The sequence below is a fragment of the Spea bombifrons genome, chromosome 8 (assembly GCF_027358695.1).
Source record: "Spea bombifrons isolate aSpeBom1 chromosome 8, aSpeBom1.2.pri, whole genome shotgun sequence".
NCBI lineage: Eukaryota > Metazoa > Chordata > Amphibia > Anura > Pelobatidae > Spea > Spea bombifrons.
This window is the reverse complement of record NC_071094.1, coordinates 45,842,699-45,914,787: the sequence shown is the minus strand read 5'-3', so window position 1 is coordinate 45,914,787 and position 72,089 is coordinate 45,842,699. Positions and strand designations below refer to the sequence as shown.

At 45.5% G+C, this 72,089-nt stretch overlaps 4 protein-coding genes across 4 annotated transcripts; 3 read left to right on the top strand and 1 right to left on the bottom strand.

The window, feature by feature from the left end:
• Positions 1 to 4,278: 4,278 nt before the first annotated feature.
• LOC128503956 (uncharacterized) lies at positions 4,279 to 6,121 on the top strand. Its single transcript, XM_053474153.1, has 6 exons — positions 4,279 to 4,435; positions 4,673 to 4,830; positions 5,078 to 5,149; positions 5,354 to 5,488; positions 5,659 to 5,721; positions 5,837 to 6,121. The coding sequence occupies exons 2-6, from the start codon at positions 4,675 to 4,677 to the stop codon at positions 6,119 to 6,121; spliced, it is 711 nt and encodes a 236-aa protein (XP_053330128.1). The 5' UTR covers positions 4,279 to 4,435; positions 4,673 to 4,674.
• Positions 6,122 to 14,218: 8,097 nt separating this feature from the next.
• LOC128503955 (uncharacterized) lies at positions 14,219 to 16,139 on the top strand. The gene is made up of 6 exons (XM_053474150.1): positions 14,219 to 14,352; positions 14,631 to 14,788; positions 15,093 to 15,164; positions 15,369 to 15,503; positions 15,674 to 15,736; positions 15,852 to 16,139. The coding sequence occupies exons 2-6, from the start codon at positions 14,633 to 14,635 to the stop codon at positions 16,062 to 16,064; spliced, it is 639 nt and encodes a 212-aa protein (XP_053330125.1). The 5' UTR covers positions 14,219 to 14,352; positions 14,631 to 14,632; the 3' UTR covers positions 16,065 to 16,139.
• Positions 16,140 to 26,762: 10,623 nt separating this feature from the next.
• Positions 26,763 to 30,797, top strand: LOC128502547 (olfactomedin-4-like). Its single transcript, XM_053472363.1, has 5 exons — positions 26,763 to 26,820; positions 28,068 to 28,217; positions 29,004 to 29,216; positions 29,320 to 29,470; positions 29,743 to 30,797. Exons 1-5 carry the CDS (start codon positions 26,767 to 26,769, stop codon positions 30,576 to 30,578), a joined length of 1,404 nt encoding a protein of 467 aa, XP_053328338.1. The 5' UTR covers positions 26,763 to 26,766; the 3' UTR covers positions 30,579 to 30,797.
• A 1,774-nt stretch (positions 30,798 to 32,571) lies between these two features.
• AXL (AXL receptor tyrosine kinase) lies at positions 32,572 to 67,007 on the bottom strand. Its single transcript, XM_053472353.1, has 20 exons — positions 66,616 to 67,007; positions 52,153 to 52,351; positions 51,806 to 51,906; positions 51,532 to 51,714; positions 50,428 to 50,508; positions 47,038 to 47,153; positions 44,317 to 44,512; positions 41,448 to 41,587; positions 41,214 to 41,358; positions 41,105 to 41,131; positions 40,590 to 40,725; positions 40,414 to 40,505; positions 39,128 to 39,223; positions 36,589 to 36,666; positions 36,196 to 36,288; positions 34,642 to 34,763; positions 34,118 to 34,227; positions 33,507 to 33,666; positions 33,238 to 33,374; positions 32,572 to 33,122 (listed from the first exon to the last, which is right to left on the bottom strand). The coding sequence occupies exons 1-20, from the start codon at positions 66,677 to 66,679 to the stop codon at positions 32,711 to 32,713; spliced, it is 2,688 nt and encodes an 895-aa protein (XP_053328328.1). The 5' UTR covers positions 66,680 to 67,007; the 3' UTR covers positions 32,572 to 32,710.
• Positions 67,008 to 72,089: the final 5,082 nt, after the last annotated feature.

Sequence of the window (72,089 nt, the reverse complement as noted above, 5' to 3'; positions counted from 1 at the left end):
TTATTTATATATCGCCGTCATACTCCGCAGCGCTGTACAATGTGTTATTATTATTATTTATATATCACCGTCATACTCCGCAGCGCTGTACAATGTGTGTTATTATTATTTATATATCGCCGTCATACTCCGCAGCGCTGTACAATGTGTTATTATTATTTATATATCGCCATCATACTCCGCAGTGCTGTACAATGTGTGTTATTATTATTTATATATCGCCGTCATACTCCGCAGCGCTGTACAATGTGTGTTATTATTTATATATCGCCGTCATACTCCGCAGCGCTGTACAATGTGTGTTATTATTATTATTTATATATCGCCGTCATACTCCGCAGCGCTGTACAATGTGTTATTATTATTATTTATATATCGCCGTCATACTCCGCAGCGCTGTACAATGTGTTATTATTATTTATATATCGCCGTCATACTCCGCAGCGCTGTACAATGTGTGTTATTATTATTTATATATCGCCGTCATACTCCGCAGCGCTGTACAATGTGTGTTATTATTATTATTTATATATCGCCGTCATACTCCGCAGCGCTGTACAATGTGTGTTATTATTTATATATCGCCGTCATACTCCACAGCGCTGTACAATGTGTTATTATTATTTATATATCGCCGTCATACTCCACAGCGCTGTACAATGTGTGTTATTATTATTTATATATCGCCGTCATACTCCGCAGCGCTGTACAATGTGTGTTATTATTATTTATATATCGCCGTCATACTCCGCAGCGCTGTACAATGTGTTATTATTATTTATATATCGCCATCATACTCCGCAGCGCTGTACAATGTGTGTTATTATTATTTATATATCGCCGTCATACTCCGCAGCGCTGTACAATGTGTTATTATTATTTATATATCGCCGCCATACTCCGCAGCGCTGTACAATGTGTTATTATTATTTATATATCGCCGTCATTCTCCGCAGCGCTGTACAATGTGTGTTATTATTTATATATCGCTGTCATACTCCGCAGCGCTGTACAATGTGTGTTATTATTATTTATATATCGCCGTCATACTCCGCAGCGCTGTACAATGTGTGTTATTATTATTATTTATATATCGCCATCATACTCCGCAGCGCTGTACAATGTGTGTTATTATTATTATTTATATATCGCCGTCATACTCCGCAGCGCTGTACAATGTGTTATTATTATTTATATATCGCCATCATACTCCGCAGTGCTGTACAATGTGTGTTATTATTATTTATATATCACCGTCATACTCCGCAGCGCTGTACAATGTGTTATTATTATTTATATATCGCCGTCATACTCCGCAGCGCTGTATAATGTGTGTTATTATTATTATTTATATATCGCCGTCATACTCCGCAGCGCTGTACAATGTGTGTTATTATTTATATATCGCCGTCATACTCCGCAGCGCTGTACAATGTGTTATTATTATTATTTATATATCGCCGTCATACTCCGCAGCGCTGTACAATGTGTTATTATTATTATTTATATATCGCCGTCATACTCCGCAGCGCTGTACAATGTGTTATTATTATTTATATATCGCCGTCATACTCCGCAGCGCTGTACAATGTGTGTTATTATTATTATTTATATATCGCCGTCATACTCCGCAGCGCTGTACAATGTGTGTTATTATTATTTATATATCGCCCTCATACTCCGCAGCGCTGTACAATGTGTTATTATTATTATTTATATATCGCCGTCATACTCCGCAGCGCTGTACAATGTGTTATTATTATTATTTATATATCGCCGTCATACTCCGCAGCGCTGTACAATGTGTTATTATTATTATTTATATATCACCATCATACTCCGCAGCACTGTACAATGTGTGTTATTATTATTTATATATCACCATCATACTCCGCAGCACTGTACAATGTGTGTTATTATTATTTATATATCGCCCTCATACTCCGCAGCGCTGTACAATGTGTGTTATTATTATTATTTATATATCGCCGTCATACTCCGCAGCGCTGTACAATGTGTTATTATTATTATTTATATATCACCATCATACTCCGCAGCGCTGTACAATGTGTGTTATTATTATTTATATATCGCCGTCATACTCCGCAGCGCTGTACAATGTGTGTTATTATTATTTATATATCGCCGTCATACTCCGCAGCGCTGTACAATGTGTGTTATTATTATTTATATATCGCTGTCATACTCCGCAGCGCTGTACAATGTGTTATTATTATTTATATATCGCCGTCATACTCCGCAGCGCTGTACAATGTGTGTTATTATTTATATATCGCCGTCATACTCCGCAGCGCTGTACAATGTGTGTTATTATTATTTATATATCGCCGTCATACTCCGCAGCGCTGTACAATGTGTGTTATTATTATTTATATATCGCCGTCATACTCCGCAGCGCTGTACAATGTGTGTCATTATTATTATATTATGGGGTTAAACAACTTTTACTTTAAATCAGATACAAAAATGTGCTAAATGATTTTGTTTTTTAATAGTACTACAGCGAGTCGCTCGAAGCTTTGCTTAGTGCAGTTACTGTCGTCAATTTTTCTTGAAAAGAAATTAGAAAATAAAATTTAACAGCAAAACCGTTAGCGTTACTGCTTGGTGAACAAAAACACTCGGCACTTATGCGGCTGCACTCACCAGCCCAACAAGTTCACTCCACTGATGGCCTGAGGTGAGCAAAACAAATGAGATAAAAATGAATTCTAATTAATAAAATCATTCATTAATAATATTAAGAGGAAAAATTGACTTTGTCTCTTGCTGTTGGTAACACAAAGCACAAACTAAAGCACTGCGGCTCCAGTACTAGTAAGATTATCTTAAATGTATTAAACTACATTATTAACTAAATATGTAATAAATGATCAGGGATTTCCTTTATTAATATAATTAATAATAAAATGAATTATCAACTTCTAGCTTAAGCTTAAGGGTGGTAGTGGACTCGTTAATCGTTACGTGGGGTAAATGAACGCTTCTACCTGACAGAATGATGCCCACGGGGGGGGGGGCAGCATGGCCTAGAGTGGGCCCTGACTGTTGTGCGGAGGAGGGGTAGGCTTTTTGGCGGGAAATGAGGGGGTGGAGTTGGAGGAAGATTATATAAGTGTCTGTTTTCCCGGGCTCAGGAACCATTCTTGTGCTCAGCTTACCTGGTTGCGAGTCCCACCCTCCCTCCCTTTATATTTGTATTCTGGTTTTGGGTTTGTGTTGTTTTGTCACAGTCTGTGTATCCAGGGGGTTAATGTGGTGGTAAGTGAATTGTCTGTAGCCGGTGGGGGGTTCTTGGCTGTCAGTGCTGGGAACCTCAGGTCAGGGTGGGGGCATCCGGGTCCCTTCCTTAAGTGGTATTTGGTTCTGGTAGCCGGATTACCCGGCAGGCTTGGTGTGTGCATTGTGTTTATTGTATATGTTTGTGTTTGGAGTCAGTGTCCTTGTTAACGCACCGATGTTTGTTTCAGGTTTTGGCGTAATAAATAAAATTGGCTGCGGCCTTTTCATTTCCGTATTCTATGGTGTGTGATGTCATTATTGGGTTCATGGGGGGTTAAGCCTAGCCCGGAAAATCGAGGCTACAACAGTCATGTCTCAAGCACACTAAGATAATATAATACAGCTAATTTAGCTAAAACGATTTATAATAATATTATTAAATATTAATGAGTAGATTACACTAGTATACTATATGACAATATTATAATTATATATGATATGATTAGTAGTAATATTATATTATTTAATTAATAATTCAAACAGTTCATCTTAAATAACTAAATTATAATCTAGTTCAAAAAAGTTAGGTGTCCCCCCCCCTCCATCGTTATGGTGGTCCCAACCCTTGCGGGGAGAGACCAAGAAGAACCGACCCTCCTGCATCCTTATGGGAAGGAAGGGGCCGCATATGCCTCGTGGAGGGTGACTACCCAAGAAAACAAAGAAGGGGACCTCGTCTTACTGCGGAGCCACTGAAAGTTGGTTCGTGTCATGTGACTGCGTTAGAAACACGGGGGCCGTATGTACGGTAAAGGGGTCTCCCCTCCAATCACTGTCCGGGAAGTAACTGTGGATTTAGATGAGTAACTTGTTCAGGACTGGTTTTCCAGACAGCTCGGCTGCTACCAGCTATGACTATTTTCCTTTACCTGTAATAGGGAGGGGTTTGCTGTGAGTGACAGCTGTTTCCCCGCCCCCTTTACCTGTCGTCACCTGCAGTTTGGAAAGTGAAAGTGGTGCAGGAATTCCCGGCGCTCGGAGTTGCTGTCTCCTCCGTGCCGGACGAAGGGAAAGGGACCCGGGGAGCGGGAACGGGCTTTTCATCAGCAAAGACTCCTATAAAAGGGGCAAAATGGGGAGGTTTGAGCAGAATGTGAGATCCGGAGCCGAGCCGAGCTGTCTGAGAGTGCAGGTAAGGGGGGTCTGTGTCCTGCGCAGCCTAGCTGGGGGTGGATGGGTATATTTGGGGCAGGAAGGCAGTTTGTGTGTCTATACCCCCCCTCGGGGCTGAGTGCTGTCTCTCTATACACTGGATGGGGAGTAGACGCACCTTGAGTGGCCGGACCCGTCCTCTGCGCCCAGAGAGATGTCGGGGGGGGGCTGTGGCTCTGGTCTCTCGGGGTCTCATGAGCCGCGTTTTCTTGTCCAGGAATGGCTAGCGTTATCCGAATGGCCGCCGTGACTCTGCTGAGTGTCCTGCTGGGCGCAGCGACCGGACACCCGCACCGCAAACACTGCCACCTCTCCAAATACAGATCCACATCCCTCGGAGAGATGGCGGAGCTCAGGGAGCTGCAGAACCAGGAGGTGAGTGTGAGTGATTGGCGTAAGGGGAAGGTGTGAGCAGAAGGTGTGAGTGGAAGATGTGAGTGTGAGTGGAAGGCATGAGGGGAAGGTGTGAGTGGAAGGCATGAGGGGAAGGTGTGAGCAGAAGGTATGAGTGGAAGGTGTGAGTGTGAGTGGAAGGTGTGAGTGGAAGGTGTGAGTGGATGGTGTGAGTGGAAGGGATGGAATGAGCGTCGTTTATATCTTTTTTCTTTGTTTCTGTTTGAAGGAGGAGATGGAGGTCGGAGTAAAATGTCACCACGGCCTCCGTCTGAAGAGGTTCCCGCAATGTGACATCAAGGTATCAGTTTGGGGAAGAAGATGAAGCTGACTTGGTCCTCCCCGAACCCCTCGTACCTAATCCCACCTAATCTCCCTCACCCCCTTACACTCCTCCCCGACCCCCTCTCTGCTCCACCAGCCCCTCTCCTCTACCTCTCGGGATGGGGGTTGGATTGTCCACCTGTCCTGTGTATTAACCCTTCCCTTGTCTCCCGTCTCTCAGGGAGAGGAGAGGCTGACGCTCACCCTACACAGGGTCTCCTTGGCCGTGGAGGTTCTGCAGAATCTGAGTGGCTCTGACCGCGGCCATCGCAGTCTGGACATCTTCTCCAGTCTGAAGAAGGAGCTCTCCTCGTGTGTAAGTCCGGACCCCGTCAGACCATCTCCAGCACCTCTCATGGGATCAGTACAGAGAACGGCCTGTAACTTCTGCCCCATGGGGGGCAAACGCGTGTCTGGAGAGGGTCAGTTCTGGGGTATGGGGTGTTGTCTCAGTCGGACCTAATAACGCTTTGGCTTCTCTTATAGAAAATGCGAAACTCCTCAGTGCTGGAGTCCTGCCGGGGTCACCTGATGAAGTATTCGGAGACAGTGAGTACCGACGGGGAGACGTCTGTGACCTGCACCCCCGTCCTTTACAGGAGATAATTGTGCATCCGTTGGCCGTTCTCCCAACCGATGATCCCCAAAATGTGCTTTTCCTCAGGTGTCTGCCGAGTGTCTGCGACGCGATGTCCTGCTGAACCTGGTCTGGCTGTTGGTGGAGGACGTGAGACTCCTGATTCCTGGGGAGTATAACGTGAGAGAGACACAGAAGGAGGCCCCGCAGCCGCCCCCCACCGAGACTGCCCCCCAAAAACACCCCAACGGGAGGAGAAACCACAGAAGGAGGCCCCGCAGCCGCCCCCCCACCGATACTGCCCCCCCAAAACACCCCAACAGGAGGAGAAACCACAGAAGAAACGGCAAATTTAACACGCCCTCCTTCTAACCCGCCATGTTTGGTGGAACCTCATGGGGAACGCTCTACGTCCCCCCAAAACTGGGAACAAGAGAGGGTTTTTTTTACCGACACATTTTATGGAAATAGCAGAAACCTGATAATCCAGGCGCGTCCGAGACGTGAAACATCCAATTATTTATTCAGAAACTGAATATATTTATAAATATATTATATTTATATATTTTAAGAAGTTATTTGCGGCTCTCTGGCAGACGAATCCGCAAACCTTCCACATTTTGTATTTATTATTAATTTAATTTATTCTGTATTGTTATATTTATTGTTTATTTAATAAAAATGGGATATATTTTATTTATTTGGTTTATTTTGGGATTTATAATAAACGGACATTTTCAGGAGATAAGGCGTAACAGGAAATCTCCTGTTTCCATACATTGTACGCGCGTCACACTTAACCCTTTTCGTGTCCAACATAGAAAGACTTTCTTTATGAATTGGGCCGCGCAGACCCCGGGGTTTAAAGGGGAACCCAGCGGGTAACTAGAAACCACAGGACCCTGGTGTTAAAATTGGCCCTAGGCCCCCCGACTTTACCAAGCAGCTTGTCCCGCAGTACCAAGCAACTCTGCCTGGGCCATTTCTCCTCCCAAACAGCTTATCTGTGCCACCGTTACCCCCAAACATCTTTTTGTGCCATAATTTCCCCAAATAATCTTATTTGTGGCGTCATTGCCCTCTTCTTTGCTCCTTGCAACATATATTCTGTTACACATATGTAAACACACTTACACAAAGTTACACAAACAGTAACACACATACACCTGCTTATACATACACTCACACACTAACACACATACACACTCTAACACACACTGCCTCTCACACCACTTCTATTCACATCTATGTTCACACACACATCTAACATACATACTCTTACTCATGCATGCCCGTATATACAAACGCTTTCACATACACACTCATTCTAACACACACCAATACATACACACTCATTCTAACACACACCAATACATACACATTCATTCTAACACACACCAATACATACACACTCATTCTAACACACACCAATACATACACATTCATTCTAACACACACCAATACATACACACTCATTCTAACACACACCAATACATACACATTCATTCTAACACACACCAATACATACACATTCATTCTAACACACACCAATACATACACATTCATTCTAACACACACCAATACATACACATTCATTCTAACACACACCAATACATACACACTCATTCTAACACACACCAATACATACACATTCATTCTAACACACACCAATACATACACATTCATTCTAACACACACCAATGTATACACATTCATTCTAACACACACCAATACATACACATTCATTCTAACTCACACCAATACATACACATTCATTCTAACACACACCAATACATACACATTCATTCTAACACACACCAATACATACACATTCATTCTAACACACACCAATACATATACATTCATTCTAACACACACCAATACATACACATTCATTCTAACACACACCAATACATACACATTCATGCTCTCTCCCTCATACACAAACCCTCTCCCTCCCGCCCCGTCTGCGCCCCGTTACATCCATCATACTATATATATTCAGATCCATGTTGAACGGATCCCGTCAGCTTCATCACCCCGTCAGCTCTGCCTCCGGCACGGATCATACAGAACCACCGAGTGACTGCAATGCTACTGAACGGTGTCCAAGAGACCGATATAGGAGGAACCGATCCATCTGGGCTTCAAATAAATGATTCAGATCCCGAACGGCCCCAGAGCTGAGTGAGTAGAGATCATTTGTGAATCCGGATCAGACGGAACCATCATGGAACGCGATGAAAATTCTTCAACAAGAAGCAGAAGAAGATCAGGGCAGGCAGCAGCCAAGCTGTCAGGAAAACCAGCCCTGGCCAAAGATTGAAGGATCAGCAGAAGATTCGTCCAAGAAAAACAAATTACAACTAAATCCCCATAGTTATTTCCCAGACTGTGATTGGAGGGGAGATCCCATACAGTGCACACGGCGCCGCGTTTCTAACCAATCACATCACACGACTCGACGCTGCTCCCAAACGGCTGCGGAGTATGACGGCGATATATAAATAATAATAACACACATTGTACAGCGCTGCGGAGTATGACGGCGATATATAAATAATAATAATAACACATTGTACAGCGCTGCGGAGTATGACGGCGATATATAAATAATAATAATAACACATTGTACAGCGCTGCGGAGTATGACGGCGATATATAAATAATAATAACACACATTGTACAGCGCTGCGGAGTATGACGGCGATATATAAATAATAACACACATTGTACAGCGCTGCGGAGTATGACGGCGATATATAAATAATAATAATAACACACATTGTACAGCGCTGCGGAGTATGACGGCGATATATAAATAATAATAACACATTGTACAGCGCTGCGGAGTATGACGGCGATATATAAATAATAACACACATTGTACAGCGCTGCGGAGTATGACGGCGATATATAAATAATAATAACACACATTGTACAGCGCTGCGGAGTATGACGGCGATATATAAATAATAATAACACATTGTACAGCGCTGCGGAGTATGACGGCGATATATAAATAATAACAACACTCATTGTACAGCGCTGCGGAGTATGACGGCGATATATAAATAATAATAATAACACATTGTACAGCGCTGCGGAGTATGACGGCGATATATAAATACTAACACACATTGTACAGCGCTGCGGAGTATGACGGCGATATATAAATAATAATAACACACATTGTACAGCGCTGCGGAGTATGACGGCGATATATATAATAATAATAACACACATTGTACAGCGCTGCGGAGTATGACGGCGATATATAAATAATAATAATAACACATTGTACAGCGCTGCGGAGTATGACGGCGATATATAAATAATAATAATAACACATTGTACAGCGCTGCGGAGTATGACGGCGATATATAAATAATAATAATAACACATTGTACAGCGCTGCGGAGTATGACGGCGATATATAAATAATAATAACACATTGTACAGCGCTGCGGAGTATGACGGCGATATATAAATAATAATAATAACACATTGTACAGCGCTGCGGAGTATGACGGCGATATATAAATAATAATAACACACATTGTACAGCGCTGCGGAGTATGACGGCGATATATAAATAATAATAATAACACATTGTACAGCGCTGCGGAGTATGACGGCGATATATAAATAATAACACATTGTACAGCGCTGCGGAGTATGATGGCGATATATAAATAATAACACACATTGTACAGCGCTGTGGAGTATGATGGCGATATATAAATAATAATAACACACATTGTACAGCGCTGCGGAGTATGACGGCGATATATAAATAATAATAACACACATTGTACAGCGCTGCGGAGTATGACGGCGATATATAAATAATAATAATAACACATTGTACAGCGCTGCGGAGTATGACGGCGATATATAAATACTAACACACATTGTACAGCGCTGCGGAGTATGACGGCGATATATAAATAATAATAACACACATTGTACAGCGCTGCGGAGTATGACGGCGATATATATAATAATAATAACACATTGTACAGCGCTGTGGAGTATGACGGCGATATATAAATAATAATAACACACATTGTACAGCGCTGCGGAGTATGACGGCGATATATAAATAATAATAACACATTGTACAGCGCTGCGGAGTATGACGGCGATATATAAATAATAATAACACATTGTACAGCGCTGCGGAGTATGACGGTGATATATAAATAATAATAACACACATTGTACAGCGCTGCGGAGTATGACGGCGATATATAAATAATAATAACACATTGTACTGCGCTGCGGAGTATGACGGCGATATATAAATAATAATAACACACATTGTACAGCGCTGTGGAGTATGACGGCGATATATAAATAATAATAACACACATTGTACAGCGCTGCGGAGTATGACGGCGATATATAAATAATAATAATAACACACATTGTACAGCGCTGCGGAGTATGACGGCGATATATAAATAATAATAACACATTGTACAGCGCTGCGGAGTATGACGGTGATATATAAATAATAATAACACACATTGTACAGCGCTGCGGAGTATGACGGCGATATATAAATAATAATAACACATTGTACAGCGCTGCGGAGTATGACGGCGATATATAAATAATAATAACACATTGTACAGCGCTGCGGAGTATGACGGCGATATATAAATAATAATAACACACATTGTACAGCGCTGCGGAGTATGACGGCGATATATAAATAATAATAATAACACACATTGTACAGCGCTGCGGAGTATGACGGCGATATATAAATAATAATAACACATTGTACAGCGCTGCGGAGTATGACGGTGATATATAAATAATAATAACACATTGTACAGCGCTGCGGAGTATGACGGCGATATATAAATAATAATAACACACATTGTACAGCGCTGCGGAGTATGACGGCGATATATAAATAATAATAATAACACATTGTACAGCGCTGCGGAGTATGACGGCGATATATAAATAATAATAATAACACACATTGTACAGCGCTGCGGAGTATGACGGTGATATATAAATAATAATAATAACACATTGTACAGCGCTGCGGAGTATGACGGTGATATATAAATAATAATAACACACATTGTACAGCGCTGCGGAGTATGACGGCGATATATAAATAATAATAATAACACATTGTACAGCGCTGCGGAGTATGACGGCGATATATAAATAATAATAACACACATTGTACAGCGCTGCGGAGTATGACGGCGATATATAAATAATAATAACACATTGTACAGCGCTGCGGAGTATGACGCCGATATATAAATAATAATAATAACACATTGTACAGCGCTGCGGAGTATGATGGTGATATATAAATAATAATAACACACATCGTACAGCGCTGCGGAGTATGACGGCGATATATAAATAATAATAACACACATCGTACAGCGCTGCGGAGTATGACGGCGATATATAAATAATAATAACACATTGTACAGCGCTGCGGAGTATGACGGCGATATATAAATAATAATAACACACATTGTACAGCGCTGCGGAGTATGACGGCGATATATAAATAATAATAACACATTGTACAGCGCTGCGGAGTATGACGGCGATATATAAATAATAACAACACTCATTGTACAGCGCTGCGGAGTATGACGGCGATATATAAATAATAACACACATTGTACAGCGCTGCGGAGTATGACGGCGATATATAAATAATAATAATAACACACATTGTACAGCGCTGCGGAGTATGACAGCGATATATAAATAATAATAACACATCGTACAGCGCTGCGGAGTATGACGGCGATATATAAATAATAATAACACATTGTACAGCGCTGCGGAGTATGACGGCGATATATAAATAATAATAATAACACACATTGTACAGCGCTGCGGAGTATGACGGCGATATATAAATAATAATAACACATTGTACAGCGCTGCGGAGTATGACGGCGATATATAAATAATAATAACACACATTGTACAGCGCTGCGGAGTATGACGGCGATATATAAATAATAATAACACACAGTGTACAGCGCTGCGGAGTATGACGGCGATATATAAATAATAATAATAACACATTGTACAGCGCTGCGGAGTATGACGGCGATATATAAATAATAATAACACACATTGTACAGCGCTGCGGAGTATGACGGCGATATATAAATAATAATAACACACATTGTACAGCGCTGCGGAGTATGACGGCGATATATAAATAATAATAACACACATTGTACAGCGCTGCGGAGTATGACGGCGATATATAAATAATAATAATAACACATTGTACAGCGCTGCGGAGTATGACGGTGATATATAAATAATAATAACACATTGTACAGCGCTGCGGAGTATGACGGCGATATATAAATAATAATAACACACATTGTACAGCGCTGCGGAGTATGACGGCGATATATAAATAATAATAACACATTGTACAGCGCTGCGGAGTATGACGGCGATATATAAATAATAACAACACTCATTGTACAGCGCTGCGGAGTATGACGGCGATATATAAATAATAATAACACACATTGTACAGCGCTGCGGAGTATGACGGCGATATATAAATAATAATAACACATTGTACAGCGCTGCGGAGTATGACGGCGATATAGAAATAATAATAACACATTGTACAGCGCTGCGGAGTATGACGGCGATATATAAATAATAATAACACACATTGTACAGCGCTGCGGAGTATGACGGCGATATATAAATAATAATAACACACATTGTACAGCGCTGCGGAGTATGACGGCGATATATAAATAATAATAATAACACACATTGTACAGCGCTGCGGAGTATGACGGCGATATATAAATAATAATAATAACACATTGTACAGCGCTGCGGAGTATGACGGCGATATATAAATAATAATAACACACATTGTACAGCGCTGCGGAGTATGACGGCGATATATAAATAATAATAATAACACACATTGTACAGCGCTGCGGAGTATGACGGCGATATATAAATAATAATAACACACATTGTACAGCGCTGCGGAGTATGACGGCGATATATAAATAATAATAACACATTGTACAGTGCTGCGGAGTATGACGGCGATATATAAATAATAATAACACACATTGTACAGCGCTGCGGAGTATGACGGTGATATATAAATAATAATAACACATTGTACAGCGCTGCGGAGTATGACGGCGATATATAAATAATAATAATAACACACATTGTACAGCGCTGCGGAGTATGACGGCGATATATAAATAATAATAACACACATTGTACAGCGCTGCGGAGTATGACGGCGATATATAAATAATAATAACACACATTGTACAGCGCTGCGGAGTATGACGGCGATATATAAATAATAATAATAACACACATTGTACAGCGCTGCGGAGTATGACGGCGATATATAAATAATAATAATAACACACATTGTACAGCGCTGCGGAGTATGACGGCGATATATAAATAATAATAATAATAACACATTGTACAGCGCTGCGGAGTATGACAGCGATATATAAATAATAATAATACACATTGTACAGCGCTGCGGAGTATGACAGCGATATATAAATAATAATAATAACACATTGTACAGCGCTGCGGAGTATGACGGCGATATATAAATAATAATAATAACACACATTGTACAGCGCTGCGGAGTATGACGGCGATATATAAATAATAATAATAATAATACATTGTACAGCGCTGCGGAGTATGACGGCGATATATAAATAATAATAATAACACACATTGTACAGCGCTGCGGAGTATGACAGCGATATATAAATAATAATAATAACACACATTGTACAGCGCTGCGGAGTATGACGGCGATATATAAATAATAATAACACACATTGTACAGCGCTGCGGAGTATGACGGCGATATATAAATAATAATAATAATAATACATTGTACAGCGCTGCGGAGTATGACGGCGATATATAAATAATAATAATAATAATACATTGTACAGCGCTGCGGAGTATGACGGCGATATATAAATAATAATAACACACATTGTACAGCACTGCGGAGTATGACGGCGATATATAAATAATAATAATAACACATTGTACAGCGCTGCGGAGTATGACGGCGATATATAAATAATAATAACACACATTGTACAGCGCTGCGGAGTATGAGGGCGATATATAAATAATAATAACACACATTGTACAGCACTGCTGAGTATGGCGGCGATATATAAATAATAATAACACACATTGTACAGCGCTGCGGAGTATGACGGTGATATATAAATAATAAACGCTCGGTGTCTGCAGTGAGTGCTGCTGAGATAGACAAATATTTACCTGTAATAGGGAGGGGTTTGCTGTGAGTGACAGCTGTTTCCCCGCCCCCTTTACCTGTCGTCACCTGCAGTTTGGAAAGTGAAAGTGGTGCAGGAATTCCCGGCGCTCGGAGTTGCCGTCTCCTCCGTGCCGGACGAAGGGAAAGGGACCCGGGGAGCGGGAACGGGCTTTTCATCAGCAAAGACTCCTATAAAAGGGGCAAAATGGGGAGGTTTGAGCAGAATGTGAGATCCGGAGCCGAGCCGAGCTGTCTGAGAGTGCAGGTAAGGGGGGTCTGTGTCCTGCGCAGCCTAGCTGGGGGTATTACTGGGGGCAGCTGGGGGTATGTACTGGGGGCAGCTGGGGTGGATGGGTATATTTGGGGCAGGAAGGCAGTTTGTGTGTCTATACCCCCCGGGGCTGAGTGCTGTCTCTCTATACACTGGATGGGGAGTAGACGCACCTTGAGTGGCCGGACCCGTCCTCTGCGCCCAGAGAGATGTCGGGGGGGGGCTGTGGCTCTGGTCTCTCGGGGTCTCATGAGCCGCGTTTTCTTGTCCAGGAATGGCTAGCGTTATCCAAATGGCCGCCGTGAGTCTGCTGAGTGTCCTGCTGGGCGCAGCGACCGGACACCCGCACCGCAAACACTGCCACCTCTCCAAATACAGATCCATATCCCTCGGAGAGATGGCGGAGCTCAGGGAGCTGCAGAACCACGAGGTGAGTGTGAGCGGAAGGTGTGAGTGTGAGCGGAAGGTGTGAGCGGAAGGTGTGAGTGTGAGGGGAAGGTGTGAGTGGAAGGTGTGAGCAGAAGGTGTGAGTGGAAGGTGTGAGTGTGAGTGGATGGCGTGAGTTGAAGGTGTGAGTGTGAGTGGATGGCGTGAGTTGAAGGTGTGAGTGGAAGGTGTGAGTGGAAGGTGTGAGTGTGAGTGGAAGGTATGAGTGGAAGGTGTGAGTGGATGGTGTGAGAGGAAGGTTTGGGATGCGCTTCGTTTATATCTTTTTTCTTTGTTTCTGGTTGAAGGAAGAGATGGAGGTCGGAGTAAAATGTCACCACGGCCTCCGTCTGAAGAGGTTCCCGCAATGTGACCTCAAGGTATCAGTTTGGGGAAGAAGATGAAGCTGACTTGGTCCTCCCCGAACCCCTCGTACCTAATCCCACCTAATCTCCCTCACCCCCTTACACTCCTCCCCGACCCCCTCTCTGCTCCACCAGCCCCTCTCCTCTACCTCTCGGGATGGGGGTTGGATTGTCCACCTGTCCTGTGTATTAACCCTTCCCTTGTCTCCCGTCTCTCAGGGAGAGGAGAGGCTGACGCTCACCCTACACAGGGTCTCCTTGGCCGTGGAGGTTCTGCAGAATCTGAGTGGCTCTGACCGCGGCCATCGCAGTCTGGACATCTTCTCCAGTCTGAAGAAGGAGCTCTCCTCGTGTGTAAGTCCGGACCCCGTCAGAGCATCTCCAGCACCTCTCATGGGATCAGTACAGAGAACACCCTGTAACTTCTGCCCCACGGGGGGCAAACGCGTGTCTGGAGAGGGTCAGTTCTGGGGTATGGGGTGTTGTCTCAGTCGGACCTAATAACGCTTTGGCTTCTCTTATAGAAAATGCGAAACTCCTCAGTGCTGGAGTCCTGCCGGGGTCACCTGATGAAGTATTCGGAGACAGTGAGTACCGACGGGGAGACGTCTGTGACCTGCACCCCCGTCCTTTACAGGAGATAATTGTGCATCCGTTGGCCGTTCTCCCAACCGATGATCCCCAAAATGTGCTTTTCCTCAGGTGTCTGCCGAGTGTCTGCGACGCGATGTCCTGCTGAACCTGGTCTGGCTGTTGGTGGAGGACGTGAGACTCCTGATTCCTGGGGAGTATAACGTGAGAGAGACACAGAAGGAGGCCCCGCAGCCGCCCCCCACCGAGACTGCCCCCCAAAAACACCCCAACGGGAGGAGAAACCACAGAAGAAACGGCAAATTTAACACGGCCTCCTTCTAACCCGCCATGTTTGGTGGAACCTGATGGGGAACGCTCTACGTCCCCCCAAAACTGGGAACAAGAGAGGGTTTTTTTACCGACACATTTTATGGAAATAGCAGAAACCTGATAATCCAGGCGCGTCCGAGACGTGAAACATCCAATTATTTATTCCGAAACTGTTCATTTATATATTTTAAGAAGTTATTTGCGGCTCTCTGGCATTTTGTATTTATTATTAATTTAATTTATTCTGTATTGTTATATTTATTTAATAAAAATGAGATATATTTTATTTATTTGGTATATTTGGGGATTTATAATAAACGGACTCTTTCTGGGTCTCCAAAAGATCCGGGACTAGAGGCCGCTTTGGGAGCGGTCGCCGCACACTCTGCACAGATATATATATATATAGTATATATATATACAGTATATACAGTAGATATATATATATTCTATACACACATATACACATATTTGCAAAAAATGTCTAAATTAACAAAATCCTGATTTCCTTATTTCCCTCAAACCCATGTGCTTTTCACAGCCTATATTTTAACTTCATTGACTCTCCTTTCTGTTTTTCTCTTCCCATTCTTTTTATCTCTCTTTGTTCTCTTTCTTTTCCCTCCTTTATCTCTTCCTTTTTCTCTCTGCCCTTTCTCTTTATATCTCTCTTTTCTCCACTTTCTCTTTTTCACTCCTCCTCTTTACCTCACCTTTTTTGTATCTCTCCCCTTTCTGTATATCTCCCCTTCTCTTTATCGTTCCTCCTCTTTATTGCCCCTCTTCTTTCTTTCTCTCCCTTTTCTCTTTGATCTCTCTCCTTCCCTTTGACCCCCCTTTCTCATTATCTTGCCTCTTTTTTTTATCTCATCTCTTCTATTTCTCTTTATCTCTCCTCGAATTTCACCTGGGACCATGTCACACTGACCCCTTGTGAACAGTTTTGGACCGGCCCGCTGGTGCTGAGCACTGAGATATGACATCATTACCCAGCCGGTGACATCATTGGGGCCAGTTACAGAAAGATCTCTGCTCTCCCCCGCCGGCCCATAGCCTCGAGACTCCATTCAGGGCTATGAAGTTCAGATTTGGGGCTTCAGCTCCAGTAGCCCCCCTAGCTACACTCCTGCTTACAAGTAATCCCTTTGTTGCCCAGTGTAGCAAGACCGGCTAGGGCCGGTGAAGGTCATGTGGTGCCCTGGGGCAATAATATTATAGGGGGTCCCTCCAGTATAAATATACAGTGCACTAACATGCCATTGGCTGACTGCTTTAATGGGAAACCCATCATACTCTTAGATCCTATAGTTATTGGCCAGTAGTAGACTTGGGCACCAGGGGGCTCTTCGTCTTCGTCTTCGGCAAAAAAAAAAATCTTTGTATTCCGCGAATATTCGCCGGTTCCTATCTTCTCTTTGGGGCGAATATTCGTTTTTTCTTCATTTTTTCCGGTTACGGGGTTAATACGGGGTTAACGCGTACCGCAGCAGCTCTGGCGCCAGTAGTTTAAATGTGCGTATCAGCAACTCTATTGGTCACCAGCAGGGGGCCTCCAATGTTCTCACTACCATATATATAGCTAATATATTCTCGGGCAGAATATTCTGCTACTCAATGTAAAACCAACAGAGGGCAGCATTCTGTCCGAAGATATATTAGCCATATGTGGCAGCGTGCTCATTTTCATTTATTAATTATTTAAATAAAATATATTCCCATGATCCGCTGGTCTCCCCGCCGCACTCGCAGACATTAATTCTGTCGAACTTGCAAACTCTTTTTTTTCTATTTTTTAAGGGGTTTTTTTGTATTAAACCGTTAGACGAAAGGATCATGGGAATATATTTTATTTGAATAAATGCAAATGAACACACTGCCATATATGGCTAATATATGTTCGGACAGAATGCTGCCCTCTGTTGGTTTTACATTAAGTAGCGTTGTTCCATATGCTTGAAATCCAGTTATTTATTCTGCTACTCAGTGTATAACCAACAGAGGGCAGCATTCTGTCCTAATAGCAGCTGTACAGCACAGCCTTTACACAAAACCCGGGTAAGAGGGGCAGTAGCCAGATCACCGCTCACAGACAGCTGCTTTAGATTTTTTTGTGGAAGCCGGAGGTGCCGTGCTTCTCAGGTGCGCACGTTCTGTGCATAAGAACAGCAGAAGCCTGAAACGTTCTCAAGTCTTCGTCTGATATTCCCCGTGGGGAGACGTCAGACACAATTCCTTCCCTCCCCGGCCATAAGACCTGCAGGAGGGTCGGATCTTCCGGTCCACCTCTGAAGAGGAGGACCACTGTACGGGAGAAGTAGGGAGCCACAGGGCATCGCACTACCTCTACCCGTCAGGACAGCAACGTCCACTCCGCTCATACGAAGTGCAAAGTCCGTGATCCAAAATGAAAATCAAATCCTCCCCGTGTTCAAAAAAAAAAAAAAAAAACATTAAGTGGAGGCCCCATTGACCGGTACACATGCAAATCGCAAAAACAAATAAATAAGGTGTCCAGCCGTCCTTGGCCGAAATAAAAAAACGTAGTCTACTTGCAAGCCCATAAGGGTGAGTAAAACGCATCATCGCACAAATCACATCCACAGGTAGGGAGTGCAGACCATGGAGAGCGACACTGATATACCACAAGCTGGGGCTCAACTTCACACCTCAGCCTTCCAGCCAAAAAGGACCAAGCTTTCACACCCTACCATTAGTAGGTACTACACTTGAGCTTAGCCAGAATGCCAAAAACCAATCAACACAGCTGTTTTGCCCATAACAGGACTCATCAGCATGAGGTTGTGACACCAATCTAACACTAGAGACTTGGGGCTTGGGGTAGCCAAGAAATACCATCACCACCAAATTGTGGTGAATAAAGGTGATAGAAACCCTACCACTTAAAATGAAGGGGCAGTAGAAGCATTATTATTATTATTATTACACACTCTTATGTAATGGTATTTCGTGGCTACCCCAAGCCTCAAGTATTAATCCAGTACCCCAACCTCATGCTGATGACTCCCATTAAGGATGAAGCAGCTGTTTGTGAGCGGTGATCTGGCTACTGCATCTCTTACTTGACTTTTGTCTGAAGGCTGTGTTGTACAGCGGGCAATTACTTTCAAGGGATCCATGTATAAAGTGGGTGTAGAGGCAACAGGTGATCGTTGTTGTCTCTGTTAGTCAATTTGTTATGTTACATACTACTTGTTATATTCTGTCTACCCATTGTACAGCGCTACGGAATTTAATGGCACTATATAAAACAATAAATAATAATAATTGTTGACCTTATTTGCATGCGCCTACCCAGAATCCCTTGTGGATGTGGCAGCGCCATGAGATTTCTGAGGGAAAAACAACCCTTCTGGTGTCTGTGGATGAGTGATTGGTCCAAGCAGCGCTGAGCCGTTGTTCACCTTCCTACCACTAGGTGGCAGCAGACACAAGTCTTTATTATAACCAGACAGGACAGTCCAGGTGACAAGGAGCAGGACCCCGACTCAGTAGAGATATCCCACCTTTATGGGCAGGGGTAACAGCTGAATATCATATCTGTACAGGGCATTATGCCTAACCTCATGGCTGTCTTTAGTGGGGTAGTTGAAGGGCCCAGGGGGACTCAACTTTGTCTTTTCTGCAATTTCCAATGGTCTCTGGTTAGTGCATGACATTACAACATGACATCATAGGAAGGCCTAAAGACACATCCTATAAGACGTAAAAAAAGAAGTGTAGAAAACTGTATAGGTTTTCATATCTCAAATATCACTCGTATTCCATCCGTATAAATATCCAAACATTTTGTATAACAGAACAGAAGACAAAATTAAAGAACAAAGAAATTTAACAATAAAATCATTTATTACCCTCAAACGAAATGATGCAGTAAATACATTCTATTCACAACGTCACGGTTACAATCAGACAAATGACGTACTTTTCTTCAAACTGTTTGTAATACATACCGGGGGGGGGGGTGATTTAATCTCATCTTAAATATCCATGAAACGGTAACAGCATGCGCATCCCTTTTCCTGTATTTTAGCAAAATGAGTAGGTTTTCCCTTAAAATTGCTGTTGAATCATCCCCATAAAAGTTGGCATAAAGCTCCGTGTTTTGTTTTTTTGGGAGCCCTGCGGGAAGCTGGATCTTCGGGTTGAACCCCGAAAGGTAAGACCCCTTTATGGAAGAGGTAGGGGGGCATAAGGCTCCACTATACCTCTACCAGCTAAATCAAGCTACAACTGCAGTGCAGCGTCCAAAAACAAAGCTGCCAAAACATCAAAAAACATCTAACTGCCTCGCCGTGTTCAGTAACGTGAAATCAAACCAGCAATTCATAGGCACGCGTGAAAAAACACGGAAATAAATAAGTGTCCAGCCGTTTCTGGCCAAAATCAAAAAAAATCTGCTTAATTCACAAACCCATAAGGGTCAGGGGAGATTAAATGTGCAAAGTAACAAAAAGTCTTCGGTGCGTACCATGCGCACACTTCCCACAGCAAATGGGCAGACTGTGAAAAAGTGACTCCGGCATTTCACCGGGGCAAATAAGCACCTCAGACTCCTTGTGACCTCAGCCCTAAGGCCAGAGGATCAAATGTTTCCCCCTCCCCCCTTAGGGTGCTGCACTTGATCTTAACTTTTTTAAATTTTTTTTTGTTTTTTGGGAGCCCGAGGTGCGTGCTTCTTTGGTGCCGCATTCTGTGCTCCAAAGAGGCAGCAGAAGCCCAATACGAAACTGGGTCCCCACAAGGGGAACCCAGACAAATCCCCCCCCCCATGGGAGGGTCGGATCTTGGGACTCTCCCCGAAGGGCGAGACCCCATTGCCTTGGGGCACTCCCGCAAGGAAGTAGCCCACTTTAGGCTTCACCACCAAAAGGCAGCGTCCAAAACAAAGGTGCCAAATCAAAAAACAAAAGGTGAAACGTGGCCTCGCAAAAGGGCTCGGTGACCGTGAAAAACCAAAAAAATTAATTGGCACACGTGCTTCCACACATTGTGATTATATAAATAATAGAAATAAATAAGGACAGGCCATGACTGACCTAGCCAAATTCAAAAATAAATCTCACTCCGTGCCCTGATGGTGCTACAGAGGAAGTGCAGGATCCGCCTGTGCAAAAACGTGCAGCGGCGTGCAAGACCACACACGGTGACTCCGACATTACTGCCAGGGCAATTTAAGCACCTCAGGCTCTGTGCTTTTCCAACCCTAAGGCCAGAGGATCAGCATATCCCCCCACCCCCTGTCCAAAGGGGAACTGCACTTGATCTAAACCTAAAAGCTGCAAAACCTTCAGTTTTATCCCATTCTACAACAAACAACAAGCCACCAGCACTGACTTCTACAACAGCAGGAGGTGTTGGGAGACCATCACATAGGTTATGGTGAGTAAAGGTGATGAAAACCCTTCCACTTAAAATTAAGGGGGTAGTAGAAGTATTCTTATTATTATCAAACACTCATCTACAGACACCAGACACAATGTTTTTTCCCTCAGAAATCTCCTGGTGCTGCCACATTCACAATGGATTCTGGGTAGGCGCATGCAAATAAGGCCAACAATAATCTGGCTGTCCGGTGTCTGTAGATGAGTGTGTAATAATAATAATGCTTCTACTTCCCTCTTCGTTTTAATTGGTATTGGTTTCTATCACCTTTACTCACCACAACCGTGGTGGCACCATAACTTTGGTTATCGGTATTTCTCGTGCCACCCAAAGCTTCAAACATTAATTCAGTATTGTAACATCATGCTGATGTGCTCATGCTTCCCGTGAAGGGCAAAACAGCTGTCTGTGAGCGGTGATCTGGCTACTGCATCACTTACTTGACTTTTGTCTGAAGGCTGCATTGTACAGTGGGCAATTACTTTCAAGGGATCCATGTATAAAGTGGGTGTAGAGGCAACAGGTGGTTGTGGATCTTATTTGCATGTGTCTACCCAGAGTCCATTGTGGATGTGGCAGCACCATGAGATTTCTGAGGGAAAAACAAGCCTTCTGGCTTCTCCGGTGTCTGTAGATGAGTGTATAATAATAATAATAATAATAATAATAATAATAATAATAATAATAATACTAATAATGCTTCTATTACCCCCATAAACAGAAAGAGAAATCGGTCTCACAAACAGTCCATCCATTACTATCGCTATTTTGGGCCTAAAGAGAGCAGAATCATTCACTCGCACACATTATAGCTCGGGGAACCATTACATTTTAAATTAAATATATATATATAGCGTCCGCCGAGTCCAGACCGGTCCCTGCTCGCCACACCAACGTACCGGCAAACTTCTGGGACGCGTGATGGGATCACGTGAGGGTCACTCACCTTTATTAATTACAAAAGAATGTTCTGTCCACACAAAGCGTTTGCTCAGCCATTAACTCTTTTTCCAGGAATTTATTTTTCTCCTAAAAGGGTCGTAAAAAAGTCATCGCAGAAGAAAAGAGGGTCATTAATTTAAAGCGAGGAGGGCAAAGTCTACCCTTTTAGATAAAATCAATCAATAATAATATGTTTTACGTTCAACTGACATAGAGCCCCAGAGCTTCCCGCACGGGCTGACGGGGAGGAATCAGGGGAAATGGAGGGGGAATTTGCATGAAATCCGCCGGATTCAAAATATAAATCTGAATGATAAAGATGAGATTAGCGCGAATAAAAGGAGGGTCCCGGTATTTCTGGATGGGAAAAGGAATTTGGGGCAAATGAGAAGAATATTGGGTCCCCACCTTAGAATCAGGTCAGCCCTACCCTAGTTCTCTGCGTCTCTTTACCTCCTTCCATGATTTTCTGCGCAATAAGAATCCCATTGAATCCACCAAGTAATGGAGCTGGGATGATTGTCTACGGTAACTGCCGGTACTCTGACCGCCATAATTCCCAAGGTCTCTGCAAGACGGATTTGGCCACCAATGACGTAGATGCCATCCGGTATCGGGACACGAGCCTGGCCAGTGACGAAGGCGGACTGCGGGTCGTTTACATCACAAAGAACAACTCCGGGAAACGCCGCCATCGATAAACTCAACTCCGTCACAACGACGGTGAAGAAGACCTGGACCACCCAATGGACAGAAAGAAAACCGGTCCACCGGACCGTGGAATGAGGAGAGATTCTACAAATATGGCACCATCACGAGGGAGGGAGAGCAGATACTCGTCCCTGTGGAGAAGAGTTTGTCCTGCAACCCCAATGACCGGAGTCTATACTCGTACAACGATGGCTGCCAAGAGTGTTCCTTTGTATCGTTGAGCCGGTCCATACCGTTTTCCATCGAGTGATAACACAAGAAGTAAATCCCACTCAGCGTTACCAGGGGTTACCGGAGGCCTCACCATCTGGGTGCCCAATGAAGCCCCTGAACCCCTCCATCCCACATGCTGGGGGCACGGGTGGCTCAACTACTCCTGGAACCCCCCTCATCCCGATGGGCAGGCGATGGGGGGGGGTTTGAGGGGGGCACAAGCCAGGCTCTGCCTCTTCCATAGAGTTATTTATCACAGATTAACCCCGTCATTACCAATAACCATGGTACGGAGAGGAGTGAGAGCTTTATATACCCCTAAGCTTTAGATATTACTGCATTCTAACCCCATTGGGTGGTGAAAATCGTCACCAATCGTAACGCCTCTTGCATTACCTCCTGCAGCTCGTTGCCCACATTGAGGAGGTTCCAGTGCCGGGGTTACTCCGGCCCCCGCCATGACCTCGGAAAGATTAACGTTAATAGACAAAGATCTCTTTCTTTCGTTGGACGATGATGGACGTTTTGAGCCAAACAATCGGCCGGAGCCGACACCATGCCGTCCAGAGAGTAGTCTTTGCATTGAACGTCCGCACCTAATCCCTGGATTAATGAATACACGGGAAGTCGGCGCAGGATCTGCCCTGCGTGTCCAAAGATGCATTAACAAGCAAACTATAAATTACAACATAACCGCAACTCACCGGACTGCACTCAGAAATGTATTCCGAGGTGAACTGAACCCCAACCCCCCCTGCCGGGCCCCTAATAATGTATAATCAATACACGAATGCGAAATGACGTCAGGGAAAGGAAATATCGCCCACAAACGCTCGATTTAGTGAATAGAACACCTTTTTGGTCGAGGCATGACGCTATCGTTAGCACACTTGGACCGATGTTACCTTCACCCCCGTCCTGTGGAAGAGGACAAAATCCTAAAATCTCCCTGCCCCCCCCCTACATTTCTGTCCCCAAGGCGGGGGGCTTGAGCTCCATCATGAGAGTGGACGGTGACTGCTGACTCTTCAAAGCTACAATCTGCGGAGGGGGGGGAAGCTGCGGAGGGGGGGGAGCTGCGGAGGGGGGGAGCTGCGGAGGGGGGAAGCTGCGGAGGGGGGAAGCTGTGGAGGGGGGGGGAGCTGCGGAGGGGGGGAGCTGCGGAGGGGGGGAGCTGCGGAGGGGGGAAGCTGTGGAGGGGGGGGGAGCTGCGGAGGGGGGAAGCCGTTGATCCTCAATAAGGAAAGAGACGTCAAAAACATGAATTCCAGCTTTTTCTTTAAGTTTCATTTTTTTACTTTATTTCACTCTGAAAAACTTCTCCTCGCGAGCCCCGACCTCCTCGCAACCCCTGGACTCAGCCTCCCAGCAGAAGTGGTAGAGGGTAATACAGTGAGGGGATTAAACATGCGCGGGATAGACATACGGCTCCTGAATCTAAGACGAGACCAACGACTGATTAAGGTTTGAGTCTTTACAGACTAGACAGGGGCCGGATGGGGGCCGATCTGCAGGGGGCTCTGGGTTTCTATGTAATTATGGCTCAGTAAGCTGCACGAAGTCCTGCCCGGCTGATGGGAATTTACTTCCTTCACTCTGTTCTTGTGTTTCTCGGAATTCCTTTCACCTGCTGCTTTTATCACCTCTGCTGGTCGGCAAACACACACTCTTTGACTCCACACAATGCGCGACCCGGGGACAATGGCGTGAAACATGAGTCACCGGCGGTTACACAACCCGAGTAACCTGACGTCCGACAGAGCCAGGTGATTTCACAACCTGTCAGTAACCCGTTATCTGATTGGACGCCGGGAAACCCCCGACTCCGACACAAAGGCACAAAGTGTTCCAGTGCAACACAAGGCCGGTGGGTCGCCGGATAATCTCAAGGAAGGACTCTCGGGTCTGTTGTAACGTTGGGAAGTTTTAATTTACCGTGAGACTTCTAGTTTAGTATATAGTTTTAGCTTCTACCACTTCTGCTGGGAGGCTGTTCCCTGTATCAACCACCCTGTCAGTACAGGGCAAAGGGAGCAGCTAGTGAGGATCCAAGCCCCCTCAGGGGTCATTTCAGAACAGAGTCGGCTGTATCAAGAGACTAAAACTGTTCTCAGAAATAAGAACTTATTGTATTATTCATCATTTATGCCGGGAACACTTAAATGTCACGTGACACGAATGCAGGCAACTGATTGGCTGTTGCCATAGGAACTAAAAATGCTTCTGTCATTTCTGTGTTGCTTTTCTGCGATTAAAACCTTCACAGGGAAGAGGAGAGACTCACGAGAGAGAGCGCTCTGACCTCCATGCCTGAATAAACCCCGGCGGGGGGGTAACAAGTCCCGCTAACCGCCCTCACTGGGTTCATATATAATTATCGTTAATTGCCCCAGGGGCAGAAAAAGAGGTTTTGTTCTGAAACAGGTTAAACAATGAAGGCTGGAAAGTGCCCCTCGGGGGCGTTTATAAGAGATGAGATAATGAGAGGGCCGAGCGCCCCCCCCCGCCCCGCCGACTCCCTCTCCAACATCAGAGGGGGCATGAGAGAAACATACCCCCAGGGGTTAAATAAAGCGGAGTCCAGACCCGGGGGCCGCGAGATAATGCGAGAAAATCCCACTTTACAGGAGGAGCAGTTGATACCTGGAAGAGACTTCCAGTGGAGGTAGTAAAGGAATTCAAGAGAGCTCCCTAAAAGAATGAACCGGATTTAATGAATATTAATAGCATTTTAATCCTATTCGTATCTACCCCCCAATACTGCCCCGGGGGGGCAGTATGACACGGCTGGGGGGGTTCTTCTTTAAGGTTTGGCGGTCAGCGAGTGCGGGGGGGTTTCAGACACGCGGCTTCGGGGGGTTTCTGTAACGAGACGTCTGACTCTGAACTAACGACACCAGCCGGCCGCCCCGTCCAGACACACAAAGGGGGCCACATCCCGGCCCCCGGCCCCTCCGGCCCCTCCGCTAACAGGGTCTGGCCCGCTGCGGACTGCTCCTCGCCTGAGATCAGCCAATCACAGCTCTTTTATTATTACGCATTCATCTCTATAGCGCCATCATATTCCGCAGCGCTGTACAACGGGGCAACAGGGCACAGCAAGCAGCGCATGACTTATTAACCCCGCCAAATGTTACAGAGCGTGGGGCAGTTCGCCCCCTCTATATATTTAACTCCTTGCGTATCCACTACTAGATTGCATCTTAGTAAAAGCCCCCCTCTCGCCACCCCTATTCTTACCCTCCTGCCACCCCCCCGGACCGGCCACGCATTAAGGTGACACAATGACTCGCGTTCCTTTCATCACAGGGGTGGGAGTGGGGAGTGGGGAGTGCCCCGGGGGGGGGGGGTAGGAGGGCAGAACATGGGGAGCGGGATTCTGGAAACTCCCTGAACTATCCTTATAAAAAGGGGGCAGATAGCGGCCAGGAGCACCAGAGCCAAGATGATTCTGCTGCTGCTGCTCCTTGCTGCTCCCTACACCCGCTCGGCCTCGCTGGTCAGTATACTCGGCGCTGCTCGCTCTCTGCCGGAAACACTCCCAAAAACCCAAACTTTCATTTATTTATTTATAATTTTACATTTGGATTTTATTTTAGTGTCATTTTTATTTAAAAAAGAAATGTTTATTTTTAATGCCTTTGGGATATTTTTCAATTATTTTTTATAAATATAGAAAGATGGAGCTTCCAAATTATACGGAGAATATATACTGGGGAGGAATAAGGAAACGTATAAATGGGAGAAGCGGAATTATGGCCATTGGTTATAAAAAAAATGATAACTTCAGTATAATTTTGTTTTTTTCTCAGTCGAAATATTAACAGATTTTCTAGAGAATAGTTTTTATATTTTTTAATAATAATAATAATATTTCTTAATAATAATAATGATCATTTTTATGACATTATACAAAATATATTATTTTCAATAATAATAAGAATTCCTACTTATTTTTTTCTAAAAAGTGAGTTTAAAAAGGAGGTTTTTTAGATTTTTTTAGTGCACGTTTTAGGATCCACAACGTCTTTTTCGAGCCTCGTGTATGAAGTCTGATCAAATTCATATAATTATTACCAAATCTGGTCATTTTTACTGATAAATGATCTCTAATGTGGAGCTAAAATAATAAAAAATACATAAAAAATAAACTCTTTTTTTTTAGTGTAGAAATCACCTGATTGAGAGCGAGAATTTTAATGATTTTAAGTTCCTGATACAAATTTTCATTTTAAAATTCCTCGCGTTTGCAATTTATCCAAAATATCCGTTTCTGCAGGATCCAGCAGAGCCCTAAAAATATAATAAAATAATAATAATAACTATTATATAATAATAATAATAAATAAATAATTGGATATAATTCGGGGGAATTTGAACCCTCATTTTATTTAAATTAAATTTCTATATTGCCAAAGCATTTTAGTGTAAAAAAAAATCTGCCGGCAGATCGGCCCCATTTGGCCCGTCTGGTCTGCCTATTACTCCTGCTGTCCAAACCTTAATCAGTCGTTGGTCTCATCTTAGATTCAGGAGCCGTATGTCTGTCCCATGCATGTTTAATACCCTCACTGTATTACCTTCTACCACCTCTGCTGGGAGGCTGTTCCACTTATCTACCAACCTCTCAGTCAAGTAAAACTTCACTAAGTAGCACATAGCAATCTTGACAGAACCAAATGTGAGGAGGGCATTGCTCATAGATTCTAGATTCGGTGTCATTCCATTGATCCGTGCCCCCCGCAGGAGGTGAATTCCACGGGGTCCTTGGATGAACGCGGGGTCTGCCAGTGCTCCATCGCCCTGCCGGATAACACCTTCCCAGCCGACCGCTTGGAATCCCTGGAGATTTACAATCAAAACCTGAGCATCAGCGTCCAGGCGGAGATCACCAAGGTAACGGATGACGCGTCCGCGCGGGGAGCAAGGGGTTAAAAAATCATTCATTAGTCCCCGTGTTATAACCGTAAGCTGTCAGCAGGGGGCGCCCGGGGGGGCAGCAACGCGCATCGACTTCTTCATATCTCGATTTCCTGATATCTTTTATTTAAATAAATAAAATAAATAAAGTGAAAAATGTATATATTTAATTTGCGCGTTACTACTTAGAAATGACAGAAATACTCCATTTTTATCACATTGGGAAAAAAACCGAACACAATATTTATATTTTTTTAAACATTTTTTTTTAAATGTCATTTATTTATTTTTTTAAATCAATATTTCTGTGTAATGCCTTTTGAGATATTTTTTAAAATATTTAAAAAAAAAATTACAAATATATAGGAATATTGCAATTTTTGGCTCATGTTATTCAATCAAAGAATTGGGAAAAACTTTTCTGAAATGCTGCATTATTAATTAATATTACTATGAATTATTAACATATTTAGGTTGTTAGACATTCAATAAAAAAAAATCAATCGTTTGATGGGCGGTGATTATTTGGGGTATTTTATGGCATTTAAAGAAATGACCTGGTTACTGTCACATGTTATTTCAGTTTCGTTTATAATAATTGTGTAATAATTATAAATTAATTAAAATATGTATTGAAATGAATATAATTTTGTATTTAAAGGGATTTTGACTCCATGGTACTGCCTGGCAGCGTGGAGAAATATAGATTATTTTTTTTTTGGGCCGCTGGAAGTCTCACCTTTGTCTGAATAATCTCCGCAGATCCAAAGTTACCAGGAGACCCTGACCGCTTACGTGCTGAGGCTGAAGAACCTGACCATGCGCGTGGAAGTGATGGAAATGGGTGGAATCTCTTACACCGAACTGGACTTCGAGCTCCTGAAGCTGGAGATCAGAGAGATGGAGAGTCTGGTGACCCAGCTCAGAGCGTCCATCGATGGGTCTAATGTCCTGGTGGAGAGCCTCTTCGTAGAGGTACGTGGACCAACGTACAAAAACCCCCCAAAACAATGTAGGATAACCTAATAATAAATATCATCACCGTTTTTTGATGGTTCATCTCTTCGTTTCCGGACAGATCCGTAATATTTCCATCATGGTCAACCAACTCGAGTCCTACGATAAGAACAACGTCCTGGCGGTGAGACGAGAGATAGCTGCTCTCCGCAAGCGACTAGAAGACTGTGAAAAGAACCAAGAGATTCCCACCCAGCCGCCTCATGATTACGGTAAGTCATCCAAACCAAAACACGATACGGAAGACACGATCCTAGAGGCGTCTGATGGACCTAAATTGGGTTCTTTCTAGAGAACTTGACGCCATTAACCAAAACGTACACGATAACTATGATGCACATTTTATATGGAATGTTGAAGAACATGGAAGAAAAAATAATACCGGCATAGGAAGAAAATATTTGGTACAAACGTTAATGGTTCTCGCAGAATTCTTACCTAAAATCCAAATTTAAATATTCTTGGTTTTCTTCGTTATTTACAGGAACTTGTAAACATGGAGGAATTGTGAACATCAGCAAACCATTTGTGGTGCAGCTTAACTACTTGGGGTTTTCCTATAAATTCGGTGGATGGGGCAAAGATTCAATGTCGGGGGCCAATCAGGACGTGCATTGGGTGGCCCCACTCACCACAGATGGTCGAATGATGAACGTCCTACGCTTCTACCCTTCCTACGATGATCTCCTGCTCTACAAGAAGCCAACGGAGAAGGTCCTTACAAAGAATCTGCCTTACAACACCTTTGACTACTCCATCTGTGGACAGGGTGGAGGCGCCATCATGTTCAACAACTCCATGTATTACAACTGCTACAACACCAGGGACCTCTGCAAATTCAACGTCGAGACCAACGCAGTGGAGCGCACGACACTCACCGACGCCACGTTCAATAACCGCTTCTCTTACGCCTCCTCCGCGTGGCAGGACATCGACCTGGCCAGTGATGAAGATGGTCTGTGGGTCATTTACTCAACGGAGCAGAACTCTGGGAACATGGTCATTAGTAAACTCAACTCCACCGCGTTGACTGTGGAGAAGACCTGGGTCACCTCACAGTACAAGCTTGGAGTCACCAACGCCTTCATGGTTTGTGGTGTTCTGTACGCCACACGGACCATCAACACCAGACGGGAGGAGATCTTCTACATGTACGACACCAAGACGAGCACCGAAGGGCGACTGAGTATCTACCTGGACAAGATGATGGAGAACGTGCAGAGCTTGTCCTACAACCCCAACGACCACAAGCTCTACATGTACAACGACGGCTATCTGGTCAACTACAATCTCGTCTTCAAGCAGCTGCCAAGCAAGTAAACCGAGACATGGCCAACGGGATGGGTCTTCTCCAGATGCTCCTGAAAAGGTTCTTTAACGTCCGTTCCTTGGCCTCAGGGACTGTATTCTGATTCTTCTCCGTAACTCCGGGAGTCTCCAGGACTGAATAATCCCCTCGTGCTCCTTAAATGATTCCTTTCAACTTTGTTTCAAGGTTTTTTTTTTTTTTAGAATTCACGTCCAATAAAAGAATAAAAACTGAAACGTTTTCTTCTTTATTCAGTAAGATTTGGTTATTTTAGGTATTTTATCAGTCATCAAACTTATGTTTTTCTTCTGAAATGCAGGACATTCATTCATGTCCTACATACTTATTTGATCCCTATATTGGATATTACTCCATATAACCCCTCCTATTACTCCATATTACCCTCTCTATAACTCCTCCTATTACTCCATATACCCCACGCTGAATGAGGATGGATTTAAGGGTTAATAAGAAGAGATCGGAGACAGGGCGAGATCGCCTCTATACATCCTTCCTATAAAACCATTTATTGTTCCAATCTCCTAAAATAAAAGCTGAAATAACTGAAAATGGTGATTTTTTTTAGATTAAAAATATGCTTTTATTTGACAGTTTCAAGCTTTTCTATCAGCAAAGTGTAAAGAAATATATATTTCATTTCAAATACAAAAAAATACGTATGTACAGATTTAATAAAAAAACATTGATCGTACACGAGTGCGGAATACACCCATGGGGTAATTCTAAATTTAACCCTTTGGGTGCAAGCAAGCGCAGTGCTCCCCCCCCCACACACACACGCAATCCTTTTGGCACTCAAAGAGTTAACGTAAATTTGTCCCTTTTCTGCTTAATAAAAAAACAATACATTTTTCTAAGGTTAAAACAAGTGCCAAAAGTCCACTATACAGCGCGACGTGCTACTAGACATTGCATGTCCTCGGAAAGGGTTAAATCGAGGCCTGCTTTGGGGGAGTTTGTACCTTATTTTGCCCCCCACTTGAGTGGGAGTGTGAGAGCGTGAAGTGCGACATTACGAGGAGCCCTCTGTATCTCCCCAGCGAGACCTCAGCAGGCCCCCGGACACAAGCTATAAGCACAGATACTCGATATCACTGCAGAGCGCAGCTTGTTGGGTCGGAATGACATTTCAGTGATTGATACACAAGAAGGTAATTACAGAAAACCACAGAGGGGGTAAATAAAAAGGGGGCAGCGAGGAGTCCGCAGGAGACCCCCGCACACTAATCACAGGGAAGAGCTGGGGGGTCACGTGGCACGAGGTACAGAGAGGTGGCTAATGGCAGTGTCATCTAGCTGGCGTCCAGGCTGCTCGGGGGGCTGTCGGAGAAAGAAAAACCGGAACCACAGTCTGCCCCTCCCACTGCGGGGCGACACAGGGAGGAGATATGGGATGTGGAGTCTGCCCCTCCCACTGCGGGGCGACACAGACAGAGGGGAGATATGGGATGTGGAGTCTGCCCCTCCCACTGCGGGGCGACACAGACAGAGGGGAGATATGGGATGTGGAGTCTGCCCCTCCCACTGCGGGGCGACACAGACAGAAAGGAGCTTTTTTTATACCACGCAGCTTTTCACGCCCCAGTAAATCATTCTGGAATGCAAAAAGGAAATATAATAGTGCAACAGTGAGCCCCCCCCCCCCCGTGGGGGTTATTAGAAGATAATACTGGTGGTAATAGTGACAGTGAACAAAGAAGTCACTTTTAACGCGCGGAATCCTGCATCAGAGCTCCTTGTGCTGAATTTTCAGGTATTTTTGGCCACAAATACCCCAAATCGGAATGTTCTTAAAAGGTCATCAAAATGAAATGACGTTTCGCGATATCTGTACCATCTGCATCTTCTAGTATGGCTTTATCACAAGGGGGGGTCACCAACGACGGGATGGTGGTGTGGATTTTGGTCACACGTCTCGTTTGACGATGAGACACATCTTCAAAGAATTGAAAGGAAAGAGACGTTGTGAAGGCCAGCGGTGAGACCGTAATGCCTTTGGATGGACCATGAATGGTTAGGTAGACGGAGGAGAATTCTAGAAAACCAGACATTCTTCATGAGAACCGTGTTAAAAAAAAGTAGACATTGACTTCTATTGCACCGAGTGGCTTCTGATTATGGTTCAGATCCTTGGGATGGCCGTCACCTCTTCCAAAGTCCCTTCCTCCACGGCAGAGGTGTATGGTGGGTGCTCCATGGATACAGATACCCTCAAGAGCCTGGTGGTCTCGTGTGCCGGACACATGACGTACCGATTCGAATTCTCCGAGTGGTGGACCTCAGCAGTGACCGAACTGGTCTTCAAGAAGAGGTCATCACCGAGGTCCTTGGCATCCAGACCTCCTACTGCTCCCAGTTCACCATCGTCATCGGAGGACAGAAAATTGGGATCTTCCATGTTCACATAAAGTATCTCGTCGGGGTCCTTGGCAGGAGGAAGGTTCTTGAGGATCTTCTCCAGTTCCAGGTAGAGCGTCTCAAAAGTTGGTCTTTCCTTGGAATTCAGTTGCCAGCAGCTGGACATCAGCTCGTACCTAGAGGTCAGGAGACATGAAATTCTGTTTTAACGCCGTCACATTCTTTTTTGTAGTAATTTAGACCTCAATATATTTCCCCCCCATCCAAGGGAAAAAAAAAGTTCAGACTCACAGTCCGTCCAGACAGTCCGGAGGTTGTTTGAGTCGGTTCCCCTGTCTCAAGTAATCGTAGATTTCACTGTTTTCCACCCCAGGGTACGGCGTCTGTCCACGCGTTGCAATCTCCCACATGGTGACACCAAAGGACCACTAAAGGAAAAGAACAGGTTAATAAAAAAAAAGCATGGCGCTCTCTCGTATCCCATCAAACGTGTCTCAGTCACTGTGTCTCTTTACACAAGACTGTCCCATTAACCCATGAAACATCGCCATTATACCCACCACATCACTCTTTGTGGTGTAGACCCTGTCAGCCAGGCTCTCTATTGCTATCCACTTGACCGGCATCTTGGCAATGCGACCTTGGCGATAGTAATCTCCGTTGTAGATCTTTTTGGACAGCCCAAAATCCGCCACACAAACGTTCATGTTTTCGTTCAACCTGGTGGGGCAATTATCAGGTGAGAGACCGCGGCAAGCAGTTGGGGCGGGGGGGGGTTGGTGCAGAGCGAAGCGTCCTTGGAGAAACGGTGAGACCAATGAGGGGAACCAGGAGATTGTTGGAGAAATCCAACCATGGCAGGAGAGAGACGAGAGGACAAACATGAAGAAGAGGTCTAGGAACGAGGTAGTGAGGGACTGGAGGATTGAAGAAGCGAAGAAAGGAGAACGGCTCTGAGGGTTACCTGTTTGGAGAGGAGGACATGGGTGTCACGGGGGCAGTAAAAGAATCGGTGGAAAAGGGTAGACGAGGTGAGGGTTGGTGAGAGACAAATGGAGGACACAAAGATGAAGATGTCTTAAGAAAAGCAGGGCTGTGGCATGGGTGTATTTCAGGGATGGGGTGGGATAAGGTTGGGACGGGGCAGAATGGGGGGGTAATAATGTCTCACATGCAGTTCCTGGCCGCCAGGTCTCGATGGATGAAGTTCTTGCAGCTCAGATATTCCATGCCGCTGGCGATATCTGCCATGAACTTCACCAGCGTCTGCGTCGGGAGGAACTGGTGACGGAGAGACGAGACGTGAGAGATAAATGGCCGGTGCGGACATCCCACCGCTAACCACGCAACCGGCGGAGAGGACCTGATCTGTCTATCGGCCTGAAACCTCTCGGATAGGATATAGTATTTAATATTGACGTCTCTAGGGCGGGACAGGTTGCTCTACCCAAGAACTGAAGCTGCAGGAACAAGTCAGGAACCTGGGTACCCAGCAGCTAAGGGTCTACACAATCTAGAACCTCTAGCACTGATATCTCTAGAACCTTTGAAGCTTCCATAGCAGGACTAGGGAAGTGTTTCTGGACGAGCCCCGCTATGACAGGACAGTTTAATGTTATTACTGAACCATTATTAACCCCTCTGAGCACGGCCAACCCTGGGGCAGGGCATGACGGGGCCGCAGGTGGTACGTACCACGGGGATTTCTCCAAGACGTGAATATAACAGGAAGCTGTGGAGGTCTCCGTGTTTCATAAACGGCAAAATAACCACGGGTGACGGGTATCCCTCGTTCTCTGAGTTCTGCAGACACACGCCTAGATCACGGAGAAGGACGGTGAGTACAGAGAAGGACACGCGGGGTCGGTTAGTTTTAAGGGTTAAAATGACATTTATGAGTCTTTCCCTCCCAATGCAAGGATTCGCCGTCCAAAGGGTTAATGGAGATATAAAGCTGGGCTGATGATGTAATAGCTCAATAAGTACGGTGATGTAATCCCGACGCGCCCAAAATCAGATGGTTATGGATTCAGAGCTCGTTAGCAGCAAAGGACTAAGGAAGGGGGGACAGACTGTACAGGGGGGGTGAAAAGGGCCAAGAGGGCCACAGGGTCGGGATAAGGGGCCGTGCCGCCATATGACTTTTTAACCCTATCATAAAGTAAGCAAGCTATTAGAATTGTGTTACTCGGCACCGCTCTACGTTACGGATTATCTACCGCCCGCAGAAAATACACAACTAGAGCGTAACCTCACGAGCCGAGGCCTCTAACTCATGTAACGCTTTGTCTTAGTCTGTCAGTTGGTGATGTATTAGCAAAATATATTACTATTATTATTACTTTATTAATAATATAATAATAATAATAATAATAATAATGATATTATAGATAAAACATGTTTTGCTCTTGATGTTGTTCTAAGGTTCAGCCACCGGGTGGCAGCAGAGTAAGGAATACCAGTGCAGGCTGCGGGGTCCTTTTAAACCCTTTCAGTAACACACAGGGGTGGGCTGCATGTTTGGGTGGGCTCCATGTTTGGGTGAGCTCCATGTTTGGGTGAGCTCCATGTTTTGGTGGGCTCCATGTTTGGGTGGGCTGCATGTTTGGGTGGGCTCCATGTTTGGGTGGGCTGCATGTTTGGGTGGGTTCCCATGTTTATCTCTGTGATTTGTGCGATTTCACGGCCCTGCGGACGGCGGCCTCCCGATTTCCCTCTGCGCTCCCTTTCTAATTTGCGGTTTAACTATTTCCTGGGACCCCTGGGCAGTCCCGCCCCGATCCCGGAGCGCCTGGCGTACGGGGGGGTGAGGTTTCATGGACCCCAGGAGCAGTGACAAGGTGTCTATCATATCGCTGAATCGAGACGGACCCGAGGCGCACAGCGGGGTCACCTAACGCTCGTTACACCCCCCCCAGGGGTATCAGGGCAGCAGCGCCACACACAGAGCCTGGGCCGCAGTGAACACAGGAGTGAGAGTGTGTGTATGTAGTGTATATATGTATGTAAGCATGTGGTGTTAGCGTGTGTGTTACCGTGTGGTGTTAGCGTGTGTGTTGCCGTGTGGTGTTAGCGTGTGTGTTGCCGTGTGGTGTTAGCGTGTGTGTTACTGTATGGTGTTGCCGTGTGGTGTTGCCGTGTGGTGTTAGCGTGTGTGTTACTGTGTGGTGTTGCCGTGCGGTGTTAGCGTGTGTGTTGCCGTGCGGTGTTAGCGTGTGTTACTGTGTGGTAAATGGATTCGCTCCTCACCGATCAGGCGCATGACGTTCGGATGATCAAACTCCTTCATACAGACCGCCTCGCTCAGGAAATCCTCCATCTCGCTGCGGGTGCAGATAGCGACTGGGAGAGAGCAGCGACAAAACGGGTCACCTACTGATTACCTCAGACGGGGGAGCTATAGGTCAGGACTCTGCCCCTCCCACTGCGGGGCGACACAGACAGAAAGAAAGCTATAGGTCGAGACTTTGCCCCTCCCACTGCGGGGCGACACAGACAGAAAGAAAGCTATAGGTCGGGACTCTGCCCCTCCCACTGCGGGACAACACAGACAGAAGGGAGCGATGGGACAGGGAGTCAGCCCCTCCCACCGCGGGGTGACAGAAGGGGCTTTACTATTGGGTGACTTGGAACATCTCTTACTCTTCATAGTCTTCACGGCCACTTTGAGGATGTAGTCGTCTTGGTTTAATTGCCCCTCCATGACTGAGCCGAACTCTCCTGCGGGGTAAGAGGAGTCTCGTTATCACAGCGCGTGCCCCCCCCCCCGGCAATATACCCCCCGGGGGTAACAGAGGGACCCCAAATCCCTAAAACACATCCCAAAGCCTGATGCCATCACACTGCAGTCTGGGAGCTCAGGGGTTAATAACGGGCAGCGAGGGTTAATGAGGCTCCAGATGTGGCTCCCGGGGGAGGCGAGGAAGCGATCAGCGAGGGCCACTTCCAGGGCCACTTCCGATGGCTTTTCCAGACCGTGTGGGATGAGAGCGCAGAGGAAGTGGGTTCTGCGAGACTCGGCTGTCTGTGTATCACGTGACAGATCCCACACACGAGACATCTCCGCTCTGCATAAAGCTGTCTCGCTTACTGTACGGCACTCTCGCTCTGTATAAAGCAGTCTATGTTACTGTACGGCACTCTCGCTCTGTATAAAGCAGTCTATGTTACTGTACGGCACTCTCGCTCTGTATAAAGCAGTCTCTGTTACTGTACGGCACTCTCGCTCTGTATAAAGCAGTCTCTGTCACTGTACGGCACTCTCGCTCTGTATAAAGCAGTCTATGTTACCGTAGGGCACTCTCGCTCTGTATAAAGCAGTCTATGTTACTGTACGGCACTCTCGCTCTGTATAAAGCAGTCTCTGTTACCGTAGGGCACTCTCGCTCTGTATAAAGCAGTCTCGCTTACTGTACGGCACTCTCGCTCTGTATAAAGCAGTCTCTGTCACTGTATGGCACTCTCGCTCTGTATAAAGCAGTCTCTGTTACCGTAGGGCACTCTCGCTCTGTATAAAGCAGTCTCTGTTACCGTAGGGCACTCTCGCTCTGTATAAAGCAGTCTCTGTTACTGTAGGGCACTCTTGCTCTGTATAAAGCAGTCTCGCTTACTGTACGGCACTCTCGCTCTGTATAAAGCAGTCTATGTTACCGTAAGGCACTCTCGCTCTGTATAAAGCAGTCTCGCTTACTGTACGGCACTCTCGCTCTGTATAAAGCAGTCTATGTTACCGTAGGGCACTCTCTCTATGTATAAAGCAGTCTATGTTACCGTAGGGCACTCTCGCTCTGCATAAAGCAGTCTCGCTTACTGTACGGCACTCTCGCTCTGTATAAAGCAGTCTCTGTTACCGTACAGCACTCTCGCTCTGTATAAAGCAGTCTATGTTACTGTACGGCACTCTCGCTCTGTATAAAGCAGTCTATGTTACCGTAGGGCACTCTTGCTCTGTATAAAGCAGCCTCGCTTACTGTAGGGCACTCTCGCTCTGTATAAAGCAGTCTATGTTACTGTACGGCACTCTCGCTCTGTATAAAGCAGTCTATGTTACCGTAGGGCACTCTCGCTCTGTATAAAGCAGTCTATGTTACTGTAGGGCACTCTCGCTCTGTATAAAGCAGTCTCTGTTACCGTAGGGCACTCTCGCTCTGTATAAAGCAGTCTATGTTACTGTACGGCACTCTCGCTCTGTATAAAGCAGTCTATGTTACTGTACGGCACTCTCGCTCTGTATAAAGCAGTCTATGTTACCGTAGGGCACTCTCGCTCTGTATAAAGCAGTCTATGTTACTGTACGGCACTCTCGCTCTGTATAAAGCAGTCTCTGTTACCGTAGGGCACTCTCGCTCTGTATAAAGCAGTCTATGTTACTGTACGGCACTCTCGCTCTGTATAAAGCAGTCTATGTTACTGTACGGCACTCTCGCTCTGTATAAAGCAGCCTCGCTTACTGTAGGGCACTCTCGCTCTGTATAAAGCAGTCTCTGTCACTGTACGGCACTCTCTCTCTGTATAAAGCAGTCTCTGTCACTGTACGGCACTCTCTCTCTGTATAAAGCAGTCTATGTTACTGTACGGCACTCTCGCTCTGTATAAAGCAGTCTATGTTACCGTATGGCACTCTCGCTCTGTATAAAGCAGTCTATGTCACTGTACGGCACTCTCTCTCTGTATAAAGCAGTCTATGTTACCGTAAGGCACTCTCGCTCTGTATAAAGCAGTCTCGCTTACTGTACGGCACTCTCGCTCTGTATAAAGCAGTCTCTGTTACTGTAGGGCACTCTCGCTCTGTATAAAGCAGTCTATGTTACTGTACGGCACTCTCGCTCTGTATAAAGCAGTCTCTGTCACTGTACGGCACTCTCTCTCTGTATAAAGCAGTCTATGTTACTGTACGGCACTCTCGCTCTGTATAAAGCAGTCTCTGTTACCGTAGGGCACTCTCGCTCTGTATAAAGCAGTCTATGTTACTGTACGGCACTCTCTCTCTGTATAAAGCAGTCTATGTTACCGTAAGGCACTCTCGCTCTGTATAAAGCAGTCTGTAGTCTGAGTCTCAGTGTGAATTTTGCCGTGCGGTCTCAGAGACTGCCAGACGCGGTCATCGGACGGGATTGCTGAGTTGGGCCCTGTTACCCCGCGGGTGTCTCTCTTATTTCGGTCCCCGGCACCGCAGACCCACCTTCCCCCAGCGTCTTCCCCAGGGCCAGCTTGTGCCGATCCACCATGACGTCCCGGAGCTTCTCCTTCAGGTCATTGCTGATGCCCAGGCGGTTTACTGTTGGGGAAGAAATGGTTAATCTGAGCGTCTGCCCAATCACACGGATGAAGACATTTAACACGGGGGAAAAGCTCGTCAGAAAGCACAGCATTCAGGGAGAGCTGCCCAGTAGAGGTGGTTTTATTTGTTGGCCGGGACCCCGCTGGTTACGGTTTGGCCCAAGGCTCCCTCCCGGCCCCTGAACACCCCGCAGACGTCAGCAGACGGCCCTGTGGATGCTGTCACAGGGTGGAGGCAGACTGGAGGGGCCGCATGTGGGAGACGTCATGCTTTGGATCCCACGTTCCACGGGGAAAATCTCTGAACATGAGCAGGATTTTCCTGGAGTTTGGCCAAAGTGAAGAAAACAGAAAATGATCGCTTCTGGACCCTCCCAGCATCTGTCCTGCCCCCCCCATCTCCCCCCATCCCCCGGTCCCCCCATCAGGAAAGACGGGGATCACATTTTGGCCAGCAGATTGGCCCCCATTTGGCCCCTCTGGTCCGATGATTGTAAAGACTCAAACCTTAATCAGTCGTTGGTCTCGTCTTAGATTCAGGAGCCGTATGTCTATCCCATGCATGTTTAATCCCCTCACTGTATTACCCTCTACCACTTCTGCTGGGAGGCTGTTCCGCTTACCCACCAGCCTCTCAGTAACCTAAAACCTCCTTACATTACGCCTAAGCCTGTTTCCTGATTGGCTGTTCCCGTGAATGTCCAGGTCTGTTCACTTTGTCACCCGGGTTACAGAGATATCACGGCCAGAATTACTCGAAGCTCAGTAACCCAAGCGGACATTGAAAGTCTCCTGCTGAGTTGTCGTTGACCGGTTGAGTTGACTTGGTGGCCCATTTGGCGAGACAACCAAGTTCAATTTAGAGATTTTTGGTCGATGTCCGCCGACCCAGTTGGTTCCTCACAAGTCACCTCAGCTTTCAGCCTTGGACATTTGGTGATGACCCCAGCGACCTCGACTGTCTAATAGACAGACGAATATATATGATATTATATATTATCCCACAGACAAGCGGACAGCGAGGGACGCGATAGAATTAAGGAGGATTGAAGAAAGATGCTCGATAAATGGGAATGTTGGGGCTTCTGCCGCTGGAGAGTGGAACGTCTGGAGATGACGCGGAATGGTGAGGCTGTTGGCACCCTCGGTGTCATGTTTTGGGGGGCAGAGATATCGGGGACCGCTTACACGTGGCCTCTGTGGTCCTGCGGCTGTACGATTTCTTCACTCGGTAACGGACGACGAGCTCTCCCTGCTCCACGCTCGGCTCGAAAGCTTCCCTAAGATCATAAATGGAAGATCGTCAGACGTCTCGATCCTCCCGCGACTCGGCTCTCCTCCCACCGAAGAGGCTCAGCACTCACCCGTAACGCGTCTCCTTCTTCCTCCGGCGGGCCAGGAAGACGGCGGCGAATACGGCTCCCAAAGACGCCGCGCCGATCGCCAAAAACACGTACCACCAATGCCACGAAAACACGGGAGCGTAATTCTCTCTGACGGCTGAGAAGACAGAACATAAAACGCGGTGTGGAGACGCCCGAGACAAGAAGGGGGCTACGGACGCAAACTCTGCCCCTCCCACTGACGGGCAACAGATAGAAGGGTGCTATGGGACATGGAGTCTGCCCCTCCCACTGACGGGCGATAGACAGAAGGGTGCTATGGGACATGGAGTCTGCCCCTCCCACTGTGGGGCGATAGACAGAAGGCAGCTATGGGAGATGGAGTCTGCCCCTCCCACTGCTGGGCGATAAACAGAAGGCAGCTATGGGAGATGGAGTCTGCCCCTCCCACTGCGGGGCGATAGACAGAAGGGAGATATGGTACACGGAATCTGCCCCTCCCACTGCCGGGCGCCACGGTCTGCCCCTTTCCTTACCTTGAGAAGGAAATAGGGAGGATCCATCTAAATATAAAAGCAGAGAGTTATGGTTAGAGGGAGGCCGTTGAGGTTTCTCTCGAGCAGATAGAGGGCGAGATGTCGGTACCGTAATTCCTGAGCGATTCAATCACGGGGTCACTCCAGGGCCCGTCCCCGGCCGTCGTGTACGCGGCCACCTTCACCGTCAGGTTATCCACCGGATGAAGCATCTCGAGGGTTAATTCATTATTCAGACCGGCGTCCACCACCACCTGCGGAGAACACCCAACCGTGAGCTCGGGGCGGACGTGCGCAGCACCGGCCTCACCCCGCGGGGCCCGTACAGCGCAGGGTACATCACCTCTGCTGTCTCCTTGGTCTGATACGCCAGCTTGTACCCTCTTAGCACCCCGTTTAGCGGAGCTCTCGGCCCCCCCCACATCACGGTCGTCATCGTGCCGTTTCGGATCGCCGTCACATTTTCAGGAGGTCCGGAGGGAACTGCCGGCGGATAGAGACATATTAATAATAATAATAATAATAATGATAATAATAATGATAATAATATTAATAATAATAATAATGACAATAATATTAATAATAATAATGATAATGATAATAATAATGATAATAATAATGATAATAATAATAATAATGACAATAATAATAATAATGATAATAATAATGATAATAATAATAATGATAATAATATTAATAATGATAATAATGATAATAATAATAATAATGATAATAATAACAATAATAATAATGATAATAATAATGATAATAATGATAATAATAATAATAATAATGTATATTCATTGATTTATATAGCGCCATCATATTCCACAGCGCTGTACAAAGAAGACAAAAAATCTGTTTGAAAATCCAGGAAAACCTATTTATTACCTTAATTTGATAAATTTATTTTAATATTATTATTTATATTGCTGTTTATTTTTTTTTTTTATTTTATGTATTTATTTTTTAAGATACATATTTATTACTTTATTTATTTATTGTAATTGTATTATTCTTATTATTTATATTACTGTTTTATTTTTGTTTTATTTTTATATTTATTTATATATATTATTTTTTTATTTGTATTATTTCATTTAGTTATTTAACATTTTAAGATTCATATTTATTACTTTATTTATTGTAATAGTATAATTCATACTATTTATATTACTGTTTTATTTTTGTTTTATTTATATATTTTTATATATTATTTTTTATTTGTATTATTTCATTTAGCGATTTAATATTTTAAGATTCATATTTATTACTTTATTTATTGTAATAGTATAATTCATACTATTTATATTACTGTTTTATTTTTGTTTTATTTATATATTTTATATATTATTTTTTTATTTGTATTATTTCATTTAGCGATTTAATATTTTAAGATACATATTTATTACTTTATTTATTTATTGTAATATTATTATTCTTACTATTTATATTACTGTTTTATTTTTGTTTTATTTATATATTTTTATATATTATATTTTTATTTGTATTATTTCATTTAGTTATTTAATATTTTAAGGTTCATATTTATTGCTTTATTTGATTTATATATTTTATTAAATAGCAATAATATATTTTAATATATTATATATTATATAATTAATAGTTTTTATATTATTACTGTTATTATTATTATTTATTTATTGTAATAGTATTATTCTTACTATTTATATTACTGTTTTATTTTTGTTTTATTTATATATTTTTATATATTATATTTTTATTTGTATTATTTCATTTAGATATTTAATATTTTAAGGTTCATTATTTATTGTTTTTTTTGATTTACATATTTTATTAAATAGCAATAATATATTTTAATATATTATATAATATTATATAATTAATAGATTTTATATTATTACTGTTATTATTATTATTTTATTACATTTTTTACATTTTTCTGAAATTCCCTGCCGTATTATAAGGGAAAATATTTAATAAAAATGTATCGTTATCTAATTCACTGATTTAGATAAAATGACTAAGTTTTCAAATATTTCTGTAGAATGTGTTTTTGGTTGCATTCCTTAGATATGGATACGGGGGCCGCGGAATAAGACCCCCACCTCCTGAGATGAGGCTGTTTTTCCGTTAGTGAGGTATTTCCCGGGAATGGCATCCGGCAGCGGGGGGGGGGACCGGGGGGGGGACGCGTATGATCGGGGGTGCGGTGTTTCTTCTTCCCCCAGTATTTGGGGTTTTGGAGCCAATCAGGGATTGGAGAAGTTTTTTTTTTTTTTTGCATGGTTATAGAATTCCCAGGGTTTGGGGGAATTCTGGGGGTATTTGGTTAAAGCCAAATTTAAACAAAAGACGGAATGAATGGGCGGAGCGCTCGCCGCCGCTGCCAGGACGCCCGGGACAGACATGTTTGTGTCTTGGGTGTTAATTAATCTGCGGCCAATGAGAGGAGCCACAGGGGGAGAGGGAGACCGATGGGGTGGAAAAAGGAACGGAGTCTAAAGAGACATTCAGCGAAAGAGAAACTGGGAGAGACAGAAGAGGGACAGCAGCTGAGAGAGAGGGACAGCGAGTGACAGGGAGAAGAGAGAGGGACAGCGAGTGACGAGGAGAGGAGGAAGGGACAGCGAGGGACAGGGAGAGGAGAGAGGGACAGCGAGTGACAGGGAGAGGAGAGAGGGACAGTGAGTGACAGGGAGAGGAGAGAGTGACAGTGAGTGACGGGGAGAGAGGGACAGTGAGTGATGGGGAGAGGGACAGTGAGTGACGGGGAGAGGAGAGAGGGACAGTGAGTGACGGGGAGAGGAGAGAGGGACAGTGAGTGACGGGGAGAGGAGAGAGGGACAGTGAGTGATGGGGAGAGGAGAGAGAGACAGTGAGTGACGGGGAGAGGAGAGAGGGACAGTGAGTGATGGGGAGAGGGACAGTGAGTGACGGGGAGAGGAGAGAGGGACAGTGAGTGACGGGGAGAGGAGAGAGTGACGGGGAGAAGAGAATAAGTGGCAGGGAGAGGAGAGAGCGACAGGTTTAGCGCATGTGCAGTGAGTTAGTTTTGTTGTAGTCTTCCGGTGGTACCGGGGGGGGGGTATCTGGGGTAATATCGGTTCCTGCCCTAGACAGCATTCACTTCCTGTTCTGTAAATGCTTTTTCCGCCCTATGTTTTCGGTGAAGTCTGGGAGGTGAAATGCCCAGCTCTCCCGCCCAGCGACGTACCCCCCCATCATACCTCCTTCCATGGTAGTCATTTCCACCCAGTCCGTCCAGTGCGATACCCCCTCGCTGCTCAGACAGGCGGCGCGGACGCGGTAGGCGGTGTAGGGGGCCAGGCCGCTGATCACGTGACTGTGGGGGGGCACGTTCACGTTCTGGTTGTAGATCTTGCTGTGGGGGGCAGAGCCGAGGGCGGCGGGGGGGAGCGCGGCCTAAAAGCAAACGAGACAGGAAACCCGCCATTAACCGTTAGAACGGGAGCTCCCTCGTCCTCCCTCCGCATGGCGCGGGTCAGGCTAACAGCGCGGGTCATGTTAACACCGCAGGACACGCTTACACTGCCGGTCACCCTAACACCATAGGTCACGCTAACACCGCCGGTCACGCTAAGCCTGCTGGTCACGCCAACACCGCAGGACATGCTAACAAAGCAGGTCACGCTAACACCACGGGTCATGCTAACACAGCAGGACACGCTAACACTGCAGGACACGTTAACACCGCAGGACACGCTAACACCGCCGGTCACCCTAACACAGCGGGTCACACTAACACTGCAGGTCACGCTAACACCACGGGTCACGCTAACACTACGGGTCACGCTCACACCACGGGTCACACTCACACCGCCGGACATACTAACAAAGCAGGTCACGCTCACAGCGCCCGACGGTCTCATTTCCCCTCTCTCTCTCCTTCCTTCTGCCCGCGGCAGAAAATTTCCTCAATAACCCAAAGTTGTGAAATCTTCGCCGAGTCCAGAAACGAAACTTGGGGGCCGCGGTTTGTCGCTGAATGAGGAACCGGAACCCAACCGGGAACGGAAGCGAAACTTACAGCGACGTCTGACCCCCGTCTGCACGCGGCGCTCTAATCCCGCTCAGTTATAGAGCGCCGGCAGGATCCACGCCTGGGGACGTTACAGACAGACGCGCCAGGAAAACGGACACCCACCAGTTTTGCCCTCTTAGTTCCCATGGTGATGCCCCTCTCTCCTCCCCCTGATGCCCCTCTTCCCTCCCTTGATGCCCCTCTCCTCCCCCTCAAGCTCCTCTTTCTATTTGTCCTATTTAAAACGGGACACTTGGCAGGTATGAGGTACCGGTTCTGTTTGAATAGTTTATCCGTCTCCAATGTCATTTTATCAGCGAGCCACGCAGGTCTCCTCCTGACTCGCTGCTCTCAGCAAGTATTCTTCCGTCTTTTGATGCCTACATACATACACGCGTGTCACGTGTGCTGCGGCACGGGCTCCATGTACAGCACTATTTCAACACACAGTGTTTTCAAATTCATTGGATGATGTAAGAGTTGAACCTGGGGTGGAATAAACACATCGTGGACGCCAAGATATCACGTGTGCTGTAACTGAGCCCCGCGTGGTACACGTGTCCTAACATATAGAGGGGCGCGGGTGCCGACAGAGGGGAAAGAACAGGAGGACGGAATCTAACTATAGAGGGTCAGAGACTGAGATGGAACGGAAGGAAGTTTTACTTTACTGAGAGAGTGGTAGATAAGTGGAGCAGCCTCCCAGCAGAAGTGGTAGAGGGTAATACAGTGAGGGGATTAAACATGCGTGGGATAGACATCCGGCTCCTGAATCTAAGACGACACCAACGCCTGATTAAGGTTCGAGTCGTTACAGCGGGAGGAAGGGGCTGCCAGTTGTTGCCCACACAGAGGACACAATGGGGGGGCTTTTGTTGGCGGGGGGGTATTAATAAAAATGACTATAATTATACTCTTCACTTCCTCAACATCACAGAACAATAATTAAAACGGGAAGCGTTAATTCCGACAACAAGAGGCAGCCGGGGCTTTCTCAGCCATATGCACTTTTATTAACCCTTTCAGAACCAGAGAGGTGAAAAACAATTAAAACCCAGAACGGCAGATCGGCCCCCCATCCGGCCCCCGTCTAGTCGTCCGTTTCTCCTGCTGTAACGACTCAAACCTTAATCAGTCATTGGTCTCGTCTTAGATTCAGGAGCCGTATGCCTATCCCGCGCATGTTTAATACCCTCACTGTATTACCCTCTACCACCTCTGCTGGGAGGCTGTTCCCCTTATCTACCTCCCTCTAGTCCATGCGTCCCTCTATCCTCTCGTTGTAATCTTCCTGTCTCTTAATTCCCGTGAATGTCTCTGTAACTGTCTGTTACACTGCAGTGAATCCCAGCTGTCAAAACACCCCCCCCCCTCTGTCAGTACAACCGCCCCACGCTCATTAAAATGGGGGGGGTTTCTTGGGAAGTTGGGGCATTACTCGGACCCCCGTCGTCTCCAATAACCGCCACGGAAACTCAGTCTCAAAGAATTCACTCGCATAGAAATGTTTGGCCAGCCGAGGGTCTGAGTCACGCTCGCTCGCTCACTCCATCCCGTCACGCTCACTCCATCCCGTCACATTCCAGCACAGGCTAAATATCAGGGAGCGAGGAAAGGTCTCAAACACATCTGCTTTATACCCCCCCGGGGGGCCACTCACTAAACGCAGCTACCGGGCTACGCCGCGGAGTTCACACAGCTGGGGCAGATCACTCGGCCACTCGCTGACACTCACTGACCCCTAAACATTTGTCATTAGTACCCGGGAGGGGGGGGCCCTAGGAGGGGCCGGTCCCTAAACATGTCACTGTCATTAGTACCCGGGAGGGGGGCCCTAGGAGGGGCCGGCCCCTAAACACGTCGCTGTGATTAGCACGCGGTCGCTGTACACGTATGTGCCGGGTACCTGCAGGCTGCACACGCGCAGGGGGTACACGCCGCTGCTCCCCGGAATCCACGCCACCTCCAGCTCCGTGGAACTTCGGGATAATAATTTCAGTTCCGTCGGCTTTTTGGGTAAAACTGAAAAGAGAAAAAATCCAGGTTTAAAGCCCTTTTTATTCTAAATGATAAATATTAATAATAATAATAATAATAAACAATATTATTATATTATAATGCTAATACATATAGAATAATGATCAAAATAATATCAATAATAATAAATATTGAACAATGATACTACTACTACTAACAATAATAATAATAAAAATAATAATAATAATTACAATAATACCAATAGTAATCATATAGAATAATAATCATGACACTAACAATAATAAATATACTACTACTAATTATTATTATTATTATAATTACAATAATACTAATCATATAGAATAATAATCATAATAATACTAACAATAATACAAATAGAATAACAATAAAAATACTACAACTAATACTACTAATAACCATAAACATAATAATAATTATAATAATACTAATTATATAGAATAATAATCATATTGACACTAATAATAATTATAATAATAATAACAATAATAATAATATAGAAAACTATTCATGATACTACTACTAGTAGTACTACAACAACTATGACTACTACTAATAACTATAATAATAACAATAATAATCACAATAATGCTAATAATACTAATACATGTAGAATAATAATCATAATGATACTACTACTACCCCAACTACTACTACTACTACTAACTATAATAATAATTACAATAATACTAATCATATAGAATAATAATCATAATGATACTACTACTACTACCACAACTACAACTACTACTACTACTAACAATGATAATAATTACAATAATACTAATCATATAGAATAATAATCATAATGATACTACTACTACTACCACAACTACAACTACTACTAATACTACTAATAACAATAATAATAATTACAATAATACTAATCATATAGAATAATAATCATAATGATACTACTACTACTACCACAACTACAACTACTACTAATACTACTAATAACAATAATAATAATTACAATAATACTAATCATATAGAATAATAATCATAATGATACTACTACTACTACCACAACTACTACTACTACTACTACTACTAACTATAATAATAATTACAATAATACTAATCATATAGAATAATAATCATAATGATACTACTACTACTACCACAACTACAACTACTACTAATACTACTAATAACAATAATAATAATTACAATAATACTAATCATATAGAATAATAATCATAATGATACTACTACTACTACCACAACTACAACTACTACTAATACTACTAATAACAATAATAATAATTACAATAATACTAATCATATAGAATAATAATCATAATGATACTACTACTACTACCACAACTACTACTACTACTACTAATAACAATAATAATAATTACAATAATACTAATCATATAGAATAATAATCATAATGATACTACTACTACTACAACTACTACTACTAATAACAATAATTACAATAATACTAATCATATAGAATAATAATCATAATGATACTACTACTACTACCACAACTACAACTACTACTACTACTACTAATAACAATAATAATAATTACAATAATACTAATCATATAGAATAATAATCATAATGATACTACTACCACAACTACAACTACTACTACTAATAATAATAATAATAATTACAATAATACTAATCATATAGAATAATAATCATAATGATACTACTACTACCACCACAACTACAACAACTACTACTACTACTAATAACAATAATAATAATTACAATAATACTAATCATATAGAATAATAATCATAATGATACTACTACCACAACTACAACTACTACTACTAATAACAATAATAATAATTACAATAATACTAATCATATAGAATAATTATCATAATGACACTACTAATAACCCTAATAAATAAATATAGTGTAATAAATAGAAATATATATATTCTGGGAGGATTCCGTATTTCTAGTGAGTGGCACAGACATTGATGCCCGTTCTGCCCCACCGTAGGGCACCTGGGCAGGTACCCCCCTCCCCCGCACAGAGATCGGTTGTGTTCGTTAATCGGGGCAAGCAGCGACTTGACGCGGATTTCTGGGCATGTTGGCTGATTTCGGAGGCCGCTGGCGTCAGATATTACAAGGAATCCGAACAAAGCGGCGTTTGTCCTCCCCTCGCCCCCCCCCCTCGGCGGCCGTCTGCTTTTGTATCGGTGTTTGTGTTCTAAATTGGTATTTTTGAAAGTGATTTTAACGCTGAAATCAGACATTTTCGGCAAGATATTTCTGCGCCTCACGAGGCTTCCTCTCACCCGCTGCACTAAACCAAAACAGAAACCGGACTTCTCACTCCAAATCCTTTCATTTCAGTAAAATTATCGCCAAAAAAATTCTGTGAAATGGCAAAAATTCACAAACTACAAAAGTACTAATAATGTCCAAATTTGTATTTTTTTATACGAATAAATGTGATTTTTTCCCTAATAGTTTGACAAAACCTGATCTGCCACAAAAACGTTCCCAAAAAGGGCATTGTGCCCCCTCCTGCCCCATCCGCCCCTCCTGCCCCTCCTGCCCCATCCGCCCCTCCTGCCCTCCGTCTTCAGGCCGATGTGGGGTTTAAGGATAAGATGTTTCCCAGACTTCACGCCGGGGATGTCGGAGGTGTCGGCGGAGGGGGGGTTCATACTTGGCGCTGGCGATTAAAGGGTTAATGAGCGTTGGGCTCGGATGCCAGTGGTGAGAGTGGCTGCTGCTGACTCACCCCGGTCGGCGTCTAAACGAGTGAATCAGCGACATTCACCGCGCTGGAATCTTCCGGATGATTCGTCACGGAAACCGGCAAACAGGTGGCAGTGATTACAGGGAGCCGGGCAATACTGCACCTTACTGACCCCCCCCAGGGTACAATACAGAGTCCGACCCCCCACACTGTATTATACAGAGTCCGGCCCCCCACACACTGTATAATACAGAGTCCGACCCCCCACACTGTATTATACAGAGTCCGCCCCCCCACACTGTATAATACAGAGTCCGACCCCCCCACACACTGTATAATACAGAGTCTGACCCCCACACTGTATAATACAGAGTCTGACCCCCCCACACTGTATAATACAGAGTCTGACCCCCCACGCTGTATAATACAGAGTCTGACCCCCCACACTGTATAATACAGAGTCTGACCTCCCACACTGTATAATATAGAGTCTGACCCCCCCCACACTGTATAATACAGAGTCTGGCCCCCCACACACAGTATAATACAGAGTCCGGCCCCCCACACTGTATAATACGGGGGTCCCGTTACCTTTTATTGCCGCCGTTCTGGAGGTGGTGACGCCTTTCGCGTTGTGAGCTTCGCAGGAGAACAGAGAGGATTTATTGAGACCTAAAAGAGAAAAGGGCGGTGAGGAGAGAGATGGGGGGGGTCTGCGCTGTCTATACGCTGTGTATATGTGTCATGGGGTAGTAGTGTGTGCATGGTGGGGTGGCCCTGCCGCTGTAGACGCCACGCATGTGCCGCGTCCCTTGGATTCTCCTGTTTAGGGGGTCTGCGCTCCAACATGACAGTTCCCGGTGGCCCTAGGAGGGGCCGGCCCCCTAGCATGTCGCTGTTGCTCTTCCTTCCTATCCGGCCAATGAGTGTTGAGGTTTTGGTGCCGGCCGGGCCCCGGCGCAGATCATTTGTTTCTCTCCCTTCCGCTGCCGGCTCCGTGGGCCCCCAGTACTCCCCCCTCCCCATCCCGCTGCCGGCTCCGTGGGCCCCAGTACTCCCCCCTCTCCATCCCGCTGCCGGCTCCGTGGGCCCCCAGTACTCCCCCCTCTCCATCCCGCTGCTGGCTCCGTGGGCCCCCAGTACTCCCCCCTCCCCATCCCGCTGCTGGCTCCGTGGGCCCCCAGTACTCCCCCCTCCCCATCCCGCTGCCGGCTCCGTGGGCCCCCAGTACTCCCCCCTCTCCATCCCGCTGCTGGCTCCGTGGGCCCCCAGTACTCCCCCCTCCCCATCCCGCTGCCGGCTCCGTGGGCCCCCAGTACTCCCCCCTCCCCATCCCGCTGCTGGCTCCGTGGGCCCCCAGTACTCCCCCCTCCCCATCCCGCTGCCGGCTCCGTGGGCCCCCAGTACTCCCCCCTCTCCAGTGGAAATTATGAATTTCGCTCTAAACAGACGAACGTGGAACAAAACGTGGGAGAGCCGACCGGAGACCTTCCCTGCCCACAGACCCCACTCCCCCGTGTGGCCCCAGAACTCCCCTTTAGACAAGAACCTCTGTGTCCAGAGCCTGATGTCACAGCATATACAGTAGCGCAGCGCAGGGAGATTCGCTTTTCCTGTATACTCTCCGCACTTCACCTCCAGCAAAGGCCAAACTGGGGAGGACTAAGCGGCCCCGGCACACACACATTAACTTACCTCTGACTTCCAGCACGGAGGGGGTTAATGCCAGATCATCGTGGAGAGAGTTTAGCGGGACCCCGTCCTGAAGCCAGATCACTCGCACCGGGTCCGGGGGGCCGTGGGCATCGCAGCTCAGATTGAAGGGGGCGTCGGAATACGTGTGCAGATCCTGGGGCTCCGCTGTGAAGAACGGCAGACCTGGCGAGGGTAGAGCGGGCACGCGTTAGGACATGCATGTACCCCCTATACAGAGACGCCCCCCCCGTTACACGCGTGTTCTCACGCTTACCTTCCAGGTCCAGAAAGGCCACGTCAGACAGGATGATCTCGCCTTCCACGGAGACCACGCACTGATACGAGCCGCCGTCCGACAGCTGCAGAGACGGGATACTGGGGGGAGACGGACGCGGGGTCAGTGCAGGAGGGGGCAGCGGGGCAGGACGGAGGGGCAGTTAGAGAGCTGTGTGAGTGGGGTGAGTACAGGAGCGGGCTGCGGGGCAGGATGGAGGGGCAGATACAGTATGGGGAGTAGAGGAGGGGGCTGCGGGGCAGAACACGCGCTCCAGTACCCGGACGGTGACCGCTATGTGTCGCACCGCTTGCCCGCGCAGGTACGTGGCAGCCGGGGGCTCTCACCTGAGCTCGCTGATCGCCATCCACCCGTCGTCCTCCAGGGGCACCTGGATCTGGTTAATGTCGGCCACGTGGAACGGCTCCCCGTCCCGCAGCCACTCCACGTCCGGCATGTCCCCCACGCCGCTCACACCGCAGCGCAGCACGATGTCCTTCCCCAGCGACGACGTGACGTTCAGGGGATTCTCCGTGAAATAAAACTCTGGGGAGCAAACGGAGATCAAATTATTACTTATTGCTTTATATATCGCCATCATATTCCATAGCGTTGCAAATAAAACCTTTGAGTATAAACAGGAAAGCCCATGCGCTGCCCCCTCTCCCAGCCCATGCGCTGCTCTCCCTCCCTGACCATGCACTGCTCACCCTCCCTGACATGTGCTGCGCCCCCTCCCTGACCATGAGCTGCTCCCCCTCCTTGACCATGCGCTGCTCCCCCTCCTTGACCATGCGCTGCTCCCCCTCCCTGACCATGAGCTGCTTCCCCTCCCTGACCATGCGCTGCTTCCCCTCCCTGACCATGAGCTGCTTCCCCTCCCTGACCATGCGCTGCTCCCCCTCCCTGACCATGCGCTGCTCCCCCTCCCTGACCATGCGCTGGCACCAATATGGTAACCAAAGTACAAAGACGATGTAAGAGCTGAACAGGTAGAAAGACCCCCCAAAAACAGCACCCCCTCTATCTGCATCTCCTGTAAAAAAAGAAATGGGGGGAGGGGACTTTTATTCCAGCCCTCCAACCCTCACAGGGGCAGCTCGTAAAAGATTCAAATACACGAATTACCCCAAACAATACAATACATTTCTGTTGCTGTCCCTTTAAATGGCTGTTTAGTTGGGGGGTACAGTGGGGGGTACAGTGGGGGGTCTCTTGGGACTTTAAGGATTATTCTTTTCTGTATAATAACCTTGAATAGATAAACCCCCGCAATGAGGCGTCCCGCGCCGCGCATGTTTATCACACTCTGTAAGACGGATACAATTGTTAGAATTGTTGTTGTTTTGATTCAAATAGAAAAGAATTGAAACAATGTAACACGGGGGGAGGGGACATTCCAGGAGCCCGGGGGCCAAACGTACCGAACCATTTACAAACAGGCACTTAACGATAACCTACAACACACGCTTACTTTTACTTCTCTGAGAGGGTAGTAGAAATGAGAACAAGACACCATCATCTAAAAACTAGAGGGTCAGAATTAGAGGGAATGGATGGAATTTTTACTTTACTGAGGGGGTGGTAGGTAAATGGAACAGCCTCCCAGCAGAAGTGGTAGAAGCTAATCTAAAGATATTAAGAGTATTTTGTGGATTCGGTTAATCTGCTTACTAATCTCAGGACTAAAATCAACAATCCCAGACCCCACATCGTGGGACGGCTTCTTCTAAATTGATTTCCATGGAAACCACTCATTCATAATGATGCAATGACTGGGGCAAATGTACGCCCCGCGCGGGGCAATAATAAACTACGGGGCAAGAGATATTTTCTGAATATTTATATTATATATATATAAAATATTAAATATATATTTTTTTTTATTACAATTAGTTTTTTTGTAAAGTCAAGCAGTGGCTGAGCATTGTGGGAGTTGTAGTTCAGAAATCGAGGACGTGCTTGCGGCGTTTAATGATAAATACGGGAATATTGTTATTGTTAGTTGATGATGTCATCAGAGACGCATTTTTGCGTCAATGTGGACAGGAGATTTCCTTTTTGGCTAATTCGTTATATCAGAACCAGCTGTTTCATTCCGAGCTTTCTCTAAATATAGATTTTTATGAAGAAAAAAAAAAGGAATTAGAAAAACCCAACCGCAAAGAAAATTCCGGCAGAAATCCACAGCACGATAAATAAATGAAATGATTTCTGAAATCTGTGAATGATTTGCAATCGCTGGCTGTGCGCAGCCATTTTGTCTTTATAAGCCCCGCCCCTCTCGTTAAGTCGCTGCCGGTATCCCCGGCTTGACTGAGTTCAATTTTGGTAATCAGCTAAAAAGATCCTCGGTGGCGCTGATAAATGATGACATCATAGATTTAACCCACTTTATCCCCAATATATCCCGATCCAGAGGTGTTCAGGATTTCAACTCCCATGACGCTAGGGCAGGCATGGAGCATCCTAGGACTTGGAGTTCAATAAACAGCAGAGGACCCTGTGATGTCATAGGCCAGATCCATAAAAGTGTTAGTGTAAGGAGGTCGCTGTCCTCGGGTAACTCGGAGCCGGTTAATCCCCGTCCTTGGCTCACTCCACTGCTTGTTGATGATGAACGGCCCCCGGTGCCCGGCCGAGGGCGACTTTCCTGGCAGCCTTCACTCCTGACTCACCGGCCAAGAATCAGAGCTTCATACAGAGTCCCGAGAACAATGAATGCTACATACTCAGCACCGCTATACAGCGCGGGGGGTTCGGTATCAGCGTATAGATACTCGGTATTATTATACAGCGCGGGGGGTGTAGATACTCGGTATTATTATACAGCGTGGGGGGTATAGATACTCGGTATTATTATACAGCGCGGGGGGTATAGATACTCGGTATTATTATACAGCGCGCGGGGTATAGATACTAGGTATTATTATACAGTGCGGGGGGTATAGATACTCGGTATTATTATACAGCGTGGGGGGTATAGATACTCGGTATTATTATACAGCGCGGGGGTGTAGATACTCGGTATTATTATACAGCGCGGGGGGTATAGATACTCGGTATTATTATACAGCGCGGGGGGTATAGATACTCGGTATTATACAGCGCGGGGGGGTATAGATACTCGGTATTATTATACAGCGCGGGGGGTATAGATACTCGGTATTATTATACAGCGCGGGGGTATAGATACTCGGTATTATACAGAGCGGGGGGTATAGATACTCTGTATTATTATACAGCGCGGGGGGTATAGATACTCGGTATTATTATACAGCGCGGGGGGTATAGATACTGGGTATTATTATACAGCGCGGGGGGTGTAGATACTCGGTATTATTATACAGCGCGGGGGTATAGATACTCGGTATTATACAGAGCGGGGGGTATAGATACTCGGTATTATTATACAGCGCGGGGGGTATAGATACTCGGTATTATTATACAGCGCGGGGGGTATAGATACTCGGTATTATTATACAGCGCGGGGGGTATAGATACTCGGTATTATTATACAGCGCGCGGGGTATAGATACTCGGTATTATTATACAGCGTGGGGGGTATAGATACTCGGTATTATTATACAGCGCGGGGGGTATAGATACTCGGTATTATTATACAGCGCGCGGGGTATAGATACTAGGTATTATTATACAGCGCGGGGGGTATAGATACTCGGTATTATTATACAGCGCGGGGGGTATAGATACTCGGTATTATTATACAGCGCGCGGGGTATAGATACTCGGTATTATTATACAGCGCGGGGGGGTATAGATACTCGGTATTATTATACAGCGCGGGGGGTATAGATACCCGGTATTATTATACAGCGCGGGGGGTATAGATACTCGGTATTATTATACAGCGCGGGGGGGTATAGATACTCGGTATTATTATACAGCGCGGGGGGGTATAGATACTCGGTATTATTATACAGCGCGGGGGGTATAGATACTCGGTATTATTATACGGCGCGGGGGGGTATAGATACTCGGTATTATTATACAGCGCGGGGGGGTATAGATACTCGGTATTATTATACGGCGCGGGGGGGTATAGATACTCGGTATTATTATACAGCGCGGGGGGTATAGATACTCGGTATTATTATACAGCGCGGGGGGGTATAGATACTCGGTATTATTATACAGCGCGGGGGGGTATAGATACTCGGTATTATTATACAGCGCGGGGGGTGTAGATACTCGGTATTATTATACAGCGCGGGGGGTATAGATACTCAGTATTATTATTCAGCGCGGGGGGGTATAGATACTCGGTATTATTATACAGCGCGGGGGGTATAGATACTCGGTATTATTATACAGCGCGGGGGGGTATAGATACTCGGTATTATTATACAGCGCGGGGGGTATAGATACTCGGTATTATTATACAGCGCGGGGGTATAGATACTCGGTATTATTATACAGCGCGGGGGGTATAGATACTCGGTATTATTATACAGTGGGGGGGTATAGATACTCGGTATTATTATACAGTGCGGGGGGTATAGACACTCGGTATTATTATACAGCGCGGGGGGTATAGATACTCGGTATTATTATACAGCGCGGGGGGTATAGATACTCGGTATTATTATACGGCGCGGGGGGTATAGATACTCGGTATTATTATACAGCGCGGGGGGTATAGATACTCGGTATTATTATACGGCGCGGGGGGTATAGATACTCGGTATTATTATACGGCGCGGGGGGTATAGATACTCGGTATTATTATACAGCGCGGGGGGGTATAGATACTCGGTATTATTATTATACAGCGCGGGGGTATAGATACTCGGTATTATTATACAGCGCGGGGGGTATAGATACTCGGTATTATTATACAGCGCGGGAGGTATAGATACTCGGTATTATTATACAGCGCGGGGGGTATAGATACTCGGTATTATTATACAGCGCGGGGGGTATAGATACTTGGTATTATTATACAGCGCTGGGGGTATAGATACTCGGTATTATTATACAGCGCGGGGGTATAGATACTCGTATTATTATACAGCGCGGGGGGGTATAGATACTCGGTATTATTATACAGCGCGGGGGGTATAGATACTCGGTATTATTATACAGCGCGGGGGGTATAGATACTCGGTATTATTATACAGCGTGGGGGTATAGATACTCGGTATTATTATACAGCGCGGGGGGGTATAGATACTCGGTATTATTATACAGCGCGGGGGGTATAGATACTCGGTATTATTATACAGCGCGGGGGGTATAGATACTCGGTATTATTATACAGCGCGGGGGGGTATAGATACTCGGTATTATTATACAGCGCGGGGGGTATAGATACTCGGTATTATTATACAGTGCGGGGGTATAGATACTCGGTATTATTATACAGAGCGGGGGGTATAGATACTCGGTATTATTATACAGCGCGGGGGGTATAGATACTCGGTATTATTATACAGCGCGGGGGGTATAGATACTCGGTATTATTATACAGAGCGGGGGGTATAGATACTCGGTATTATTATACAGCGCGCGGGGAATAGATACTCGGTATTATTATACAGCGCGGGGGGTATAGATACTCGGTATTATTATACAGCGCGGGGGGTACAGATACTCGGTATTATTATACAGCGCGGGGGGTATAGATACTCGGTATTATTATACAGCGCGGGGGGTATAGATACTCGGTATTATTATACAGCGCGGGGGGTATAGATACTCGGTATTATTATACAGAGCGGGGGGTATAGATACTCGGTATTATTATACAGCGCGCGGGGAATAGATACTCGGTATTATTATACAGCGCGGGGGGTATAGATACTCGGTATTATTATACAGCGCGGGGGGTACAGATACTCGGTATTATTATACAGAGCGGGGGGTACAGATACTCGGTATTATTATACAGCGCGCGGGGAATAGATACTCGGTATTATTATACAGCGCGGGGGGTATAGATACTCGGTATTATTATACAGTGCGGGGGGTATAGATACTCGGTATTATTATACGGCGCGGGGGGTATAGATACTCGGTATTATTATACAGCGGGGGGTATAGATACTCGGTATTATTATACAGCGCGGGGGGTATAGATACTCGGTATTATTATACAGCGCGGGGGGTATAGATACTCGGTATTATTATACAGTGCGGGGGGGTATAGATACTCGGTATTATTATACAGTGCGGGGGGTATAGATACTCGGTATTATTATACAGCGCGGGGGGTATAGATACTCGGTATTATTATACAGCGCGGGGGGTATAGATACTCGGTATTATTATACAGCGCGGGGGGTATAGATACTCGGTATTATTATACAGCGCGGGGGGTATAGATACTCGGTATTATTATACAGCGCGGGGGGTATAGATACTCGGAATTATTATACGGCGCGGGGGGTATAGATACTCGGTATTATTATACAGCGCGGGGGGTATAGATACTCGGGATTATTATACAGAGCGGGGGGTATACATACTCGGTATTATTATACAGCGCGGGGGGTATAGATACTCGGAATTATTATACGGCGCGGGGGGTATAGATACTCGGTATTATTATACAGCGCGGGGGGTATAGATACTCGGTATTATTATACAGAGCGGGGGGTATACATACTCGGTATTATTATACAGCGCGGGGGGTATAGATACTCGGTATTATTATACAGCGCGGGGGGTATACATACTCGGTATTATTATACAGCGCGGGGGGGTATAGATACTCGGTATTATTATACAGCGCGGGGGGGTATAGATATTCGGTATTATACAGCGCGGGGGGTATAGATACTCAGTATTATACAGCGCGGGGGGGTATAGATACTCGGTATTATTATACAGCGCTGGGGGTATAGATACTCGGTATTATTATACAGCGCGGGGGGTATAGATACTCGGTATTATTATACAGCGCGGGGGGGTATAGATACTCGGTATTATTATTATACAGCGCGGGGGTATAGATACTCGGTATTATTATACAGCGCGGGGGGTATAGATACTCGGTATTATTATACAGCGCGGGAGGTATAGATACTCGGTATTATTATACAGCGCGGGGGGTATAGATACTCGGTATTATTATACAGCGCGGGGGGTATAGATACTTGGTATTATTATACAGCGCTGGGGGTATAGATACTCGGTATTATTATACAGCGCGGGGGTATAGATACTCGGTATTATTATACAGCGCGGGGGGGTATAGATACTCGGTATTATTATACAGCGCGGGGGGTATAGATACTCGGTATTATTATACAGCGCGGGGGGTATAGATACTCTGTATTATTATACAGAGCGGGGGGTATAGATACTCGGTATTATTATACAGCGCGGGGGGTATAGATACTCGGTATTATTATACAGCGCGGGACGTGTAGATACTCGGTATTATTATACAGCGCGGGGGGGTATAGATACTCGGTATTATTATACAGCGCGGGGGGTATAGATACTCGGTATTATTATACAGCGCGGGGGGTATAGATACTCGGTATTATTATACAGCGCGGGGGGTATAGATACTCGGTATTATTATACAGCGCGAGGGGGTATAGATACTCGGTATTATTATACAGCGCGGGGGGTATAGATACTCGGTATTATTATACAGCGCGGGGGGTATAGATACTCGGTATTATTATACAGCGCGGGGGGTATAGATACTCGGTATTATTATACAGCGCGGGGGGTATAGATACTCGGTATTATTATACAGCGCGGGGGGTATAGATACTCGGTATTATTATACAGCGTGGGGGTATAGATACTCGGTATTATTATACAGCGCGGGGGGGTATAGATACTCGGTATTATTATACAGCGCGGGGGGTATAGATACTCGGTATTATTATACAGCGCGGGGGGTATAGATACTCGGTATTATTATACAGCGCGGGGGGTATAGATACTCGGTATTATTATACAGCGCGCGGGGAATAGATACTCGGTATTATTATACAGCGCGGGGGGTATAGATACTCGGTATTATTATACAGCGCGGGGGGTACAGATACTCGGTATTATTATACAGAGCGGGGGGTACAGATACTCGGTATTATTATACAGCGCGCGGGGAATAGATACTCGGTATTATTATACAGCGCGGGGGGTATAGATACTCGGTATTATTATACAGTGCGGGGGGTATAGATACTCGGTATTATTATACGGCGCGGGGGGTATAGATACTCGGTATTATTATACAGCGGGGGGGTATAGATACTCGGTATTATTATACAGCGCGGGGGGTATAGATACTCGGTATTATTATACAGCGCGGGGGGTATAGATACTCGGTATTATTATACAGTGCGGGGGGGTATAGATACTCGGTATTATTATACAGTGCGGGGGGTATAGATACTCGGTATTATTATACAGCGCGGGGGGTATAGATACTCGGTATTATTATACAGCGCGGGGGGTATAGATACTCGGTATTATTATACAGCGCGGGGGGTATAGATACTCGGTATTATTATACAGCGCGGGGGGTATAGATACTCGGTATTATTATACAGCGCGGGGGGGTATAGATACTCGGTATTATTATACAGCGCGGGGGGTATAGATACTCGGTATTATTATACAGCGTGGGGGGTATAGATACTCGGTATTATTATACAGCGCAGGGGGTTTAGATACTCGGTATTATTATACAGAGCCGGGGGGTATAGATACTCGGTATTATTATACAGCGCGGGGGGTATAGATACTCGGTATTATTATACAGCGCGGGGGGTGTAGATACTCGGTATTATTATACAGCGCGGGGGGGTATAGATACTCGGTATTATTATACAGCGCGGGGGGTATAGATACTCGGTATTATTATACAGCGCGGGGGGTATAGATACTCGGTATTATTATACAGCGCGGGGGTATAGATACTCGGTATTATTATAGAGCGGGGGGGTTATAGATACTCGGTATTATTATACAGCGCGGGGGGTATAGATACTCGGTATTATTATACAGCGCGGGGGGTATAGATACTCGGTATTATTATACAGCGCGGGGGGGTATAGATACTCGGTATTATTATACAGCGCGGGGGGTATAGATACTCGGTATTATTATACAGCGCGGGGGTATAGATACTCGGTATTATTATACAGCGCGGGGGGGTATAGATACTCGGTATTATTATACAGCGCGGGGGGTATAGATACTCGGTATTATTATACAGCGCGGGGGGGTATAGATACTCGGTATTATTATACAGCGCGGGGGGTATAGATACTCGGTATTATTATACAGCGCGGGGGGGTATAGATACTCGGTATTATTATACAGCGCGGGGGGTATAGATACTCGGTATTATTATACAGCGCGGGGGGTATAGATACTCTGTATTATTATACGGCGCGGGGGGGTATAGATACTCGGTAATATTATACAGCGCGGGGGGTATAGATACTCAGTATTATTATTCAGCGCGGGGGGGTATAGATACTCGGTATTATTATACAGCGCGGGGGGTATAGATACTCGGTATTATTATACAGCGCGGGGGGTATAGATACTCGGTATTATTATACAGCGCGGGGGGGGTATAGATACTCGGTATTATTATACAGCGCGGGGGGTATAGATACTCGGTATTATTATACAGCGCGGGGGGGTATAGATACTCGGTATTATTATACAGCGCGGGGGGTATAGATACTCGGTATTATTATACGGCGCGGGGGGTATAGATACTCGGTATTATTATACAGCGCGGGGGGTATAGATACTCGGTATTATTATACAGCGTGGGGGGTATAGATACTCGGTATTATTATACAGCGCGGGGGGGTATAGATACTCGGTATTATTATACAGCGCGGGGCGTATAGATACTCGGTATTATTATACAGCGCGGGGGGTATAGATACTCGGTATTATTATACAGCGCGGGGGGTATAGATACTCGGTATTATTATACAGCGCGGGGGCTATAGATACTGGGTATTATTATACAGCGCGGGGGGTATAGATACTCGGTATTATTATACAGCGCGGGGGGTATAGATACTCGGTATTATTATACAGCGCGGGGGGTATAGATACTCGGTATTATTATACAGCGCGGGGGGTATAGATACTCGGTATTATTATACAGCGCGGGGGGGGTATAGATACTCGGTATTATTATACAGCGCGGGGGGTATAGATACTCGGTATTATTATACGGCGCGGGGGGTATAGATACTCGGTATTATTATACAGAGCCGGGGGGTATAGATACTCGGTATTATTATACAGCGCGGGGGGTATAGATACTCAGTATTATTATTCAGCGCGGGGGGTATAGATACTCGGTATTATTATACAGCGCGGGGGGTATAGATACTCGGTATTATTATACAGTGCGGGGGATATAGATACTCGGTATTATTATACAGCGTGGGGGGGTTGGGTGTAGATACTCGGTATTATTATACAGCGCGGGGGGGTTGGGTATAGATACTCGGTATTATTATACAGCGCGGGGGTATAGATATTCGGTATTATTATACAGCGCGGGGGGTATAGATAGTCGGTATTATTATACAGCGTGGGGGTATAGATACTCGGTATTATTATACAGCGTGGGGGGGTTGGGTGTAGATACTCGGTATTATTATACAGCGCGGGGGGGTTGGGTATAGATACTCGGTATTATTATACAGCGCGGGGGGTATAGATACTCGGTATTATTATACAGCGCGGGGGGGTTGGGTATAGATACTCGGTATTATTATACAGCGCGGGGGGTATAGATACTGGGTATTATTATACAGCGCGGGGGTATAGATACTCGGTATTATTATACAGTGCGGGGGGTATAGATACTCGGTATTATTATACAGCGCGGGGGGTATAGATACTCGGTATTATTATACAGCGCGGGGGTATAGATACTCGGTATTATTATACAGAGTGGGGGGGTTGGGTGTAGATACTCGGTATTATTATACAGCGCGGGGGGGTTGGGTATAGATACTCGGTATTATTATACAGCGCGGGGGTGTAGATACTCGGTATTATTATACAGCGCGGGGGGGTATAGATACTCGGTATTATTATACAGCGCGGGGGTATAGATACTCGGTATTATTATACAGCGCGGGGGGGTATAGATACTCGGTATTATTATACAGCGCGGGGGGTATAGATACTCGGCATTATTATACAGCGCGGGGGTATAGATACTCGGTATTATTATACAGCGTGGGGGGGTATAGATACTCGGTATTATTATACAGCGCTGCGTATTGTTAGAGAAGATACTCGGCCCCGCTGTACTTCGCTGCTCTGCTTTCATCCTCTTTTCTAACTTCCTTTCTCAGTTTCGATGCTGTTTTTGTCCGAAGCACATGACGGCCGAAGCGCGCAGCACCAAGCGCATCACCCCATGCCAAGGGCCACAAAAGGTCAGCCCCAGGAAGTGACCCGAATTCCATCCCTGCGCTAACCTGAGCCAATCACAAGCCAGACATGGAATCTCTATCGGCCAATCGGACTCCCCCTGCGACAGAACAAGGGAGATCTCCCCAGAAGCAATCCTACCCCTGCCCTGCGGATGACGCGCAGCTCCACCTCCCGTTACACCAGGAACCAAGGATCCAACAGATGCTCAGCGGATCTCTTAGAATGGATTCCGGCCGGCTGGTTACAGTAAATCCTGATAAATCCGAGGACAGAGGATGACTGCGCCGGTCCTAGGAAATACCAACCAAACCGGCTTAGAATTTGGGGGTTCAGGGCTGCTCGGGTCAAGCGAATGCCAAGCCTCGGAGTGCGGAATACCGGAGTGCGGAATCCCGGAGTGCGGAATCTCGGAGCGCGGGATCTCGGAGGGCGGAGTCTCGGAGCGCGGAGTCTCGGAGCGCGGGATCTCGGAGGGCGGAGTCTCGTTGTACTCCGTTTGTCTCTTAAGCGTCAAATCTCTGCTGCAACAAAATCTGCCTTCTTCCACCTGAGGAATATCGCGGGGATAAAGCAGCGAATCCCGCGGAGGATACGGCGCCCAAATCCGTTACTAACTAATCAACCCCGCTCATGCCATATTACACCGATTATTACACCGATTATTAAACCGATTGTTACACCGATTATTACACCGATTATTACACCAATTATTACACCGATTATTAAACCGATTGTTACACCGATTATTACACCGATTATTAAACCGATTGTTACACCGATTGTTACACCGATTATTACACCGATTGTTACACCGATTATTAAACCGATTGTTACACCGATTATTACACCGATTTTTACACCGATTGTTACACCGATTGTTACACCGATTGTTACACAGATTATTACACCGATTGTTACACCGATTATCACACCGATTGTTACACCGATTGTCACACCGATTATCACACCGATTGTCACACCGATTGTCACACCGATTGTTACACCGATTATTACACCGATTGTCACACCGATTGTTACGCCGATTGTTATACCGATTATCACACCGATTGTTACACCGATTGTTACACCGATTGTTACACCGATTATCACACCGATTGTTACACCAATTGTTACATATTATTCCACGGTCTCTCCACTGGCTTCCCATCCGATGGAGAATTCACTTTAAGATTTAAAGCCTTAAAGGCCCCGGGACCCTGTTACCCCAAAGAGCTATTAACTCCCGACATCCCTGCTCGCCCCTCCGATCCGCACATATGTCTCTTCTCTCAATACCCAAAGTGAGCACAAAATCCGGCTGTCACGCGGCTCCCACATTCTGGAACTCTCTACCTCTGTCAATCAGAGAGGCCCCCTCTTTAGAAACTTTTTAAAAAAGACCAAAAGCCCCTCTTTTCTCCCAATCCTTCAGATAATTACCTCTTTTTCTGAATATACCCGTAAAGTGCTTCGAGTCCCAGCGGCAGAAAATCGCTTTATAAATACACGTCGCTGTCGTTATGTCACTTTACACGGGACTGTCTCTTTAACCCATTAAACACGTCGCTGTCATTAGGTCACTTTACACGGGACTGTCTCTTTAACCCATTAAACACCTCGCTGTCATTAGGTCACTTTACACGGGACCGTCTCGTTAACCCATTAAACACGTCGCTGACGTTGGGTCACTTTACACGGGACTGTCTCTTTAACCCATTAAACACGTCGCTGACGTTGGGTCACTTTACATGGCGCTGTCTCTTTAACCCATTAATCACATTGTTCCCTTTGCGCCGTTTAGTAGCAGGTGCCTCTTCCCTCTGCCCCCAGCACGCTCCGGTTTCACGGCCCGGGGGGAACGTCTTTGTCTCATCCCCGTCCAGACAGTGAATGCTGGGCGTGACGTGGCCCCGGCCGTGGCCCCTGCAGCCCCCTCGTGCCCTTGCACGGTTCCAGGGACTCGGCCCCTAATAAGGCAAAATGATTCATCCGCTTATTCCTCGGAGATCCCCTGACCAGCGCTGACTCAGACGCGTGAGACCGCCGAGACCTCTACTGTCATTCATAAAAAGGAGAACGAGAGAGAATGTGAGGCAGAGAGACGTCTCAGAGTGGGGCCCGGGAGAAGCTGCCCGCGGTCGGCCCTTCGTAACGTTCTCCTGCAAACTCCCACTTCAGTGAATATACTTCGTAGAGCGCACTTAGTGAGACAGAGTGTGACGGCCCATCAAATAAATGCGAGAGTCTAATATTCTAATGACAGCGTCTTTGTATTCTAATGAGCGTCTGTATTCCTATGAGAGTCTTTGTATTCTAATGAGAGTGTCTGTATTCCTATGAGAGTGTCTGTATACTAATGAGAGTGTTTGTATTCTAATGAGAGTGTTGGAGGGGATCTGCTTCACTGTAACGATCCTAACGATATTTACATACAAAGAGATGCAACTTTATTAATTGCGACGCATCGCAGGGACGCCGCCTTCTCACCCAAATAACATGCGGTACAAGAATGTATACAACGTCCTAATACACAGGAAGGGTGCATGTCCCCGTGTCTGTGTATTAGGAGGGGGTCCATGTCCCGGTGTCTGTGTATTAGGAGGGGTGAGAGGTCCGTGTCCCGGTGCCTGTGTATTAGGAGGAATCAGTGTCCCCGTGTCTGTGTATTAGGAGGGGGTCCATGTCCCGGTGTCTGTGTATTAGGAGGGGTGAGAGGTCCGTGTCCCGGTGTCTTTGTATTAGGAGGGGTGAGGGTCCCGGTGTCTGTGTATTAGGAGGGTGAGGGTCCCGGTGTCTGTGTATTAGGAGGGGTGAGGGTCCCGGTGTCTGTGTATTAGGAGGGGTGAGGGTCCCGGTGTCTGTGTATTAGGAGGGTGAGGGTCCCGGTGTCTGTGTATTAGGAGGGGTGAGGGTCCCGGTGTCTGTGTATTAGGAGGGGTGAGGGTCCCGGTGTCTGTGTATTAGGAGGGGTGAGGGTCCCGGTGTCTGTGTATTAGGAGGGTGAGGGTCCCGGTGTCTGTGTATTAGGAGGGGTGAGGGTCCCGGTGTCTGTGTATTAGGAGGGGTGAGGGTCCCGGTGTCTGTGTATTAGGAGGGGGTCTGGGTGTCTGTGTATTAGAAGTTGTCCATCTCCCAGTGTCTGTGAATTAGGAGGGGTACGTGTTCGGGTGTTTGTGTATTAGGAGGGGGTCCCGGTGTCTGTGCATTAGGAGGGGGTCTGGGTGTCTGTGTATTAGGAGGGGGTCTGGGTGTCTGTGTATTAGAAGTTGTCTGTGTATTAGGAGGGGTACATGTTCGGGTGTTTGTGTATTAGGAGGGGGTCCGTGTCTGTGTATTAGCAGCAGGTGTGCTCTGTGTATTAGGTAGATGTTACGGATCAGGTTTCTTGCACTCACCACTTTGCGTTACGACGCCTCCCAGTATTCCCAGTAAGACCAGCACTCCGGGCGTCCGCTCCATCCTGGCTGCAGTGAGATCTCGGTGGGACGTTAACTCTTCATGTGAACCCAAAGATCTCCGCGTAAAACACCCCAAGAATTCTTCAAAACACAAAGTTTCCTTAAAATTCCAAAATCGACAAAATTATCCCAAAATCACAATAATAAGAAAAAAATCCTGAAACAGCTGAGAAGAAATCGAGGCGGAAATTCTCCAAAAAAACACAAAAAAAAAGTTTAAGAAGAAAAGTTCTTAGAAGATCACGGAGAGGAGGAAGTTGGGGTTTGCGGGGTGACCGGGAGACTGCGAAGGTTTCTGGGGAGACTGATGGACTTTCTGAAGACACTGAAGTCTCCCCCTCCCTGCGACTCCCACGCCCACTGTGACACTATGTACAAGTGGAGGGGGGGTGGAATTCCACAGCAAAGGGGAGAGAGGGGGGAGAGGCTGAGAAATGACAAAGAGTGGAGGCTGAGAGAAGCTGCGCAGGAGAGGGGGGCAGTTTGGGCCGCGGTTACCCGGGGGGAGAAACTGGGCCAAAGTTCTGAATTCCGAGAGGAAACGTTCCATTTGGGTTCTTTTTGGGTGATTTCTCAATTATCTATAAATCTGGATTCATGATTATTCCCCCAGTTCTCGGCTTTAACCCTGTAAGCTCCGTCTTAATCCTCATTGGCTGCCCTTCCACCAACCCAACCGGTCTTATTGTCCCTTTTGTCATTTCGCACAATGGAACGCAGAAGACGAGCAGAGCTTTTTTAATGAAAAAAAACTATTTTTAAAACATTTTTATGCAAATGACTTAGAAAGTAGTTCCCACCGGCCCGTCGTGGTCTGGGGGACAGAATGTGGGTACACGGATCCCCATATCCTGCCCCATTTGGCCCCCGACGGCCCCTCTGATCGCCCGTTTCTCCTGCTGTAAAGACTCAAACCTTAATCAGTCGTTGGTCTCGTCTTAGATTCAGGAGCCGGATGTCTATCCCATACGTGTTTAATACCCTCACTGTATCACCCCCTACCACCTCTGCTGGGAGGCTGTTCCCCTTATCTACCACTCTCTCATTGGGTGCTGCTGAGATGACACGAGAGAAAAATATATTCTTCAAAAATGTACTATTTGGGAACATAGATCTGTAAGATTTAATAAGCCTTTACAAATTATTCAGCTGCTTAAAATTAACTTTATTAATAATAAATGTGAGAATGTGAGAAAATTAAAAGCAGACAAGCAAAAAGTCTTGTGTGAATAATAATATTACTACTACCACTACTTATAATAAAATACTACTACTAATAAAAATTACTACTACTACTAATAATGAAATAATAATAACAAAATACTACTATTACGAATAATATTACTACTACTACTACTACTTATAATAAAATACTACTACTAATAAAATACTAATAACAAAATACTACTATTACAAATAATAATATTACTACTACTAATAAAAATTACTACTAATAATAAAATAATAATAACAAAATACTACTATTACGAATAATATTACTACTACTACTACTTAAAATAAAATACTACTACTAATAAAAATTACTACTACTACTACTAATAAAAAAATAATAACAAAATACTACTATTACGAATAATATCACTACTACTACTACTTATAATAAAATACTACTACTAATAAAAATTACTACTACTACTACTAATAAAATAATAATAACAAAATACTACTATTACAAATAATATTACTACTACTACTTATAATAAAATACTACTACTAATAAAAAATACTACTACTACTACTACTAATAAAATAATAATAACAAAATACTACTATTATGAATAATATTACTACTACTAAAAAAATAATACTAATAACAAAATACTTCTTTTACGAATAATATTACTACTGCTACTAATAATAATAAAATACTACTACTAATAAAAATTACTACTACTACTAATACTAAAATAATACTATTACAAATAATAATATTACTACTAATAATAAAATACTACTTCTAATAGTAAAATGCTACTACTTTTTCTACTACTATTACAATTTAAAAGAAAATACTACTATAAAATATTACTACTACTAAAATACTACTACTAGTAGTAGTAAAATATTACTAGTACTACTAATAATATTAACATCAAAATACTATTACTAAGAATAATAGAATACTACTACTACTAATGATAAAATAATACTACTACCACTACTACTACTAATAATAGGAAGAATAATAATTAATTATAATAATCATATTACTACTACTACTAATAAAAGTAATAAATTGTCCGGTGAACACACAAATAATTTCCCCCTTTTATACAAGGTGTTTGGGGAAGGATTGGGGGTCTCTGCTCCCTGACCCCTTTGTTTGTTTGTTAAGCTAGTCCCTGTCATTGGGGTCACTTTGAGACACATCCTTTCTGGGACAGATCCTGACCTTTGACCCTATAAGGTTACCATAACAAAATTAACCCCGAGATGGGTTTGTTGGGGGGGCAGGGCAGGCTTTGATGGGCTCCCCAGAGACGTAAGAGAGACCCCGGTGATAAGTGACTGGTATCCAAATACCCCCGTGTCCTGCCCGGCTAATGGGTGGCATGTGTGGAGCGAGCGGGGATTAAGGAGCTCAGGGATCGGCTTTACTTGCTAGGCTCTTTTATCGAATTAAATGGCGGCTTTCAGCCAACAGACCACACATCGCGGTATCGGGTAATCCCACCGTTAAAGGTGCTGTCCCACTTAGTCATTTGATCCCCCCCCCCTTTGGCAGCTTAATCACATTGAAATATATTTTTAGTGCTATGGCAACAACCAATCAGTGGCACCCCAACCCCCCCAAAAGGTTCTCCATCTTAGAGATCTTTGTTCTAGAAGACGTGACCTTCCACGTAAACCTCTAGGACTCTTTATCTTCCAGAGGATTCCGTCCTCAAGGTAACGTCACAATGAGCTTGTCCTCAAGAGATATCAGCGTCCCTGAGCGCCGAGTACACTGTCCGCTCCGCACAATCTGACAACTGTATCCGCGAAAAGAGCCAAAAAAAATTCTTACAAAGTTTCAGCGTTAGAAGCCTCGCAACATGCGCAACGTACTGCAACTTTACATCGCGAAGCCTGCGCATGTTCAGACAATAACTCAGACCCCGCCGGCAGATCGGCCCCATCCGGCCCCCGTCCAATCGGTAAAGACTCTAACCTTAATCAGTCGTTGGTCTTGTCTTGGATTCAGGAGCCGTATGTCTATCCCATGCATGTTTAATACCCTCACTGTATTACCCTCTACCACCTCTGCTGGGAGGCTGTTCCACGTATCTACCACCCACTCAGTAAAGTAAAACTTCCTTACAATACGGTATGTACTTTCACCCCTCTGTACACTTAGTACTTGGCATGAACAGTTAAAAAAAACAAAATAAATATTTAAAAAACCTGTACATTTTTATTCTTTCTTAATATTTATCTGCTGATTCTGCGGTCGGGATGTTCTTATCGCGTGTCGCCCGGCGCGGGGCGGGTCGTCCTTTCCTCGCGTAATAATATGGTGAGGAGAGGGGTGAGGATACGGGTGAGGAAAGGGGTGAGAAGAAGGGTGAGGGAGAAGGGTGAGCAGAAGAGTGAGGTGAGGGGTGAGGAGAGGGGTGAGGTGAGGGGTGAGCGGGTGAGGAGAGGGGTGAGGAAAGGGGTGAGAAGAAGGGTGAGGGAGAAGGATGAGCAGAAGAGTGAGGTGAGGGGTGAGGAGAGGGGTGAGGTGAGGGGTGAGCGGGTGAGGAGAGAGGGAGAGGGGAGGCCAGGCTGGGAGTTGGAGGCCTGTAAATGAATGCACGGGGCGAGAGGAGGGAGAGGAGGGGATTCAGGGGCAGCAATTAAAATCATAAAGAGGAGAGAATGAAAGATAATTAGGGCGAGAGGGGAGAGAGGAGGCAGAGCGGGGCGAGGAGGGGAGTCCAGTTGGGCTACAGCAGAATAAGAGGGGAGAGGCCGGGGGGCAGGGAGGAGGAATAGAGGGGGGTGAGGGGTAAACAGAGGAAACAGGGCAACAGACGGGGAGGGAGAAGGTGCTAGAGAGACGCAGAGATCTGCAACCTAAAAAGAGGGGCTGAGAACAAGAGGGGGCCGGGAGCGACGCTGATCAACAACTCAACAACACAATAACATGACGACAATAAAGAACAACAACAAAGCATCAAGGCAACAATTTAACAACACAACTACAAAGCGACACAGTCACACAACAACAAGACCTACAAGACAACAACTCACCTAAACATCACAGCAACAAAACCATGCAACAACACGACAAAACAACTGAATAACACAACACAACAACGGAACATAAATCATAACATGACAAGTCAACAAGAAAGCAACAAAACAACAAGACACCAGCCCCCAGCCACACACTACTACACCATGACACATATACACAGCGCCGACCTCCCCTCACACACTACTACACCACGACACATATACACAGCACCAACCTCCCCCTCACATACTACTACACCACAACACATATACACAGCACCGACCTCCCCTCACACACTACTACACCACGACACATATACACAGCACCGACCTCCCCTCACACACTACTACACCACGACACATATACACAGCACCAACCTCCCCCTCACACACTACTACACCACGACACATATACACAGCACCTCCCCCTCACACACTACTACACCACAACACATATACACAGCACCGACCTCCCCTCACACACTACTACACCACGACACATATACACAGCACCGACCTCCCCTCACACACTACTACACCACAACACATATACACAGCACCGACCTCCCCTCACACACTACTACACCACAACACATATACACAGCACCGACCTCCCCTCACACACTACTACACCACAACACATATACACAGCACCGACCTCCCCCCTCACACACTACTACACCACAACACATATACACAGCACCAGCCCCCCGCCACACACTACTACACCACGACACATATACACAGCACCGACCTCCCCTCACACACTACTACACCACAACACATATACACAGCACCGACCTCCCCTCACACACTACTACACCACGACACATATACACAGCACCAACCTCCCCCTCACACACTACTACACCACGACACATATACACAACACCCACCTCCCCCTCACACACTACTACACCACAACACATATACACAGCACCGACCTCCCCTCACACACTACTACACCACGACACATATACACAGCGCCGACCTCCCCTAACACACTACTACACCACAACACATATACACAGCGCCGACCTCCCCTCACACACTACTACACCACAACACATATACACAGCACCCACCTCCCCTCACACACTACTACACCACGACACATATACACAGCACCGACCTCCCCTCACACACTACTACACCACAACACATATACACAGCACCAATCTCCCCCTCAC

Bases quoted from the DNA above. Each gene is read 5' to 3' on its own strand.
- LOC128503955 (XM_053474150.1), top strand. From the start codon at position 14,633: ATGGCTAGCGTTATCCAAATGGCCGCCGTGAGTCTGCTGAGTGTCCTG. The intron at 14,789-15,092 runs GTGAGTGTGAGC...TTCTGGTTGAAG, and splicing joins GGGAGCTGCAGAACCACGAG to GAAGAGATGGAGGTCGGAGT. The intron at 15,165-15,368 runs GTATCAGTTTGG...CCCGTCTCTCAG, and splicing joins TCCCGCAATGTGACCTCAAG to GGAGAGGAGAGGCTGACGCT.
- AXL (XM_053472353.1), bottom strand. From the start codon at position 66,679: ATGGAGCGGACGCCCGGAGTGCTGGTCTTACTGGGAATACTGGGAGGC. The intron at 41,588-44,316 runs GTATGATGGGGG...ATCCGCCGGCAG, and splicing joins AATGACTACCATGGAAGGAG to TTCCCTCCGGACCTCCTGAA. The intron at 33,667-34,117 runs GTGAGACATTAT...TTGCCCCACCAG, and splicing joins CTGGCGGCCAGGAACTGCAT to GTTGAACGAAAACATGAACG.
- LOC128502547 (XM_053472363.1), top strand. From the start codon at position 26,767: ATGATTCTGCTGCTGCTGCTCCTTGCTGCTCCCTACACCCGCTCGGCC. The intron at 28,218-29,003 runs GTAACGGATGAC...TAATCTCCGCAG, and splicing joins TCCAGGCGGAGATCACCAAG to ATCCAAAGTTACCAGGAGAC. The intron at 29,217-29,319 runs GTACGTGGACCA...GTTTCCGGACAG, and splicing joins TGGAGAGCCTCTTCGTAGAG to ATCCGTAATATTTCCATCAT.
- LOC128503956 (XM_053474153.1), top strand. From the start codon at position 4,675: ATGGCTAGCGTTATCCGAATGGCCGCCGTGACTCTGCTGAGTGTCCTG. The intron at 5,150-5,353 runs GTATCAGTTTGG...CCCGTCTCTCAG, and splicing joins TCCCGCAATGTGACATCAAG to GGAGAGGAGAGGCTGACGCT. The intron at 5,722-5,836 runs GTGAGTACCGAC...GCTTTTCCTCAG, and splicing joins TGATGAAGTATTCGGAGACA to GTGTCTGCCGAGTGTCTGCG.